The sequence below is a fragment of the Prionailurus viverrinus genome, chromosome F1 (genome assembly GCF_022837055.1).
Source record: "Prionailurus viverrinus isolate Anna chromosome F1, UM_Priviv_1.0, whole genome shotgun sequence".
NCBI classification, from domain to species: Eukaryota; Metazoa; Chordata; class Mammalia; order Carnivora; family Felidae; genus Prionailurus; species Prionailurus viverrinus.
This window is the reverse complement of record NC_062577.1, coordinates 37,056,624-37,117,571: the sequence shown is the minus strand read 5'-3', so window position 1 is coordinate 37,117,571 and position 60,948 is coordinate 37,056,624. Positions and strand designations below refer to the sequence as shown.

The following is a 60,948-nucleotide window of genomic DNA, read 5'->3' as shown; positions in this document are numbered from 1 at the left end:
TCTCTTAAAGTCCTCATATGAGTGAAGTCATATGATTTTTGTCTTTCTCTGACTAATTTCACTTAGCATAATGCCCTCCAGTTCCATCCATGTAGTTGCAAATGGTGCACTTTTTGCCTTTTAAAAGATACTTATGCTTTAAAAAAATTTGAAAAGAAAATTTAAAAGAAAAACCTTTAACTGTAAACTTCATCTGGACACTGGGGATAATATTAATAGTTACCTCATAAAATATTCAGGAATAAATGAAAAAAATCCCTTGTAAGACATTTAGTATACTTTCCACCTACACGCTTTGCATAGGAAATACAGCACTAGAAACGCGTTATTGTGCTAGCTTGAGGACAAATAGCCATTTTTACAACTTCATTTTAAGGTGGACAGACCATGTTTTTTTTATACTATGGATCGACAAAAGTCAACTCTTCTCATTTAAAAGCCATCTAAGGGGTACCTGGGTGGCTCACTCAGTTGGTTAAGCTCTGACTTCAGCTCAGGTCATGATCTCTGGTCTGTAGGTTCAAGCCCTGCAAAGGGCTGTCAGCTCAGAGCCTGGAGCTTGCTTCCGATTCTGCGTCTCCCTCTCTCTCTGCCCTCTCCCGCTCACCCCGCCTCCCCACACCTCCTCTCTCTCTGTGAAAAATAAAATAAACATTAAAAAATACATTAAAAAAAAAATCCACCTTAGTGAGCTGCCATAAGTCACTCAGAATCCAGCTCCTCCCTCCAGCCGGATTTAAAGGGGCCGAAGCTCCGCGCGGTAGCTGAGCCTGGGGAGGGGCGGGCCCCGTTGCCTAGGAGAAGTGGGCGGTCGGATCTAGTGTTTGGACTCGCTGAGACCTAACAACGGCGCTTCCTGGGGGTGGGAGGAAGCGAGGGCGCGGTGCCCGGCGCCACGTCCAGCAGCCAATCAAAATGCAGGGCGCCCATTCAAACCGCTGCGGCAGAGGGAGCAGGTTGTGGGGGCTGTGAGCGGTGTGGGGACTTCCTCGGGGAGGTCTCGGAGAGTGGCGAACCCTGCGGAGGGGCGAAGAATCGGTGTCGTGGGGGCGAGAGGGCGTCTTCTTTACCGGCGACCGCTGAGGTGTGGGCGGAGGCCTTAGCTCGGGTCCCCCCACCACCCCGGAATCCGGGTCGGCGGCGAAGGGGCCCCCGGAGGACGCGCCCAGGCGGCGCCTCTGCGGGGACAGCGCAGCCGGACTTCAGGGCCTCTCGGCCCACAGCCTCACCCACCGAAGTCTCGCCCAGTCGGTTGACATTAAGAGGTACACTCGCTGTCCCAGCCCTCGGAGTGACTAGCTTGAGAACCCATCCACGGGGATCTTTTGGTTTGGGTTGTGACAGTTTTTTCCCCCTTCTATTCATTCCACTCCTTTTAAAACTCTATGGCGAACACCCTCCTGCCTCCCCAAACAAACAGAAAGCCGTGTCTATCAGCGTAAGTAGCAAATAGTTTTTAGCTGCCCTAGAATTTCCGGAATCTTCTTGCCTTTGCATTTCTTTCCATAATAGGAACACTCTATACTTTTTTAAGAGAAAAGGTTGAAGGGAGGAGCTTGTGTCCTGACGATTTTTTGGGGTGGGGGTAATGACTGTTACTCATTTAGAACTTTAAAAGACTTACTTAAAGATTAACTTCTATTATTTTGTTCCTCAATAGCATTATCTACGGAATTGAGCAAGTGTCATTTTACAAGTTAGAACCCGGCATGCAAATTTAAAGACTCGTTTACATCAGTATAACCAGTTTGGGGCAGAGCTGAGTAGAAGCCAGGCCTTTTAGCTGTCACTGCTGTTTTTTTTTCTTCTAAACATTAATGCCGGATAGATATTGTTGACATATTTACTTACACACCTGTCTACTTTGTTGTCTAATTGCTAGAGGGCAAGCTGTCCACTTATCTAATCTTGCATAATTTTTCTCAGCACAAGTAATTAATTTACAGTACTTATATTTATTGTCTGCACTACTTATTTGGGAATACTCTGTTTTGTGACACCACTCAAACTAATCTCCATGACTGTTCCTGTATTTAACATACATGCAACAGGTATTATCAAAATGCTTTACTCCAGCCTTTGATTTAGGTGCTAGGGTTTCTGTTAGTCCCTCTCCTAATTTGCAAACACAGAGTACTTAAATAAAAATCTCTGCTGACAGGCGCTCCCTCCCTCCCTTCCTTCTCCTCCTCTTCTCCTCTTACTCCTCCTCCTCCTGCTGCTGCTTGTGTTAAAGTACACACTTATCATCTTATCTACTTTTATGTACACATTTTATTTTATTTTATTTTATTTTTAACATTTATTTATTTTTGAGACAGAGACAGAGCATGAACGGGGGAGGGTCAGAGAGAGGGAGACACAGAATCCGAAACAGGCTCCAGGCTCTGAGCTGTCAGCACAGAGCCCGACCGCGGGGCTCGAACTCACGGACCGCGAGATGGTGACCTGAGCCGAAGTCAGAAGCTTAACCGACTGAGCCACCCAGACGCCCCTATGTACACATTTTAACATGTATATCCTTAAATACATTCACATTGTTGTGCAGCCATCACCACCATCCATTCCCATAATCCTCTGTCATCTTGTAAATCTGAAGCTCTATATCTATTAAACAATAACTCCCATTGTCCCCTGCCCCCAGCCCCTGGCAACCACCGTTATACTTTCCGTCTTTATGATGTTAACCTCTCTAAGTACCTCCTATGAGTGGAATTATACAATATTTGTCTTTTTTTTGTGACTGGCTTATCTCTCTTAGCATTATGTCTTCAAGGTTCATTCATGTTGTAGTAGATGGCAGAATTTCTTTTTAAAGCTGAATGATGTTTCATTGTACACGTATACCCCATCTTGGTAAGGCCATTCGCCAGCCCATGGACACTTGGGTTGCTTCCATGTTTTAGTCATGTGGAATAATGCTACTATGAACATGGGTGTACAAATGTCTCTTCAAGACCCGGCTTTCAGTTCTTTAGGTTACATATCCAGAAGTAGAGTTTCTGGATCAAAAGGTAATTCTGTTTTTTAATTTTTTGAGGAACTTCCATACTATTTCCCACACTGGCTGTGCCATTTTATATTTCTACCAGTCGTATACCAGGGTACCAATTTCTCCAGTCCTTGCCAAGACTGTTTTTTTGTTAGTAGCCATCCTAATGGGTGTGATGTAGTATCTCATTGCAGTTTTGATTTGCATTTCCCTAATGATTAGTGATGTTGAGCATCTTTTTTATGTGCTTGTTGGCCATTCATATATCTTCTTTGACATGCACTTTTTACATCCTTTAAGTCGTTTGGGACGTTTGGCCTGATATAGTGGTTATCTGTGTATTCTTTCTAGACTGAGGAAATGGGAACAGGGTCTTGTTTTTGAAATTCGTAGTATCTGTCAGAGGGCCTGGCACATAATGGGGACTCAGTAAATATTTGTTGCACAATGATTGTAAGCTCTTTGAAGGCAGAGATTTGTCTGAAAATGCTTGGGAATAGTATCCGAGGAGGAGATCGTGGTTTATTCTAATGTGTTCCTCTGGGAAGTTACTTTCACAATGAAAGTTTCTCATATTTAAAAAAAAAAAATGTTTTTTTTTTTAATGTTTATTCTTGAGAGAGAGACAGAGCATGAGCAAGGAAGGGGCAGAAAGAGAGAGGGAGACACAGGATCTGAAGCAGGCTCCAGGCTCCAAGCTGTCAGGACAGAGTCCAGCGCGGGGCTTGAACTCACAAACCACGAGATGATGATCTGAGCTGAAGTTTGACGCTTAACTGACTGAGCCACCCAGGTGCCCCTAAGTTTCTCATATTTTTTAAAGTCTGTTTAGAGTTTGTGTAATCTCATTTTTTTTTTTTTTTTTACAGTTTAGCAGATAGTTTTGGAAACTGATACTTAAAATATGGCTGGAAGTCAAATGAATGTCTAAAGAAGAGCTTAGTTGCTTCACTGACCTCCTTTTTTAAGACGACTTGCTGCCACAATGTCAGTGTTCACCACACATAATAGAAACAACAGCGATATCCTTGGTATACCTTCTTCCCCAGGGAGTTCCTCGCTGAATGTCCTCACCCATGGTAGCAGACCTGAGCTGCATGTGATGTCGGATATGACAGAATGTGAACACGATGATCCATTATTGAGATCGGCAAGGAAAATCAGAGACATAAACAGTACTTATGTGATTTCTGCCTGTAAAAAAACAGGAGATGTACCTCTGACCCCTAACCCTGTAGGTAGATTGGCACTTCAGAGAAGAGTCACAAGGAACAAAGAATCCTCTTTGCTTGGCAGTGAGTTGGGAGACTCTGCCGAAAACACTGCAGAAACACGTCTTACGTTGCGGCGGCGTGCTAAAACAGAATCAGTGGAGAAGCGGAAAACAGCTCAAACAGATTGTGGGGAAAAGTGGAAAACAACACAGAATGTGGGCAGTGCAGCCGAAAATGATGGTGCCTCACTGGAAGCTAGTACAAATGTAAGGACTGTACATAAAGATAAAAACCCTTGTATTGCACCGGTGGTACCTTTAGCGGACCCAAAACGCATTGAAATGACGGCCGATGAAAAACACAAAGAGACATTTGTTGCCCTCCCTGGGGCAAATGAAAAGGTCGCACTTAAGTACTTAAGTAACAGAGCACCCACTGGTTCCCAGGGTCAGACTGAAGCTGTTCCATTGGGACGCTTGGCAACCAAACCTCTTCCGAGCAAGGTGAACATCAAAGTGTCGGGGAACCTACCTCACAGAAGTATTGGGAAGGATACTGCAAAATCTGCAAATAAATTTGAAAGCTTAGAAAAAAGAAGAACACCTACAAAATATATCGCAGGACACCGATTGACACCGAAGTGTGACACGTCACAGCTGACGAGCCCAGCTGCGTCGTCACTGCTGAAAAAGAGGGTGCCTAGCCTGCAAGCTACACAAAAGCGAACAAGTTCTCTGCCTGCAAATGAAAGGGAAAGGTCACGAGAAAATACACTCCCTCTTGAAGAGGAAACCGCAGGTCGGAACCCCCCTGCAGAGACAGACCCCTTAAAGGTGGAGAACAGTCAAGTGACAGTGGCAGTACGGGTGAGGCCTTTCAGCAAGAGGTATGTTACACCTTTTATGTTTTTTATTTATTATTATTATTTTAATGTTTATTTACTTTTGAGAGATAGACGGAGTGTGAGCGGGGAGGAACAGAGAGGGAGACACAGAATCCGAAGCAGGCTCCAGGCTCTGAGCTGTCAGCACAGAGCCCGACGTGGGGCTCAAACTCACGAACCCTGAGACCATGACCTGAGCTGAAGTCGGACACTTAACCGACTGAGCCACCCAGGCGCTCCTCACCTTTTAATGTCTAAGGCTGAGCTAGTGTGACACGTAATGTGTGTGATTTCTCTCTGCTTTTGGAAAGTGAGTGTATTCGTGTATCTTCAGGCATGGCGTGGCATTTCTATGTAGTGAGGACTTTTAGGTTTAAACTTTTTTTTTTTTTCAACGTTTATTTATTTTTGGGACAGAGAGAGACAGAGCATGAACGGGGGAGGGGCAGAGAGAGAGGGAGACACAGAATCGGAAACAGGCTCCAGGCTCTGAGCCATCAGCCCAGAGCCCGACGCGGGGCTCGAACTCCCGGACCGCGAGATCGTGACCTGGCTGAAGTCGGACGCTTAACCAACTGCGCCACCCAGGCGCCCCTAGGTTTAGTTGTAGTACCCTGATTATTTTTGATGATTAGCTGTAAAATTAAAACATTGAAGTCACTGGAGATTGCAAATATAAATTTCTTTTGATATACTGCTTTTAAAAAGTCGGAAATACTTAAGTCCCTAATACAGTCTGCTTTCAAATCTGCAAGATATGGTGGGCTATTCTCTGTTTCTCTTAAAAAGAGCACTTGTTAGCTCACTTACTTCCCATAAAGATCCTTCCAAAACCCCTTCCAGTGTAGAATCATCCCCATCATCATCTCTGATCTATAGTAGTTATAAATGCAGTGATATATTAGATTTGATTTTGATGGCAAAAAAAAAAAAATCTCTCTCCAAAGTGATTGGGAATGAGATGGTCACAGATTACAGGTAAGGCTGAAAAAGATGGACGTGAATGTGGCATCTGATTATTTTTGAATGTTTTACGGAGTGACCGTGAAAAGCTTCAGAGTTAGTAGTTTTTGACTTGTATATCTAAGCAAGATATGAGAGGATATGGTGGCAATGGGAAGGAGCCTCTAGTTTGAACCTAAAGCGTCAGTAGTTTGAGGCAAGTTACACAGTGCTTTAAAACCTGTTAGTAAAAATGTGGGGTTAGTGACAGGTGAGAGAACTGAGGGTGAGTTGACAGGAGAGAGAGGGTGGGGAAACCTTAAAGGCCTCCAGAATCATGATAGGATGAGAGGCAACAGAAAGAACAGAGCTGGTAGGAACAAACCCCATGATGGAGGACTACCCCGAAGAGAACTTAGCAAGGGCCCCAGTGCCTGATTCCAGACTCATCAGACAAGCCCTGTAAACTGTGTTTATAGCCGGGGTGGAGGGGCATTTGTCAAATTGATGAGGCAGGTGCTTTCCAGGATGAATTCTGATCTAAAGCAGAGTTGGGACAAAAAGGGGTATCTGGGACCAAACAAGGACTGATAATGTTCTCCTGCAAAAGTAGCGTAAGTGAAAGATTTCTACGTAGGTCTGAGATGGAAGAAGGGTGGACATGAAGATCCATAATATTAAGGGAGATAATCTAACAGAAGGAGGGCCTTTGGATTAACAGTAACAATAGCTAGTGGCCAAAAGAGATTTATGATTGAAATTACACTTAACTGAGTTTGTTGCACTTATATTTGCATTTCATGTCAGCTTTGTATAGATCTGCACCTACAAAATTTATTTATATTAAAAAGTTTCCAGATTTGAACTGAAGAGTATAGGTAGGTTATAGTAGGGGGGATGAGAGAAGGGAGAGCTCAAGAGAAAAAGGAAAAAGATGGAAAATCCTGTAAAAGAAGGGTAACTTTTCAGATAACATTTCTGGAACTCCATTTGCCCTTTAAGTGGTGGCAACTGGAGCCAGGGGAAGTATATTTTGGAAAACCACCATAATTATGTTAGCTGGTCTGCGCTGTTCACGAAAACTAAAGAATTCTCTTGCCCTACAGGAATTTTATATTTAACTGGTTTTGAGGTTCTTATTATATTTCATGGGAAAAATACTCAAAATAATTAAAATAACTTAATAGTTTTCTTTGTGCTTCGTTTTCTTTTTTCTTTCTTTCTTTTTTCTTTCTTTTTTTTTTTTTTTTTTGTGCTTCTTTTAAAGAGAGAAGGTTGAAAAAGCATCCCAGGTGGTCTTCATGAATGGAGAGGAAATAGCTGTGGAACATCCCGACATGAAACAAGTTTATAATTTTATTTATGATGTTGCATTCTGGTCTTTTGATGAATCCCATCCAAACTATGCCAGCCAGACAACTGTTTATGAGACCCTAGCTATTCCGCTCCTGGAACAAGCCTTTGAAGGCTACAATGCCTGTCTCTTTGCTTATGGTCAGACCGGCTCTGGAAAATCGTATACGTAAGTTTTATTCCAAGTACAATTATTGAGAAACCTTTAAGTCTTTGGTGAGAAGCAGCATGGTTTGATAGAAAGAATGTGGTTTTGAAACCATACAGATCTGGGCTCAGATCTCATCCATTTTATATACCGGTTCTGCAAACTTGGGCAAGTTACTTAACCTCTGGGCTTCAGCTTATGCAGAAGATACTGTTTACCTTGTAAGTGTCAATGGCCCATTTGACTGTACATTATATTTCTTGTATAAGCCAAAGCCCTGAGAGGTTATTTTGTAAGTATTCTTGTGAGAATTAAAAGTAAGTCATCTGATAAATGGTAATGGTATACCTGTCCTAGAAGGAGATACTCAGAATTTTAACAGTAGCTAACGTTTACTGAGTTCTTACTATATTCCAGGAACTGTATTAAAGACTCTGCTTATACTGTCTCACAACAACCCTCTGAATTAGATAGGTCCTATTTATTCCCATTTTACAGAAGAGGAAATTGAGCTTTATTGGGGTCAAGTATCTTGTCCAACGTCACAGACCTAATAAGTGGTGAGATCAAGATTTGAACTCCGAAGATTTGGCTTCAGAGCCTATGTTATTAGATTTTAATGAGGTTTAATTAGCTTGCTTCCCATTCACTCCCAAACCCTTTTACCCAAAAAGAATTTTAAAAATGCTAATTTTATGTCACTTCTCCACCGCACCCCACTCCCCATTTATTATGTATTTTTCAGGATGATGGGACTTAGTGAGGAACCAGGAATAATTCCAAGGTTTTGTGAAGATCTTTTTGCTCAAGTAGCCAAAAAACAAACCCAAGAGGTATGTTCTCATCTGTAAACCTTCGTATCAGACTAGAAAACAGTCAAATCAAATTAAAATCAGAGTCCTCGCCACTAAGGAAATAATGGAAGATGTGCTGTGAGAGAATATACAAGATAGGAGGGAGATAGGTTTTCTTAGATGAGGGAACAACTGAGCTTATTTTGGAAGGAAACAGCAGTTATTAGCTTGGTGAAGAGGGGGAAGGACATTCTAGGCAGTGGGAGCAGTGTGTGCAAAGATTTGAAAACGAGAAGGTAGAGGGGCACCTGGGTGTCTCAGTCAGTTGAGTGTCCAGTTTTGGCTCTGGTCATAATCTCGCGGTTGGTAAGTTTGAGCCCCACATCGGCCTAGCTGCTGTCAGCACAGAAGCTGTCAGCGCAGAGCCTGCTTCAGATCCTCTGTCCCCCTCTCTCTCTGCCCCACCCCCAGTTGTGCTCTCTCAAAAAATAAATAAGCATTTAAAAAAAAAGTAGAGAGACTTTGGGAATCTATAAATTGTTTACTTTAAGCATGGAATCTGAGGGTGGGGGGTGACAAGAGATGAACTCAGCTTGTGAAGGACTTTATGAGCCATGCTTCCAGGAATCTAAAAGGCTATAGAAGGTCAACAGGGAAGTCAAAGGATCATCTTTGTTCTTAAAAAAAAAAAAAAAAAAAAGATAGCTCTGGCTGCAGTGTGGCGAATGGATTGAAAGGAAGTAGAACTAACTGGATGCAAAGAGATCAGCTGTGGGACTTGTAAACTGTGTAAGGAAGGCACGACAAGGAGCTAGATTAAGTCAGTGACTATAGGGTTAAACATTTGAGAGATCTTAGTAAGTAGAACTTATCTTCTTTGAAGAAATTTCTATTCAAGTCGTTTGCCTATTTTTTAATTGGGTTGTTTGTCTTTTTGTTGTTGAGCTGTAAGAGATCTTTATATATTCTGGGTACTAGAACCTTATCAGAGATGTGATTTGCAAAAAAAAACACAAGGGTTTTTAAAATAAGTTGCATGCTGTGTCTCTATTCCTCCTACTAGGTCAGCTACCACCTTGAAATGAGCTTTTTTGAAGTATATAATGAAAAAATTCATGACCTTCTGGTTTGTAAAGGTGAAAATGGGCAGAGAAAGCAACCAGTAAGATTGAAACAATTTATAATTTGCTTTTAATTTGTTTTTGTAAATGCATGTAGTTATATTGGTTCTCAAGATGATCTAGAGAGCTTACATTTTGACTAAAATTGCTGTTAAATGATAGCAAATGCTTGGAATCTACAGTCTAAATAAGTAAATCAATAGTAAATAAGCTGAATGTTATTGTTAGTGGAAATTAACTTAGGTATCAAATTTAGCCTTTTGTAAAGCAAATATTGTATACAAATTAAAGATAAAATATTTGTTCCAGAGTTGAGTTGGACCACTTAAGTCAAATGCCAAATCCCTAAAAGTCTATAAAGCCAAAAACCAGAAGTTTAAAAACTGTGTTGTTATTATAGAATATGTATCTTACCAGATCATTTAGCAAATTGATAACATTTCTGGTTACAAAGTTTAAAATGTATAATGTAAAACTGAAAACAATTTTAACTGTCTGAAATTTATCGAACATATTTTAGAGACATATTTAGAAGCATAGAGATACTAGTTACTGCAGGTCTTAAGAATATTGAACTAGTAAGATATTTGATGTTACAGTCAACTGTAGCGTATTGTGCGATTAGAAAACAGTTTGGATATTGAAATTGTCTTAATGCCTTACAGATTTGTGTCTGTGAGAACCTTTATATTTACCCCTGGGTCAAGTTAAGGCAAATCTCTTTGCCTTAAACTCAAAATATAGACAAAAAAATCATTTAAAATTATATTTTATATGAAATAATTTGTCATGCCCTTAATAGTGCTAATGTTTGCTTCCACTAGCTGAGAGTAAGGGAGCATCCTGTTTCTGGACCATATGTTGAAGCTCTGTCAATGTAAGTGTTTGGCTCAGCAAGAGCAAGGAGAAAAGAAATGAGTAGAGTGAATATTGTTCTCATTTGCCTCCCCAGCTTTGAAACCCTGGATAACTATTTAGCCTTCTACTCTTAATATTATTCAAATAACCATTCCTTCTCTTTCCAACTAGAGTGTGGGCTGCGTGTTTTTGTATTTGTTTATGTATTTCACAACATGTGTAAAGTGCCGAGCATAGAGTGTTATGCTGTGTGTGAAATACTTGATTTTTCTCCCTACCCCCCACCGTTTCCCTATTAAGTTAAGCCTTCCCTCTTGAGCTGCTTTATATATCTATTACTTGAAGCTGAAGAGGAGAGAAGGTAATAAGATAAGTTCAGTGTTGAGAGTGTGAAACATACTGAGTCATTTACTTCATCTTTCAACACTCCAAATGCTTTCTTATTTTTTATTTTTATTATTTTTATTATTTATTTATTTTTTAATTTACATCCAAGTTAGTTAGCATATAGTGCAACAATGATTTCAGGAGTAGATTCCTTAATGCCCCTTACCCATTTAGCCCATCCCCCCCTCCCACAACCCCTCTAGCAACCCTCTGTTTATTCTCTATATTTAAGAGTCTCTTATGTTTTGTCTCCCTCCCTGTTTTTGTATGATTTTTGCTTCCCTTCCCTTATGTTCATCTGTTTTGTATCTTAAATTCCTCATGAGTGAAGTTGTATGATATTTGTCTTTCTCTGACTAATTTCGCTTAGCATAATACCCTCCAGTTCTATCCACGTAGTTGCAAATGGCAAGATTTCATTCTTTTTGATTGCCGAGGAATACTCCATTGTATATATATACCACATCTTCTTTATCCATTCATCCGTCGATGGACATTTGGGCTCTTTCCATACTTTGGCTATTGTCGATAGCGCTGCTATAAACATTGGGGTGCATGTGCCCCTTCGAAACAGCACACCTGTGTCCCTAGGATAAATGCCTAGTAGTGCAATTGCTGGGTTGTAGGGTGGTTCTATTTTTAGCTTTTTGAGGAACCGCTGTACTGTTTTCCAGAGTAGCTGCACCAGTTTGCATTCCCACTAAATGCTTTCTTAAGGGAAAGGGAAAGTGGTTAGGAATGGATTCAGCTCCATTTAATAAAACTGGGATTATGTTAAGATGCATACATACCAGCATAGCCACCCCCATGTATACATCAAGTGTATGTTTTGGTCTCATGAATTCGACTTGAAAACTATAATGTTAAGAGCTAAGCTGCTTCATTAATTAAAATCATGCTTTTTGGTAAAATTAAAGCATTTTATTTTCTACCCTTCAAGAATGGAGATAGTGAAAGATTCTGTGAGAATCAGTATAATAATACCTATGAATTATTCAATTGTGGTCGTTAGAGAGTAATTATATAATTGAGAGGTTATTATATTATGAGAATAAGAGTGTAATAATCAGTTAAATTGATTTTGTCTTCTTTTTAAAAATAGGAATGTTGTCAGTTCTTACTCTGATATCCAGGTAAGACTGATTGTGTTTTATTTTCTTTCCACTAGATAAAGATCATAATCTTAAGTATTCATAAGAATATTTCTCCTTAATTACTACTTACATAAGTAAAAAGTTAATCTTGTTAATTCATTATGAGCTGATTTTGTTTGTTAAACTTTAATCAAAAGAATTACTCTTCTTAACTAAAAATAAAAATTGACCATCATAGTAGCTGAGAGTTATTGAAATAGCATTTTAAAAATATTATTTGCCTGGCTGGCTCATTTGGTAGAGCATGTGACTCTTGATCTTGGGGTTATGAATTTGAGCCCCAAGTTGGGCATAGAGATTACTCAAACGTAATAAAATCTTAAAAAAAAAAAAAATAAAGGTGTGATTTCCTGTTTCAGATATCTGTGATGGAAACAAAATTGACAATGGGAATACAAATTATTAAATGATAAACATGTATTTATTTCATTTTATAACAGATTATAAAGCATATATGTTGCCAAACATGCTTACGTAACTTTTTTGTTCCTTAATTTGTTCCGATAAATTTTAGTTTACAGTTCTGACCTCCCTCTCTTCTTTCCTCTAAGAGTTGGCTAGAATTGGGAAATAAACAAAGAGCCACGGCTGCTACTGGTATGAATGATAAAAGCTCCCGATCGCATTCAGTTTTTACCCTGGTGATGACCCAGACCAAGGTATTCTTTCTGTTGATTATTTTCTTAGGTAAGCTAACGACTGTATTCAGGTTTTATGTCTTTCTTATTTTATTCTTTAAATCAAAGGTAAGAGTATAGTAATCTATATATATAACATAATTGGAATTGAGTATACACAATAACTGAATGACTTTTAGTATATATGGCAGGGGTTTTTTTGCTGTTTAAAAAGTCAATAACATGATTATTAATTTATATTATTGGTGTTATCATATCAATATATGATAATAGGTTATCAATATATGGTAATTGTATAGTATTTGGAAAAACCTATCAGAAAGTCAGAGATTTTAAAAAATTCAGCCATAGGTTCCGCTACTCAAATAAAACATCTCTAAGTATTTTGGCATATTTTAGTTATTTTACAGTCACACTTAAACACATTTACAAGATCTGCAACAATTTTATGCTATTGAAATTCTTTGCCAAATATAATTTTTCATAGCTGTGAAATATTCCATTGACTATTCCAGTTCCTCAAGTTTTTCTCTACTGTTGGACATTTATGTTGCTTTTAAATACCTTGCTCCTTTAATGCTGGGATAAATGACACCTTTGTGTTCGTTAAGCTTTTGCTCTATTTATGGCTGTTTTCTTAATAGAGAAGTTGTGAGTTTTTCTCTTTAAAGTCACTTCTTTGTGGCATAGGGCAAGCATTGCTCCATATATTCTTGGATATGTATGCATTATAAGTTGTCACAGATTCATGAAGGGATAGTTTCAAAAATAAATGAGTGGTTTGTGATCTTGTATAACTTTCCATTTCAAGACTTACATTGATAGCAAGTCATAGAAGAGTTTATGACATTATTTTACTATCATTTTGCTACAGATAGAATCTGTGGAAGGTGAAGAACATGATCACAGAATAACAAGTCGGATAAACTTGATAGATCTGGCGGGCAGTGAACGCTGCTCCACAGCTCAGACTAGTGGAGAGCGCCTGAAGGTAAATATGAGGCTTTGGTGGGGCACCTGGCTGGCTCAGTCAGTGGAGCATGTGACTCGATCTCGGGGTTGTGAGTTCGAGCCCCACGTTGGGTGTTGAGATTAATTAAAGAAGTAAAATCTTTACCAAAAAATATGAGGCTTTTCTGATTTTGATAAAACTTATTCCCCACGGCATTATTTTTAGGAGATTAATATTAAATATATTTAGCAAGAGCAACAGCAACAACAAAAACAAAAGCAACAGCAAAAAACAAAAACAAAAAACTTTACGTGCAATTTATGGATTGCATTGCTGTGGTTTAAAAAGAGATCTTTACTTTTTGTTTATGTTTACTTTTTAAAGAAAATTAGTAAATTTTGAGTTGTAAAAAGGTGGTAGTTTATGGTAGAAAATATTTACTCAATAATTATGTGAGGGAAGGAATATATTTTGTGAAATAAATTTATTGCTGAGCAGTTATTTTAAATTAGATGTTATTATCTTGTATGCAGGAAGGTGTGAGTATTAACAAGTCCCTGCTCACATTGGGAAAGGTTATATCTGCGCTTTCTGAACAAGCAAACCGGAAGAGAGGTTTTGTTCCTTACCGTGAATCTGTTCTTACATGGCAAGTATCTTTTGAAGTACAAAGAATTGTATAAAATATAGTGAATACTGTGGGGAAAAGAACAATTGACTGACTTCATGTAGCTTTGGGACAGAGCAGAAGTGCTTAGTGGTGTGAATTCTGGAGCCGGCCTACGTGGATTTGAATCTCAGCTCTGCATCCTATAAACTATGTGACTTTGGTCAAATCCTTAATACTCTAGTCTGTTTCCTCCTCTGTAAAATGGGATAATAACAATGCCTACCTTTTAGGGATATAGTGAAGATTAAATAATTAATGTAAAACTCTTAATACATAGTATGTTCTATATCCATGTAAGCACCTGTTACTATACTTACTATTTTTAGTGCTTAATGTTTAATGTTTGAGCATACATGATATCACCGACCATGTTGGTATGTGTGTAAAGTGAAATTGTCTTGTTTATTTGGCTAGCATTTTAAGCGTTCAATATGTGTTTTCATTAATGAATATGTTTTCATAAATCAGATACATTACATTCAAATTACATCTGTATAGATTTAATATCTACTTGTGACAAGCATTAATACATAATAATTCTGGTAAGGACTGTATCTCTACTTGACAGCAACATGTCTTTACAATTGGCTTATTAGAAGGTAGTTGTCGCCTTACAACACATAAGCGAAAATCTGATTTTTGTGTGTGTGCCTTTTGAAAGTTAAAGAATAGTGAAATTCATTCTGCATTAATAAAGATAGGCATTTTAGTCTCATACTACCTTTTTTCTTCTAAAATAAGGCTTTTGCGTATAGTAGAAAACAAAATTTTTGTTTATATGTCCATTCATCATATTCAATATGAGCACCTGTTCAGAAAGGTTGTGGTAGCACTGGGAATACAGGGATGAGCAACACACATCGTTTGTTTCCTGAAGTAGCTCAGAGTCTAGCCTGGGGAGAGGGAAGAGCTATCTTACTAAATACTTGATGGTTAGCCATATTTTAAAATCTTTGCACTGGTTATTGTTTCATGAAACAATATAAAAAGTATAAAAGGAAATAAAATGTTCATGAGATCTAAAAGTAGCTACAAATATCAAAAAAGCTCTGAATGGTGGGGTGCCTGGCTGGTTCAGTCGGCAGAGCATGCGACACCTGATCTCAGGGTCATGAGTTCAAGCCCTACATTGGCCATAGAGCTTATTAAAAAAAAAAAAAAAAAAAAGTTCGGAATGGTGTTTGAGTGAAGAGTATAATTCTGTGTTTTATACCCTATTAGCTTGTTTTGTGGTTTCTAGATAATCACTGCTATTAAGTTGTTGTAGAAGCAAAGTCTAATTATAACTTACTTCCCTTGAAGGCTGTTAAAAGAAAGTCTGGGTGGAAACTCAAAAACTGCAATGATTGCTACAGTCAGTCCTGCTGCCAGCAACATTGAGGAAACATTAAGCACCCTTAGATACGCCAGCCAAGCCCGCATGATAATCAATATCGCCAAAGTAAATGAAGATATGAATGCTAAGTTAATTAGAGGTGACTATGTTTCTAAAAATTTAAAAATTATTTTGTAACAGTTAAATCTCAAATATTAATTTTAGTCATGAAAATGTGCAATTTAAGAAAATTAAAGATTTTTCTTTCATACTTATTTATAATAGATTTTAGTCATCATTCTACAGTGATGGTGGAAGTGAACTGGAAGGACAATGGGAAAGAGAATAAAGAAACCATCAGGAAAACTGCGTAGAAAATAGAGAGTGGGTAAAGGGGAAATAGCAAGCATAGCTAAATCATCTTACAGACTGAGCCATAGATGCATACAGCAAAATAACAATAATATTATTTATTATTTTTTCTCTTATGACCTTTTCTCCGTTGTCATTCTGTTTATCAGCTCTACTCTTGCTTAGTTCATTGATCTAAAGGATAGTGATCCTGGGTGCCTGGGTGGCTCAGTCGGTTGAGCGTCTGACTCTTGATTTTGGCTCAAGTGATGATCCCAGGGTTGTGGGATTGAGCCCCGCATCAGGTTCTGTGCTGAGCGTGGAGCCTGCTTGGGATTCTCTCTCTGTCTCTCTGTCTCTCTCCCTCCCTCTGCCCCTCTTCCCTGCTCATGCACTCTCTCCATGTATAATATAAAATACAGGGACGCCTGGGTGGCTCAGTCAGTTGGGCGTCCGACTTTGGCTCAGGTCATGATCTTGCAGTCTTTGAGTTCAAGCCCCACATCAGGCTCTGTGTTGACAGCATAGAGCCTGGAGCCTGTTTCAGATTCTATGTCTCCCTCTCTCTCTGCCCATCCCCTGCTCATGCTCTGTCTCTCTCTCTCTCAAAAATAAATAAAGATTAAAAGAAGAAATTAAAAATAAATAAATAAATAAATAAATAAATAAATAAATAAATAAATAAAAAAGATAGTGATCTAAAGGCTTGAGTTTCTAACAAAGGCCTAACTTCATTTATGCTAAATACTACATTCTGTTTATCTTTTGGGAATCACCTGCTGAGGATGGGCTTGAACACCTGCTAGGAACCCTTGATTTGTACAGTTTCTCTTGGCTTATGTGGAACTACCATCTTGTCATAGTCCTTTGTCCTCTGGTTATTTTGAGCAGCAGAGGGTGAATAGCTACTTCAGAGGAGAAGGCCAGAGAAGAACGAGTTTATTGTATCACAGTCCATTTTCTCCCTTTTGGATTCCCCTCTCTTTCACAAATAGGGCTGTTTTCATTAAAAATAAGTATTCTGAATTCCAGCTTGAAAAATCTTTGATTTTTATCAGACATGTTTTTATGAGTAAGGTTTGCCAGGGCCGTCCTAGTTTATATCTGCTGTCTCAGTGTGATGAATAGTTCTGCCTTTCCTTCTCAAAAGTGTCCCACTTTGGACACTACATTATATGGCCATAGTGTTTATGAGGCGGGGTGGGGGGGATTCATTAACATGGGAGCACTTTTTCAGGTTAAGTAGGAATTTATAGGTAATGTAAGTAAAGTAAAATTGATTTCTGCAAATATTGTTTTATTTAATGATATTAAAATTTCAAGTAAGATTGGAGGATTAAGCCTCCTGTGGTAGTTATTACATATCAGATGTTGTTAATCATGCATCTTTTTACAAATATTTAGAATTGAAAGCGGAAATTGAAAAGCTAAAAGCTGCTCAAAGAAACAGCCGAAATATTGACCCCGAACGATATAGGCTGTGCCGGCAAGAAATTACATCTTTAAGAATGAAACTGCATCAACAGGAAAGAGACATGGCGGAGATGCACAGGTGGAATGTAGTCAGTACTTCAGATGTCAGGGTGTTGTCTGGAGTCATTGGACTGGTGGGGCTGGGGCTGGTGGAGAGGGAGGAGCTTGGGAGGGGTCTGCAGCTCTGTTTCTCTACTTTCTGTGTGAACAGAGCAGTCCATCCCAGACTGTCATTTGTTAAATATTCCGAAGTGGCTTCCTAATCTTTATTGATAGTCTTTTGAGTCTCAGTATTACATGTCTGGACATTTTTAACTCTATTATTTTTGTCTTTGGAAAGAGCCTGGAAAGAAAAATTTGAACAAGCCGAAAAAAGAAAACTTCAAGAAACAAAGGAGTTACAGGTATCATTTCAACTCTCTAAACTGATTTGAAAATTAAATAAAGATGACAGTAAATATGCAAATCTAATTTCTCAAATACTCATTGCATACTGACTCTGTACAAAGCAATACCATAAACAGAACTAGTATAAAGAAGTGTTGAGATAAAGATTGTGATTAGTTAGAGCCCATGGCTGTGTTGGAAAGTTAAAATAAACAAACCATCTAATTCTATTTACTTTGGTTCAACAAATATTAAATATTTGTGCTGTGCTGGGCATGGGGGTGGCCCAAGATGAATAAAATGTGGTTTTGGCCCTCAGAGAGCATGTGATCTGAAGGGAGGTTTACAAAATGTAAATAGATGACGGAAATGCAGTTTGACTTGACTCAGTTGAACCATATGACACTGCCATTTTTTAGGTAAAAAATGGTTGAACACTGGGAGGGTCATGGGGTCATGTGGTTCAATCTAATGCAATGAAAAGGGTATAAAAGGTAGAGAGCAGGAGATGGGAGGGAGTAATTAACTTTGATGGGGATGGTTATTAAGGAGGACTTTAAATTTTTGTTTTTTTTTTCAACATTTTTATTTATTTTTGGGACAGAGAGAGACAGAGCATGAACGGGGGAGGGGCAGAGAGAGAGGGAGACACAGAATCGGAAACAGGCTCCAGGCTCCGAGCCATCAGCCCAGAGCCTGACGCGGGGCTCGAACTCACGGACCGCGAGATCGTGACCTGGCTGAAGTCGGACGCTTAACCGACTGCACCACCCAGGCGCCCCTAAGGAGGACTTTAAAGAGAAAGAGACAAGATTTTGTTAGACTACCAAAGTCAAGATTTCTAAGCAGGAAGTCCCATATTCAGAATCGTGGAGGGACAACACAGCTTGGATGTTCACGGAATTAACTTATATATTAATGCTGGTGACAGAGATTAGACTGGAGGGAGATGCAAGATTCAGATCATGACATAGTTACGAATTTGAATTTAGGTGACTAGGAGCTACTGAAGGGCTCTAAATGGAAAGGGAGTGACATGAGTAGACTTGTGTTTTAATAGATGATTCTGGTAATGGTGGATTTGACAGAGGAAAGACTGATGATGTGTGGCGAGGTTATTCATGTGGGAGCCTGTTACCATGTTTAAGGCAAGAGATGGTAAGAGCTTGGAGGAAAGAAGTGGTGGGGGAATGTCTAGTGGAGGAGCTGGATTCATGAGATAGAAAGGCGTTCAAATTGATAGGCGCAGAGGGTGTTTTTCGATGTGTGTGTTGAGAGAAATGGAAAAGTAAAGAATGATCCCAGGTTTCTGAAGTGTGTGCATTGCATTGTGAAATTATGAAGTCATCAGTGTGGTCAAAGAAGTCCGACGACAGTGGGTTAAAGAATGACTAAGGAAATAGAGCCATACATGTAAACCTGAAAACCTCAAGTGGGAATTGAAGGAATCAGGAAGGGGCTATGAGATTGTGGGGAAAATTTATTTTGTTCCTTTTGGTTTTGTTTCTTTAAAGGATGGAAGAGACTTAAACTTTTTTTAATTAATTAATTTATTTACTTATTTTTGACAGAGAGAGAGCTAGAAAGCCTGAACAGGGGAGGGGCAGAGAGAGAGAGGGAGAGAGAATCTCAAACAGGCTCCATGCCGTCAGGCTCCGAGCCTGATGCAGAGCTTGATCTCAGAAACCATGAAATCATGACCTGAGCTGAAAACAAGAGTCAGACACTTAACCCACTGAGTCAGGCACCCTGACCTAAACTTTTTTATAGGAATCAAAAGCCCGTATGGACTGAGGTTCTAAAGGGAGATGGGAGAGCATGGGTCAAGGGCAAAGGTATTGGCAGTGAAGGAAACATTTCAAATGATTGGTAGGCAAAGTATCATAAGAATTGAGCGGAAGGGTGGAATATTCCTTGGTAGTGGTCAGTCCAGCTTCACAGAAGTGAGATTTGAGTTTTGAAGATTTGGCTTTGAAGCTTGGGCAAGATTTTGATAGGCAGAAAAAAGGAAGAGTGCATTCTAGGAAAGGAAAATTATGTTAGAGTAAAGGTATAAAAGTTTAAGGTGTGCTCAGAAGAGGATGTGTAGATCAGTTTTATGGGAGCAGGCAGTTTGTATAAGGTCATAGGGAGATAAAATTGGCAGCATATGTTATGGTTAGTTTATTGATTTTCAACCTAATAAATTTGTTTTATCCTGTGTGAACCGGAAAGTGATTGAAACTGACCAAGGAGTTGACATTTTGAGAATACTCTTTCAGGAGCATTAATTTGGTATAGGATGTAAGATGAACTGAAGACAGGAGGAATTGTTGACAGGGCGATCAGGAGGCTGCTGCAGTCGTTCAAGTATGAGGTGATAAGGGTGTGAACTAAGGTGATGGCAGCAGACACACCAAAAGGAACTGACCCATTCTAAAGACAATCAGTCAATAAGAATAGGCACAGTTTGGGGATGATGGATTGTTGTATGAGAGGGCTGAGGATGGTGAAGATCAAAGAAAGGTTAGCATAACTCTAAAAGTCTAAGAAGTATGATGGTAAGAGTCATAGAGAAGTCATGAAGTCATGAAGTAGAGAGTCTAAGAAACCTTTATTGAGACTTCACATACAGTGATTTTAATGTTTAACATAGACCATTTATTTTAGGTGGATTTAATAATTTGATGCTTGTCATTAAGGTTAATTTGTTTTCTCTGATCTCTGCTAGAAAGCAGGAATTACATTTCAAATGGACAACCATTTGCCAAACCTTGTCAATCTCAATGAAGATCCTCAGCTATCAGAGATGCTGTTATATATGATAAAAGAAGGAACAACGACTGTTGGAAAGTGTGGACCAAACTCAAGCCATGATATTCAGTTATCTGGGGTGCTGATTGCTGATGATCACTGGTATGTCATTCTTCTAAAAATAAAAAGGCACCTGTTCATTTTTAAATAGGCTTCTGTATCTTGGTAATGTATGGTTTCCTTCACATGAGGCGTTCATTTATACTAATTCTTTGGTATAATTCTTCAAATGCATCTTTTAGCCAAGGCAAACTGACATTCTGAGTGTTTTGCAAGGAAGATAGGTTAATTACTCTCAGTGTGAGGTACAGTGTAATGCTATTTCTGTTTTGGTGTATGTGATCTCTTGGTTGAGGGATCATTTCTTTTCTTGGAATGATAATCATTGACATTAAACTAAACTTCCATCCATCTTTTTTTATTTTTTAAGTTTATTTTAAGTAATCTCTACACCCAATGTGGGGCTTGAATTCACGACCCCAAGATCAAGAGTCACATGCTCTTCTGAGTGAGCAAGCCAGGCACCCCAAACTTCTATCCATCTTACATGGCAAGATTTTTGGTTGGACTGACAAATTAAAAGTTTTTTGTTCGATGTGAATTTTGTTCATATGAATTGAATGATTATATACATATTGTTGGGATGACAGTGTATGTAAACTGTTTTGGCTCCATGTTGTTTTCAAGATTCATTCATGTTGATGTTCTTTTATTTTTACTGCTGTGAAGTATCTTATTAGGTGTACTTATCTATCTTTTATATTATTACAATATATCTCTTGTCGATAGACATTTGGATTGTTTCTAATTTTTTGTTACCACGTTACTGCTGTGTCTATTCTTATACATGCCTCTGGGTACAAATGTGGAGAGTTTCTCTAGAGTAAGTTTCTCAGATGATAAACTGAGATGCGAGCCCTCAAGTCCTAGCCAGTAGGAACTTGGGAGGCCTGACCTACCAGACCGGTCATGTTTAACTGTGAGCAGCCTTTCCGTTTACCCTGATCTGCTGTATAAATATTATGATGGTCTAATTATGCTAAAATAATATTAATTTTTAAAGTTTGGGAAACACTCTTAGATTATATCTAAGAATACTTGAGATTATAGGATATGTTCTTATTCAACTTTACTTCAAAGTAATTTCAAATTGTTTTCCAAAATAATTTTCAATTTGTTTTCCAAAGTGTTTTCCAAATTAGTTTTCCAAAATTTGTTTTCTAAATTTGTTTTCCAAGATGATTATGAGTTTTTACTTCCATTGGCATTGAGAGTACCTATTATTCTATATCCTTGTCAACACTTGGTATGCTCAGACTTTAATTTATGCCAGTATGGTAGACATGATGTGGTATCTCATTGTGGATTCTTTTTGCATTTCTTTGACTAATGGTCTTTCATGTATTGGCCATTTTAGTTTTCTGTTATTTTTTAAATGTTTATTTATTTTGAGAGAGAGAGAGAGAGAGAGCAAGTGGGCGAGGAGCAGAGAGAGGGGGAGAGAGAGAATCCCAAGCAGGCTCTGGGCTGTCAGCGCAGAGCCCAATATGGGGCTCCATCTCACGAGCTGTGAGATCATGACCTGGGCCAAAATCAAGAGTCGGGCATTTAACCAATTGTGCCACCCAGGCGCCACTAGTTTGTCTTTCTGTGACTTGCCTATTTATGTCTTTGGTCTGTGTTTTAGTTGGATTGTTTTTTTACTTGGTAATTTGTAAGAGTTCTTTATATATTCTCATTGCCAAGCCTTTGTTTTGTGTGTTGCAAGTATCTTTTTTTTCCAGTGTGTAGTTTATCTTTTCACTCTCTTATTGTGCCTTAGGATGGATCAAAGTTCTTCATTTTATTGTAGTACATAGCATCAATCTTTTCCCTTTACAACAGTTGTGTCTTCTTTAAGAAGTCCTTTCCATGCTGAGGTCATAGAGATGTTCTAAATTTTCTTCTAGATGTTTTGAAGTTTTGCTTTCACATTTAAGTCCTTAAGTAGTTCTGGGGTTTTTTGTTTGGTGTGAAGTAGGGATCTAAATTCATTTATTTCTCATGTGAATCACCAATTCTCCCAGTATCATGTATTAAATAGTATAATTGCTTCTTTTGTGATCTGTAGTGTTCATATAAAAAATTTCCAAAAATATGGGAATCTTTTTCTTCTCACTAATACTCTCCATAGTCTTAATTATTTGAGCTTTATAATGTCTGTGTATCTAGTATGGCAAATCCCCTTCTTCAGGTCCTTTTGTTCTTCTATTAGTTCACTGCTTTCTATAACAAATAAATCTCCTATTATTTACACCAGTGGCAAAGATACATGACATAATCCCAAAGTGTTTATAGTCCAGTAGGGGACTAGGAAGTCCCCTGCTTGCCTGGCAGTCTGTATTTCCCCTTTTAGTACACTCATCACTGTTGTCTTACTCACCACACAGTGAGCTTTATGACAGCTGGGTTTGTGTCTGTCTTCATTGCTGAGACATATCTAGTACATGGGGGCTTAATGAATGAAAGAACTTCAGTAGCTATCAATGTGTATTAATGTTACACGGGTCTTGCATTCTTAGTGCTTAGAAGTAAAGTCCACTTATAGTTTGAATCCTAAAGACAAGCTTCTAGCATTTAAAAAAAAATTGTTTTTAAGTTTATTTATTTTGAGAGAGAGAGAGTGTGGGAGGGGCAGAGAGAGACGGAGAGAGAGAATCCCAAGCAGGCTCTGTACCATTAGTACAGAGCCTGATGTGGGGCTTGAACTCACGAACTGTGAGATCATGACCTGAGCCAAAACCTAGTCAGACACTTAACCAACTAAGCCACCCAGGCACCCCAAGCTTCTAGCATTTAAGTTGGTCCTTGAAGGGTGGAAGCGATAACATTCTTCCTATGTTGAAGAAATGATTCAAAAGAGAGAAGCTGATGTCAAGGCAAATTCGGGGTTCTGATATGGATGGTTGAGTATAAGATAGGATTCTTATGGGGAAACAGTTATGGATAAAGAATGTTGGTGGTTGAAGCCAGATTGTGGAGAGTTCAGAATGCCAGGCCAAGGAATTTTGATGTTAGAGTAGATAGACCTAGGAGAGAGAAGGAATCAGAACAAGTAGATATTGTTTAAATTGTCACCTAAGACCCTAGACTGGTAGGAAGGATGTATTGCTTAGGGGTGAGCTATTCCTTCCAGATTCTTTTCTCTAGATGATCCATTTGAACTGTTATTCTTTAATTATAGATCTTGGAGCTGAATCAACAGCTAGAGGTTTTGGGTTAGGACTCAGCTTTTGCTGCTGTTTTTTCCTCTCTGTCAAGTTAATCCAAAGATGACTTTGGAGTGTCTTTCCTATTCTCTAAATAAAAAGACTCAAAGGAACATGTAGCATTTATAGCTGATTTTCCATAGTGTCAGGGTCCAGTTAATTAGATTTAAGGAGTCTAATCTAAGCATCTAAGTGCTTCCATGCTTTTCCTTCTGTATTACCCTACTTTTCATGAGAAGAGAATGTTTTCCTATGCATCTTTAAAACTACATAAAACCAGAAATTAAAAAATAATACACTCAAAACTGTTTCATTCATAGGTCACTATTGTCAATCTTCTAATGTTTTTTCCTTGAATTTGCTTCATTTTATTTTTGGGGAGAGGATTGGTATTTTTTAATTTTTTTATTTTTTCAACGTTTATTTATTTTTGGGACAGAGAGAGACAGAGCATGAACGGGGGAGGGGCAGAGAGAGAGGGAGACACAGAATCAGAAACAGGCTCCAGGCTCCGAGCCATCAGCCCAGAGTCTGACGCAGGGCTCGAACTCACAGACCGCGAGATCGTGACCTGGCTGAAGTCGGACGCTTAACCGACTGCGCCACCCAGGCGCCCCTTGGTATTTTTTTAAAGTAGTTGTTATCAAAATATATACAGTGAACATCCTTCCTACCACTGGTGGACAGAATTGCTAAATAAGCCAGGCTTTTTTTTCACCAAAAGTTCAAAATATAGTTGGAGGAAAATAAAAGAATTTTAAGTTTTTTTGGTCAGAAATTGATATGAACCTTAACACCAAAGGAATAGCCCAAGCAGGATGATTTCATATTGCCCATTTCTTACTTTTTCATCTGTCTTGTAATTATAACAATGTGCTTCTTATCTTAACAGTATTATAAACAATTCTGATGGGATAGTGAGTATCATCCCAGTTGGAGAGGCAAAGACATATATAAATGGAAAACATATTTTGGAATCCACAGTATTACATCATGTAAGTTAGCTGGTGCTAAAAATATAACAAATTGTTTCACTTTGGGTAAGTTTTTTAATTCATGTGAATCCCAGTTTTCTCCTAAGATAAGGTAGTGAACTAGATTAAGGATTTTTTTAGTTCTAAAATTATCTTTTCTATTAATTTACTAATTGCCTTTGTGTAAAGACACAGGTTGTATCACTGTAAACCAGTACCCGAAGAGCTGACCACTGATAACATCATTATATGTCCAGTAAAGAGCTGGGCTTTGGAATTAGGCCAGACAAGGTTGAAGCCCTGGTCATTTGCTAGGTGATCTTTGAAAAGAATTATTTAACTAGGGTGATTATATATTACCCAAAGCGGGACACTTTTGAGAGCATTTTCTTTTCTTTTCTTTTCTTTTTTAAGGTTTATTTATTTATTTTTGAGAGAGAGAAAGCATAGGCCGGGGAGGGGCAGAGAGAGAAGTAGACACAGAATCTGAAGCAGGCTTCAGGCCCTGAGCTGTTAGCACAGATCCCGATGCAGGGCTTGAACCCACAGACCATGAGATTATGACCTGACCTCAACCGACTGAGCCACCCAGGTACCCCGAGAACATTTTCAATAATTACAGTGGGAGAACAGGCATAAACCAGTGTGTTGCAGACAAAGCAAGACCTTTGGTCACTTCATATATATCCTACTTTTCGGGGTAGGGGAGGCTTAAATGAAATAATGTATAGTTCTTAACACTGTTTGCAAATTGTAAGCTCAGAGAGTGCTTATTGTTAATTAAGTTCTGTGCTCTTTAGCTTCCTCATTCCTAAAGTTGAAATAATAGTAGTGTCTCATTGGGTTGTTGTGAGACATAAATGAGATAATGTATAATGTAAGTTGTTTAACACAGTGATTGGCATATAGAAAATATTTAATGTTAGTTGCTATGATTTTTATTTTTATTATTACCATATTAGATTATATTGAATTGTTGAGATTAATGATTTGTCCCATGTAAGCTTGTGGTTCAAACTCACCTCAAGTAGTAAATTTTTTGTGTGCTTTAGGGTGATCGGGTGATTCTTGGTGGAGATCATTATTTTAGATTTAATCATCCAGTAGAAGTCCAGAAAGGAAAAAGGCCATCTGGTAGAGATACTCTTATAAGTGAGGGTCCAAAAGACTTTGAATTTGCAAAAAATGAGTTGCTCATGGCACAGAGATCACAGTAAGTATTATTGTTAATAAGAAATAGTAAGAATATGAGAGCAGTCTACAAGAGAGAGTTAATTCTATTGTGTGTCTCCAGTAGTTAATTCTTTGGGTGTTAGTTTCTGGTGATATGATCTTTCTCTTGGCACATTCATTCATTTAACAGCATTTATTGAGCAGATGTTATGTATCTGTCACCATCCTAGGAAAAACAAAACATAGCTGAAAGTTAACTACTCCCCTGGAGGAATTTATCATCTCATGGTCTGAGAGATAGTTGTGATAGAGTTCCATGACAGAGTCCTGCACTGTGTGCAGTTTATGGAGTGAGGGGTACTCCTAGCCCCAACCAGGAATCAGCAAGTTTTCCAGGTGATAAGAAGACATCTAATGGAATGGAGTCCCAAGAGACTGTTAGAAGTTAGCCAGCAGAACAGGGAGAGTGTAACCTTTTTTTTCTTTGCCCCATTTTTAGTTCCTGCAATATTGTAGGATTTCTAATTTAAGCAGTATCCTAGTAAACTAATTGGTGAAGTATACATAAATAAAATACTATGGAATTTGGACTTCATCTTAAAGAATATGGAGTCATTAAAGAATTTTAAGCAGACAAGAGACAGACATGATCAGAAATCACGTTTTTAGAGCTCACCATGAGCCAAGTCTGGAGAATGGATTAGAGTCAGAGTGAGTGTAGATTGCAAATACAGTTCAGAGATTGTCGAAGTCAGAGAAGTACAGTGTGGTGGGATCTGAGAGAGAGTATCAAGGAGGAAGAATCAACCAGGCTTGATGAACAAAGAAGATGAAAAGAGGAGGAATCAGAATGACTGTTATGGACTGGGCTAATCCTACTTTATCTTTTTTTTTTTTTTAATTTTTTTTAACATTTATTTATTATTGAGAGAGAGAGACACAGAGCATGAGCAGAGGAGAGGCAGAGAGAGGGGAAGACACAGAATCTGAAGTAGGCTCCTGGCTCTGAGCTGTTAGCACAGAGCCCGATGCAGGGCTCAAACTCATGAACTGTGAGATCATGACCTGAGCCAAAGTCAGTCGCCCAACCAACTGAGCCACCCAAGCATCCCCCTACTTTGTTTATCTTTTAAAAGTCTGAACTTGCTTTTGCTCTTTTAAAAAAACATTATGGTACAATATATGTAACATAAAATTTACTACTTTAACCATTTTAAAATGTACATTTCAATGGTATTAAGTATGTTTGCAATGTGTACAGCCATCAAGCTATTCATCACCCCCAAATGAAACTCTGTACCATTCAACTGACTCTCCATTCTCCCTCTGGCCCCCCTCCTGCCCTGGGCCCTGGTCACTGCTAGCCTCCTTTCTTTTGCTATTCTTTTTTCCAGTAAAATTGGGAATGGAAATTTCTATACAGTACTTGCTAAAGCGTTGATTTTATTGGGAAGAAAGAAGCTTTTAATTTTCTGTATTTCTTGATGCTTTTTCCCTTACATATTGAAAGATGACAATGCTAATTTAATGTTTTGACTTATCAAAATGTCAAATTATTATAGATGGTTGAAAACATACTATCTGTTTTATCAGCTCTCATATTATTTTTAGTTATTTCAATTTTTTCCTAATCTATGACTTAAACGTGAATTAAAAGTTACTGATATTTGAAATAAAATTTTTGTAGTAACCATTATTAAACATACAATTTTATGTTTATTGTAATGTTAGCTATAAGATTTACTGCAGTGTTCACTATGACATCATATTTTTATATGACTTATTTTCTTTAAGATTAGAAAAATATATTTACTTAAATATCAGGTATCTGCTCTAGTAACCAAATTAGAAATAAGCAAATTTTTATCCTTTTATATTGTGTGGTGTAAACAATTCTAAGAGCAGTAAAAGTTTAAGAATACTGTTGGTTGAGTATCGGAAATTTTTGAGTTTAAAATTTTTGTTTAGTGGAAACATTTTAAATTGATTAAGAACTATGGTATATAAAGGATTCTTAATATATTCTGTGAATATCTTGCTTGCTACTTTGTAGACTTGAAGCAGAAATAAAAGAGGCACAATTGAGAGTGAAGGAAGAAATGATACAAGGAATCCAAATTGCAAAAGAAATGGCTCGGCAAGAGCTTTCCTCTCAAAAAGCTGCATATGAAAACAAAATAAAAGCATTGGAAGCAGAACTGGTAAAAGGCAGAACTGGTTTTCTCTTTCTCTGCGGGTGCACCCCAAGTAACGTATTGGCTGTAAAATTGATTGTATCCCTAGATATCAAAGATTAGAGATAAAACCACAGTGGGTCCTGGCTTTCTTTAATTTTACTTTAGAAAGCAAGTTAGCAGTAGACAAATGGCTGCTGGAAGACGAAGAAAAATCGAAAAGCTTCTGTTCTTTTTTACGAGAAGGCCCTTCTTGCCTGAAAGCTTACATCTTGGTGATGCTCACAGCTCTGCTCTCACATCATCACACAAATATTTCAAAAGGGACATCTTGCATTCCCACAACCCACTTTAGAGGAGAATGCTCTACAAGGTTTGACTTGTGATACTTATTCTAAGTTAGATTAGTCAGGCTGAATTAGGTAGAGGAACTACAGGGCACCTTTCTATTGGGGAGTGGATTTCTTACACACCGATTAAAGAAATGGACTCTCGTACACTTTTATATTATTTTTGGAAACATGCTGTGTTATTTTTGCCCTAGTTATTTTTTATTATTGTTCTTTAAAGAAAGAAGAGTCTCAAAGGAAGAAAATGCAGGAAATAAATAACCAAAAGGCTAATGACAAAATAGAGGAATTAGAAAAGGCAAAACAGCGTCTTGAACAAGAAATATATGTCAACAAAAAGCGATTAGAAATGGAGACTTTGGCTGCAAAACAGGTAATTTCATTTTGTAGGTACTTGGCTGTATTCTGAGCAACAGTTGGATTTTTTTTTTTTTTTTTTTTTAAGAACTTAAGGGACCTGAGAGGAGATGGCTGAATCTGGGTCTCCAGATGAGAAGGGCTCTTCTTTTTGTTTTGATTAAGATCACTTTATACATATATATATATATATATAATTTTATACATTTTATGCATATGTACATTTTATACATTATATATACATTTTATACATTATATATATACATTTTATATATAAATATATACATTATATATATGTATATGTATGTGTGTGTGTGTGTGTGTATATATATGAATGAAGGGCTTTTCTTGCCTGAAAGCTTACATCCTGGTAATGCTCACAGCTCTGCTCTCACATCATCACACAAATATTTCAAAAGGGACAGAGCTCTTATTTCTAGCTGATTCTATTACCGTTTTTTTTTTTTTTTTTTTTCCTTGTTATGCTTCCACAACTATCCTGTGATCAGTCATGCCAAATAATGTAAGTGAATGAAATAGTGCTAGGGCACAATATGTGGAAGGAAGAAAGGCACAGCTCTAATACTGGGTCACATTCTAATGTCAGAATGAAGCTTTCTCCATCTGTGAAAAGAGTGGCCAGCAGGCTCCTTGCCTGAGTGACTCTTAAGAGAACTCACAGTAGGGTGTTTGTTATCCCAGTTGTATGAACTCAATCACTGAAACTTTTGTCATCTCAGTGAGGACAGAGGCATCTTCCAGGCGCTGACTCACATTAATCAAGTTCACAAGACTGAAGCATAAAACCAGAATGTCAGTATTTTAATATCTTCAATTACCTTTTAATCAACCTTTGGCTATTCTTTCTTCTTACATTAGTGGTTCTTAAAGTATGGTCTCTAGACCAGCTACATCAGCATTACTGTTCGAAATGCAGTCTGAGTCCCCACTCCAGAAACTACTAAATCAGAAACTCTGGAATCGGGGCCCAGAATCCATTCTAACAAGTCTTGCATGGAATTCTGACAAATACTAAAGTTTGAGAAGTGCTGTTATTATCTCTGCTTTGATTCCTTGTATCTTAACCTCAAAGTTTTATCCTCAAGTGGCAATTTTATTTTTCTTTTTTCCAAGTTTTGTGGCAAGAGTATGGGTAGAAGAAAATACCTCTAGTAACCCCAAAGTTCTGATACAATAATATAGTGATGGTACATTACCCTAGGACGCAAAGTGCCTAGTGAATCACTTGAGAGTCTTAAAAGAAAAAAAAAGCTGTTTAAATCTTGAAAACAGTAATTATTAATGGGCTATTTGTATCAAATGAGGTTTTCTTGGTGTCTTTTAAATGTAAGTCTATTTAGTCAACAAATGAACTCTCTTGAGCAGTTTTTTTCTCTTTTTTTTCCCTGAAGGTTTTTTTTTTTTTTTTTTTTACTTCCTATCAATGGGAAGAACAAGATTAATTTATGTCATCAGAAATTCCTAATGATTTTGTTATGGGGCAAATTTCATAAAGATATTTTATAAATCACTTTTTAAAAACATTTTTTGCTTAATAAAATATACAAAACTTGTATGAAAATGAGGTTTAATTATATTGTGTTACCACTATCAATTATAATTTCTCTTTTTGTATATTCTCATGTGTGGGTCTATGTGAATGAATACCATTTAGGCTTTAGAAGACCACAGCATCCGCCATGCAAGAATTCTGGAAGCTTTAGAAACTGAGAAGCAAAAAATTGCTAAAGAAGTACAAATCCTACAGCAAAATCAGAGTAATAGGGATAAAACTTTTTTAAGTGAGTATATGATGATTTTAGCAGGCATTTTCAAGTTTTATATGTTATTTCATATAATTACTAAAAAGTTTCGTGCCTTTGTATGTTAACAAATGGTTTATTCTAGATGTTGCTGACCTTTTGGATCTAAATAAATAAGTTTGTAGGCATGACTGTTTTAGAATATTCATATTTTAGAATATTTAGTTACAAAGGCAAATAGTAAACAAAATTTCAAGTGTTATTTTAATGTGTAAGATGTTTTTATTTTTTTTTAAATGCTTATTTATTTATTTTGAGAGAGAGAGAGTGAAAGCAGAAAAGGGGCAGAAAAAGAGGGAGAGAGTCCCAAGCAGGCTCTGTACTATCAGCACAGAGCCTGACGTGGGGCTAGATCCCACAAAACATGAATTCATGACCCGAGCCGAAATCAAGAGTCAGACGCTTAACTGACTGAGCCACGCAGGTGCCCCATGTAACGTGTTTTTAAATACAATCTCTTTTTCTGGGGCACCTGGGTGGCTTAGTTGGTTAAGTGTCTGACTTCAGCTCAGGTCATGATCTCATGGTTCATGAGTTCCAGCCCCACATCAGGCTCTGTGCTGACGGCTCAGAGCCTGGAACCTGCTTCACATTCTGTGTCTCCCTCTCTCTCTGCCCTGCCTCACTCGTGTTCTCTTTCTCTCTCAAAAATAAATAAACATTGGGGCGCCTGGGTGGCGCAGTCGGTTAAGCGTCCGACTTCAGCCAGGTCACGATCTCGCGGTCCGTGAGTTCGAGCCCCACGTCGGGCTCTGGGCTGATGGCTCAGAGCCTGGAGCCTGTTTCCGATTCTGTGTCTCCCTCTCTCTCTGCCCCTCCCCCGTTCATGCTCTGTCTCTCTCTGTCCCAAAAATAAATAAACGTTGAAAAAAAAAAATTAAAAAAATAAATAAATAAATAAACATTAAAAAAATAATCTTTTTCTAATTTTTAGTTCTTATATTTAAATGGAACCTAATCATTGGGTAGTTCATCTTCTTTTTCACTCGGATGTTATTTTTCATGTATACTTCTACACTGCTGTATAGAACACGCATGTTTTTAATGTAAATGTTTTTCATTATGGAAAATTTTCAACAAACTATAAAAGTAGAGCAATTGCTACAACAGATCTTATATCCCTATCATCCAACTTTAGCAATTACCAACATGTTCAGTCTTGTTTTGGTTATACTCAGTCCCTCGGCCTCCTTGGACTGCTTTGAAGCAAGTCTAAGACATTCTACCATTTGATCTATAAACACTTCACTGTGTATCTCTGAATTAGATGAGGACTCTCTTTTCTCTCTTTCGCTGTCACTCTTTAACCATAAGCATGATATTATTATCAAACCTAAAAAATTAATAATAATTTCTTACACTCATCAGATTTCTAGTCTACATTCAAATTTCTTGGATTATATCATAATTTTTTTTTATATCTTGTTTGTTTGAATCAGGATACAAGTGTGATCCACATGTTGTGTTTGGTGGATATGCCTTTTAAGTCTCTTTTATTTATTTATTTTTATTTTATTTATTTATTTTTTAAGTAGGCTCTACGCCAACATGGGGCTTGAACTCACCACCCTGAAATTAAGAGTCACATGTTCTACTGACTGAGCCAGCCAAGTGTCCCTTTTTAAGTCTCTTTTAATCTGTAAATTTGCTCTTCTTTTTTTTCTCTTTCCCCTTGTAATTTGTTTGTTGAAAAAATCAGGTTATTTATCCTGTACTTTCCCACATTCTGGATTTTGCTGTTGTATCTCCATGGTGTTGCCTATGATAGAAGTTAGGGCTCATATGTGTATTTTGAATCTTCTCTTTGTGCTTTCTACTAGTTCAGCCAAATTGGAGCTCTATGAAACTCTCAATGATGATTCAGGAAGCGAATGCCATCAGCAACAAATTTAAAAAATATTATGTTTTTGGCAGGTGAGCAATTATCTTAATTATACAGTAATTCTTCGTTTTAAACTAACTGACCCTCATATGATTGCTTTCTAAATTTAGTTTCCATAAAGGTACAGTATCTGTAGTGCCTGCCTAGAACAGTATCAGAATCCCCAACAACACTCGCAGATACCCCTTTCCGGACTCACTCTGGAGTAAAAGACTTTCGACAATTACCAAACTGTACTAAGTATGTTTATAAAATAAATATTTATTTTAAGCATTTTTAAGTATATTTAAGTATACAATAAAATATTTTATAAACATAATAATTTTAGATGTTTTAGGAATTTACTGATTTTCTTTTGAGTTACAAACTTATTAATATTACAAGTTTGGAAAGAAATATACATGATTAGAATTTGATTTTTAAAATTTTTATAGAAGAAGTTATTCTTATATATGCTAGACATGAGTTTTACTTTAATAAAAATGTTAACAGTAGAGAGAGATACTTAATCAGTGGACTGCATTTTCATGGAAGTTATTCTAATTCAGAAAACCCTTAGCATAAATGTGTATGTATGTTTTAGGGTAAGCAGTTTTCTTTGGTTTTTCTTTCAGACATGATGTATCAGATAAAGGAAGTAGTTCGGACACTTCTGTGCGGGTTCGTAACTTACAACTAGGGATCTCAACTTTCTGGAGTCTGGAAAAATTTGAATCTAAGCTGGCAGCAATGAAAGAACTTTATGAGGTTTGGAATATTATTAAAATCTCTATAAACTTTTTGAAATAAAAAATATGTAAGTGACATGTTCTTAGTAAAGAAAATTGGTAAATAAAGGAAAAGGCAATTTACATTACCCAAACCAACCGGTATTACCAATTATGTATGTTTATCTTACTTTTGCCTATAGATGGGCTTCTATTGATTTGTTTTAATATAGTTATGAATGTAGGGGCGCCTGGGTGGCTCAGTCTGTTAAGTGTCTGACTTCAGCTCAGGTCATGATCTCACGATTCGTGAGTTTGGTCCCCGCATCTGACTCTGCACTGACAGCGTGGAGCCTGCTTAGAATTCTCTCTCCCTCTCTTTCTGTGCACCTCCCCAGCTCATTCTCTGTCTCTCTCTCTCTCTCTCTTTCTCCCTCTCTCTCTCAAAAAAATAAAAATAAAAAATATTTGAAAACTAATATGTGCAGATATATTTTTAGTTCTATTAAAATAGCAAACAATTAGAAACACCAAAAAGCACAGCAATGAGGAAATATAAATTTAATTATGTAAAATGCATATTATAGGCATTGAAGATCATTACAAATGACACAAAGTGTTTTATGTCTATGAAATTTCTTCTTCCCTTAAGTTTAAATGTAAAAGTTTGAAAACACACAATTATAACTGTGTGTGAACAGATTAATAGAATATACAAAATTAATATAATTAATGTAATAATTTCCAAATTTTCTGCAATGAATGTGGATTGCTTGTGTAATTAGAGCAACAAAAAAACTGTATTGAAGTCATTTGATCATTCTTGCTTTGATAGATGCATTAAAGTATGGTTTGTGAGTTACCTTCATTATCTTCCTACTTTCAGCTGTTGCAGTATTCTTTGATTATTTTTTTCTATATAATTATACTATTTCTGAATCAAGCTCTATATGTATAGTATTTTTTTAGAACTTTAATTAATATTACTTTAAATACTTAAAATTCAGATTATTATCAGGATTAATATATTTAACCAGGGAGTGATTGAATTTTAATGTTGTCATATTATTTTCCTTCTGAGGATTTATCTTTCCTGTTCTTACTATGTCTTCTAAATCCCAAGTTTATTTTTTTGAATCATTTAATGGTTTCTGTTTCTTTTAATAGTAGAGCTCTTTTAATACAATTTCTAGCATCATGTGCTTGATTTTTTGTTTTATCAGGAATGTGATATTTTTAGACTTCTATCGGGTAACCTATGCTTTTGCTAATTTTTAAAATTTGAAATGTAACAAACTTAAACTTTTTTTTTCTCTTAGTAGCTAAACATTTTTAACCCAACTTAGTAGAAACCATATATATATATATATATATATATTTTTTTTTTTTTTTTTTTTTTAGAGTAATAGTAATAACAAAAGTGAAGATATCTTTTGTGATCCTGAAGATGAATGGGAACCTGACATTACAAATGCACCAGTTTCTTCCCTTTCTAGAAGGAGGTAAAGACATTTTTGTTTTTTTGTTCTGGGTACACATATATATCATTTCCTTATTTTAAAAGAACTATCTATTGTCATAATGAATATGTCTGTGCAGGAAACCCAGTAACAGAAGAGAAATAGTATGTTACTGATCAAATTACAGCACTTGGGGCATTAGTTGTTTATCAGTCAGTTAGAATAGGAACAAAAATGGTTGGCATTTCACCAGTAAGTCTTAAGAGTGACATAAGACATAAATAACATAACTTTTTTTTAAGTCATATTTATGACTTAAGACATAAGAAACTAAATCTAATTTCCTATAAAAATGAATAGTGTTTATTACTTTTAAATTACCCTTTTTCAAGAACTTGGCATATTCTATGATATGTTATTATAAGTTATAGAACTTTAAATGCTGTCAAGTTAGTATGAACACCACAGAAGAATAAATCATGGTGATAGAGAACTTCTGTATATGACAAAGGCTGCTTATTAACTAAAAATATAAAAGACTTCCACGGTGAATAGATGCTTTTTGAGAAAAAACTAGCTCTGTTTAGACCTCAGATACTTAGATTACAGAGGGCAAAATGGTATAATAGAAAGGCCTTGGTCTTGGAACCAATTTAGCTGCTTAGTTTGGTTTTTAAACAAAGACTTCTTTTTAAATAAATACTTCTTAGTTTGTTTTTAAACAAGACTACTGTCTGCTATGTCTTGAGGATATAAAGATGAATAAAAAATACTCTTTGTCCTCAAAGACCAGGCACTGAGGAAACTAGAGGAACAGTTGATAAAGACCCCACATTAAACCAGGCAGAAGGACTGGAGAGGAAAGCCTGGTTTTATATGTATTCAGGAGGAAGAATCAGCAAGAACTTGGCTGGCTGTGGGGTTGAGGGTGATAAAAGGCTCCAGAATGAATCCTGGTCTAATTAGGGCGACTGGTGAGGGGAAGATGGTATTCCCTGAAATGGAGGTTCAGATCAGTTTATTTTTGACCCTGATGAGTTTGAGATTTCAGGGAGCATCCAAGTGTATATTCAGGTCAAGAACTTTAAAGGAGGGATTTGGGAATTTTCAGGATATAAGGGTCAATGGCATTCATCCATCCAACAGAAGCATCATCATTATCAAGAACATTTATTGAATGCTTGCTAAGTATTATCTCATGTCGTTCTTACAACAAATCTATGAGGTTAGTGCTGTCCTTACCTGCCTTTTACAGATGAAAAGGCCAAAGATTTAAAGAGGGTAAGTAACTTGTCCAAACTCATAGAGCTAATAAGGGAAGAATGGGCACTCAAATCCAGGTTTGAGTGATTCCAGAGATCCTGACTTCCTTGACTGCCATTGCTGGATAGCTCCTCCTTTGCATATGAAAGAACAGAATCTTTCTGGTTAAATAATTTTTTTTTTCCACTTCATCACTGTCAGCTGCAGCTCAGAATCCGTTTGGGTTTCCAGACCTTTTCAGGCCTTTCTTGTTTTGGACTCATTTTAAACTCGTAAAATTTCAGAGAGATGTAATTGCTTTATAGGGATTCTTCCCCCTGTACTTTTGTCCTATTTGCTGTATGCCAGCTCCTACCTAAGCTGCAGTAAGAAATAGCCAAGATCTAATAGTCGATACGTGTTACCTTATATGTTATATACACAACAGCTGTGTATTTCAAGCTGAAAGAAATACAGACCTTGTCCTTTAAACAGATTCTGAATTCCTTGAGCATAGGGAACACGTCTGTATCCCCTACAATGTAGTATAATAAGAAAGTCACAGGCTCGTGTCACAGTCCTGGGTTCTAATTTTTTGTATTAAGTTTTTAATTTTAATTCCAGTATAGTTTACAGTATTATGCTAGTTTCAGGTATAGTGATTTATGCAGAGTGTGGCCATGGGCAAGTGACATTACATCTTTAGGCTTCAGTGTTCTCGTCTACCAAATGGAGACAGTAATACGTATCTATTCTACAGAGCTTATCACTGAGTTTAAGTGAGGTCATATTTAAGAACATTTGCTTCTCCTGCTACTTCTATGACCACCATGGGGCTGATGATGATGATGTTGTGAAGTAGTTATAAGGATTAAGAGATAAAGTATGTAGGGGTGCCTGGGTGGCTCAGTCAGTTAAGCGTCCGACTTCAGCTCAGGTCATGGTCTCGGCAGTTTGTGCATTCGAGCCCCATGTCGGGCTCTGTGCTGACAGCTCAGAGACTGGAGCCTGCTTCGTGTTCTGTGTCTCCTCTCACTGCCCCTCCCATGCTCATGCTCTGTCTCTCAATAAGAAATAAATGTTAAATAAAAAAATAAAAAAGAGATAAAGTATGTAAAACTCCCACCGCAGTGGATGGGTGTTGAATAAATGGCAGCTCTTATTATTATTGGGTTCTTAATATGTATTAAGTAAAATTAAATCTTGGAATTCAGAGATGATCTGAGATCTGATTTCCAATCTAATACCAATAAACAGATAGTGATATCTTTAGGTGATTTATCTGGAGGACTTCAAAACAGAGTTGGGCTCTCCAAAATGAGCTAAAGATGGCCTGTGGGGGAAATTGAGTGGATGAGCTTGGGGTACTTACGCTAACCTGGAGTAACATAAACCTCCCAAAAATTCAAACCAGAAGTACAAATGCCTGAGGGGGTGAATTATAAATCCTTTTAGATTTTATAATTACTGGTTTCTTATTATCTTTTATTATAAACAGATACAGACTTAGAATTGTGGATCACAATATGAGCATTAATAATTAATGGACATCGGTGGTTGACAGGACGGGTGAAATAGATGAAGGGGATGAACACTTAGCATGATGAGCACTGAGTAACGTACAGAAGTGTGGAATCACTGTATTGTGCACCTGAAACTGATAGAATGCTGGATGTTAACTAGACTGGAATTTTAAATTAATTAAAAGTAAATAAATCATGAACATCAAAATTTTAGCTTATTGAAAGTTGGTGATTTACATCTTATTTTCTGCTAACTTCAGAAAAAATTAGGGAACCAGGAATCTACTCCTGAAATCATTGTTGCACTGTATGCTCACTTGGATGTAAATTAAAAAATAAATTATTAAAAATAAATAAATAAATAAATAAACATTAAAAAAAAATAAAAAAAGAATTAGGGAACCAGCAGAAGTTTAAATTGTTGCTGAAAAGCCAAAGCTTCTTTTAATATTTTTTAAGATTTTGAAATCCAGGTGTTTTCATTTGGTAAAGAGGTTTTCTTGATAACTTCTATAATTTAAAAGTATCATATTTTTTTAAAAAATGAATTGCTCTTGGTCAGAGACCTTGTATATGAAGTTTCAGCCTTGTAAGAATGTTTATGACAGAATTGCAAACTCTGAGAATGCCTCCAGGTAATGGAAACACTGACAGATTCTTAATTATGGAACTGCTACCCTGCCACAATACGCACAGCTGTTCTGCAATAAAATAGACTGGTTTGGCTGCCTATAAATTTTGATATGTATTGTGGACAGTTAAAAGTAAAATTTCCCCTGAGGTTAAGTGAAAATTCTGTGAAAAGAACGTAACAAGCATTTTATTTGTGTTTAAACATTGTTTAACCACGATAGTGTTAAAAGAGTAAGTTTTCCTAGTTTAGACTTACTGTAATAATATACCCTTTCCTTTCGTCCCTAAGTACAAAAAACTGTTACTTTTGAGAATTGACATTTCCTCTCCCTACTACCAGTCATACTGAGGGTTGATTTTTCCTCGCTCTGTTATCAGTTATATTTCTGTGTTTTTCTTGTAGGAATTCATGGGGAAAAATTAAATTTGAAACATTTAGAGGACTACAGATAGAACGCGTTTTTGTTTAACGGTCTTTTCGACAAACAGCATTTTTCTTTGAGGGGTTGATGGTAATAGAGAGTTCTGTCAGGAAAGAGACTTCAAAGGATCCCCTAGATTTAGATCCAGGTCACCGCTCGTGTCTTCAGGGATGTAATGAGGGCTGGAGTTGGAGTTTAGAAAATTGATAGATGAATGGCAGTCTGGAAGTAGGCTGCCTTTTCCAGTAGCAGTTAGGAAGAATGAATAACAGCTAGACAGCCAGTCACACTCAAGGGAGAAATCTGAGTGGTTTTATGGGCTGTGGGAAAAGAGGCAGCCAAAAGAGCGATTAAGGATAGAGTCATTCTCTCCATTTGTGCTATTGCTACACTTCACAGGTATTATGCTTTTCACACCGTGTAGCAAATACTTACTTGAATGTTTATTCAAGTGTTTAGAATCCTTCCCAGGATGTTCTCAGGATAAAATCCAAGCTTCCTTAATTGGCCTCCGAGGTCAGCCTCACGCTGGCCCCCACACACCTCCCAGCCTCATCCCTTGCTACTCTTTCACATCTTAGACTGCGGTCCTTCCGAACCTCCCTTGGCTCTTTACACGCGCGGTACTTTTCTCTCATCGCCGGGTCTTCCCGCATCCTGGCGCCCGTGTCTGAATACTCTTCCTTCTTTCTCAAGCCTGCCTCCTCATTTGGCTAACTCCTGTGCATCCTTCAGTGTCACTGTTCCCAGACGCCCTCCTGACTCCTTGGGCCAGGTTGAGTTCTCCAGAATCTACCACGGCATGCTCTGCTCTCATGAAACATCACTTTAGTGTAATTATTTGCCTAATTTCTCTTTTGTTACAGAAAAGGAGCCCAGAAACCATGTTTGCTTGTTTAACCACAGTATCTAGAGCCTGTAAATAGTAATACTCTTCAAATATCAAGCAAATATTGTTTAATTAATAACTAACTGTATGCTTAGAATAATACCTCTAAATGGTAAAGTTCGTGCTCAGTAAACCAAATGAACTATTTCTTGATGAAAAGGTTTCCATAGAAAAGACACACGTGCATACCCAATTTCTTTAGAGAATTAAGAATATTCTTGGGGTGCCCAGGTGGCTCAGTCGGTTGAGTGTCTGACTCCTGATCTTGGCTCAGGTCATGATCTTGCGGTTTGTGGGATTGAGCCCCACATCAGGCTCTGCATTGACAGCACAGAACCTGCTTGGGATTCTCTTTCTCCCCCTCTCTCTGCCTCTCCCTCTCTCTCTCTCTCAAAATAAATAAACTTAAAAAAAAAAAATCTGTTCCTTTTTTTTAAAAAAAGAATATTATTAATATTATTACTCCATGTACTATATAACTACTAATTTTATGGTTTATCTTTTTTAGGAGCAAAAGTTTGATGAAGAACAGGAGAATTTCTGGTTGTTTACATGATATACAAGCCTACCCAATTCAGAATTTGCATTCTTCCCATTCATCAGGTATTTTTTCATCAAATTTTCTTATATCCCGAGAAAAGCATCAAGTCCTGGCTCAGTCACTACCTTGTGTCATGTTCTTATTGCAAATCATTTCATCCAAACTTTCACTTTTTTTGCAAAGTGGAGAGGGTGGGCTGGGTGGCCCTTTCCATGTCTAAAATTCTGTGCTCAGAGCCTTTTTAATAGAGTGCCTAATTCAAATGTGGTGGAAGGAAAGTTTAAAAGAAAAAATTACAGGAATTTTTCCAGCAAATAATTATTTTATGTGAATATGGATGACAGTATTAATTTTCCTATAGAAGGGGGACACCCTGTAAATTTGCATGTGTAACTACCTGTAAGAGTTGAAATTACTACCAGGTAGTAGGGGCTATACAGCAGTAAAAGAGAAAAACACCTACTTCACTCAACAACCTGGATGAATCCCAAAAACGTTCCATTGAGTGAAAGAAACCAGGAAACAAAAAGTACATACTGTATGATTATATTTCTGTGAAGCTCAGGAACAGGCACAACTGATGTATGGTGACAGAAGCCAGAGCAGTTTGGAAGAGAATAATGGCTCCAGAGGGAACCTGCTGGAATGTGCTTGTGGAAACCTTGCACACATTGATCTGAGAGGGGGCGCGCACATATGTGAAAGCAATAAGCTGTATACTTAAGATGTGCACACTTTACAGAGGATAAACTATACCTTAGGAAACAAAAAGTTTTAAAGTTGCTGTATAAGTTAATAATCTGTGTGATAAGGGCCCTAATGGGATACAAGTAGTCGTAAAAGAAATTATATTTCATCTTGACTTTAAAATAGAGAAATTTGGTTTCTTTCTTTTTAAACCTAAAATTACTTTTTAGGAAGATAATTATCCTAATACTTATTTAATCTAAGGGAAACAAAATAAGCTGTAGGCTTTTTGTTTACCAGCACAATAAAAGGTTATGTATCTGTGGTATCGTTATTTATTCAGTATTATTTGAGAGTAAGAGGTTTTACAAAAGTAGTTTTTCCAGATGAATTAAAGCTGCCTTTTTAAGGGCCATATTTAAAAATTAAGTAAAATACAAAAGGTCTTTGCTTGTTCGCAGTTTTCAAAGAGGGAAACAGAAACCCCCATCTGCATTTAGTATGGACTCGCCTGGGCTGTGGGTTCTGGAGGGTGCACTTTTCAGCTCTGGGAAGTTGAGCAAATGTCTTCACTTCTCACCTTAAGGGCCATATATTTATATTTTTTTAATGAAAAAAAATTTAAGTTTATTTATTTATTTTGAGAGAGGGAGCATGCACGCCGGCAAGTGGAGTAGGAGCAGAGAGAATCTCAAGCAGGCTCTGCATTGTCAGCAGAGCTCAATGTGGGGCTTGAACTCACAAACTGTGAATCCATGACCTGAGCCCAAATCAAGAGTAGGGCGCTTAACCGACTGAGCCTCCCAGGCACCCGGGGCCATATTTTTAAACTAGAGTTTTGCAAGGCTTTGTAAAATGTTGATGCTGGATTTTATCTATTTGTTATTTATTTTATTTTTAAAAATTATTTATTATATTTTATTTTACTTTTATTTTATTTTATTTTTTTAATTTTTTAATGTTTTATTTATTTTCGAGACAGAGAAAGAGACAGCATGAGCAGGGGAGGGGCAGAGAAAGAGGGAGACACAGAACCAGAAGCAGGCTCCAGGCTCCGAGCTGTCAGCACAGAGCCCGACGCGGGGCTCCGACTCACGAACTGTGAGATCATGACCTGAGCCGAAGTCGGACGCTCAACCGACTGAGCCACCCAGGCGCCCCTATTTATTTATTTTAAAGACAGGAAACAAACCATAAGAGACTCTTTTTAGCCAGTTAAAAAAATTTTTTTTTAATGTTTATTTATTTTTGAGAGAGCTGGAGAGGCAGATTGTGAGTGGGAGGGGCAGACAGAGACACAGAATCTGAAGCAGGCTCTAGGCTCTGAGCTGTCAGCACAGAACCCCAAACGGGTCTCAAACTTGCAGACTGTGGGATCATGACCTGAGCCAAAGTTGGATGCTTAACTGACTGTGCCACCCAGGCTCCCTGCTACTGTTCTGTTTTGTTTTGTTTTAATATTTATTTATTTATTTCAAGAGAGAGCATGCAAGCATGAGGTGGGATGTGTGGGGGAGAGACAGAGGAAGAGGGAGAGAGAATCCCATGCAGGCTCTGTGTTGTCAGTGCGTGTAGCTTTCTATCAACCATGAGATCATGACCTGAGCCCAAATCAAGTGTCGGACACTTAACCAACTGAGCCACCCAGGTGCCCTGATGCTGGATTTTAGAACGCATTAACATCATTACCTTCTTAAACAGAGAATATATTGGTAACTATTTATGATGACTAGATTATAATCATTATTATCATGATATTATTACCCTGCAGTGTAGAGCTTTTTCTCTTCCCAAATCAAATTCATCTTTGGTCTAGACTCTTTTTTTTTTTTTAAAATACTTTTATTTTGTTTTGTTTTGTTTTTTAAGTAAACTCTACCCCCAACATGGGGCTGATCCAGAGATCAGGATTCTTGCGCTCTACTGACCGAGCCAGCTACGTGCCCTGTTCTAGACTCTTAATGGTCCCCATCCTTTGCCCTCATTTTACCTTCCTTTTAGTTTGCTGTTTGTATTGCCTATGAACTGTATCAAAAAAATAATCTTATTTATTAAATGAGAATCATTATACTCATGAGTTAGCATTCTAGTATAAAGTTATTTCCAGAGGCTCCAAATGAGCTCTTTCAAGCTTTTCCATTTACTTCTGGTTTGGATAGTGCTTAGAAAATTATGGTGAAAGTCTGTCTCCCAGAGATGTGATATATTAACTGTAGATAATTGGCTTTAGCCTATTTTGATTATAGTATACTTAGAGATGGAACTATTAAAAGTAGAGCTATTGAGACATTCCTCTTAATATAGTTTCCTTTATTATTGCCTATGTTTCCAGCTTATGAATTAAATTAACTTTACATTATGATATTTATATTTATTATTTTTATATTATTTTATTTTATGTAACTGCCATTGTTCCCAATTCACTGTTTCTTAGGTGTTCCCAAAAAGTAAATAAAGAAGGAGATTGAACCAGTGGTTATTTAGTTTATTTGAATTGTCTGTTATTTATATTGTTGAACTATTAACCTATGGATTGATGCCATTGAAAGATTAATTGACTTCCTTTATGGACTTGTGTTTTCACTTTGGCATATAGAAGTAAGGGTGTATTGAAATAAGAACAGCCTGCTTTGAAATTACTGACGAATGAGTCCATAATATGCTTGCATTAATGTATTTGTTGGAAAGTGTTGTGCCTGAAAAGTAGGCTTAACATGGCTATTTTCTGCCGATATAGGCTTACTGGAGAAATCGAGCGCCATTTCCCCAAGTTCAGCAGAATCTTTTCTTCCTGGAATTTGCAAAGAATTGATTGGGTCATCGTTAGATTTTCTTGGACAGAGTTATGACGAAGAAAAAAGCATGGCAGACAGCCTGATTAATAATTTTCTTAAAATTTATCATGGGCTATTTGCCATTTCCAAAGCTCATGAAGAACAAGATGAAGAAAGTCAAGATAACTGTAAGCAACCTTACTGCTTTTATTAACTTACATGATGACTATTTTCTGCACATTACATTTGCTTTTGAGTGACTGCCACATTTGGCATGCATTTTCTGACTATGGTAAAATGTTTCTTAAACATTTTAAATCCTAACCTTAACCCTAACCTGAATCCTAGACTAGAATAATCTTTTTTTTTTTTTAATAAATTTTTCTTTTAAATGTTTATTTATTTTTGAGAGAGATGGAGACAGAATGAGAGTGGGTTAGGGGCAGAGAGAGAGGGAGACACAGTATCCGAAGCAGGCTCCTGGCTCCGAGCTGTCAGCATAGAGCCCGACACGGGGCTCGAACTCACCGAGCTGTGAGATCATGACCTAAGTCAAAGCATCCGAAGTCAGATGCTCAATTGACTGAGCCACCCAGGTGCCCCTAGACTAGAATAATCTTTTATTTGGAGATTATTTCTTCCAATAATTTTCCTTCTCCTTTCGAAGTGTTCTCTTCTGATCGAGCAACCCAGTCACTTACTATCCAGGTCACATGTGCTTTTGAGCAGCTTGTGGTTCTAATCAAACACTGGCTGGATGATATTCTACCTTGTACCAGCACAGCAAGACTTGAAGATGAACTGAGACAAGAGGTTAAAAAACTAGGAGGCTACTTACAGTTATTTTTGCAGGTAAGTTGATTTGCTGATTGTCATTTGAAGAAGTCATTTATTCAGCAAGTATTTATTGACCTTCTACTGTCTGCATCTTCCCTAAAATTAGATCTGTAGGATTTTCAGAAGTGATTTCTGTTTTGCAATTCTGAAAGTGTGGTTTTCTATGATTGTTTATTATTTATTGCCTCTGTGCCAGGCACTGAGAATTCTCAGTGATTGACAAATATTAACTCATTCAATTCTCTTAACAACTTTAGAAGTAGGTACTTTTCTTAATCACCATTTTATAAATGAAGAAATGGAGGCACAGGATATGTAGTCTTTCCTGTTTTATAACCAGTAGCATATTATACTATGCTAGTCCTCAATAATGGCTATTGGGAAGAAAGGCGGAGTCTTGCTTTGGTTATATATTGGCTATCAACTTGTGCTGAATGAGTCGAGTCACAAGCCCACTGGTATATTGTCAAGAAAAGTAATTTTTTTTTCTGTTTACCTTATATCAAGTGAGATTAGGCATGGCTGTGAAGAAGTAAGATAAAAGCTTCTTGGCTGTCACATAAAATCTGGAAGGAGGCATGGCTCTGTTCCACACCTTAAGAGCTAAGCTCCTTCTAATGTACCCTCTGCCAAGCCTGATGCATGCCCTTTATTTCATGGTCCACCCTAGTGGTGGAGCTCTGTCTGAATTCAGTGCAGCAGGATGAAAGAAGTGACAAAGAAGGGAAAGGCCAAATGGGCCTTCTTTTAAGGGTAGGTTCTAGAAATTTCCATATGACATTTCTCTTTATAAATCTTTGGCCAGGACTTCATTACATGACCGCATCTAGCCACAAGTATTATTAGTATTATTCGGAAGTTATTTTTTATTCTGGACAGCTGTGTACCTAGTGAAAAATCAAGAGTTCTATTACCATGGAAGAAGTAGAGAATTTGATACTGGTTAATACCTAGTCATCTGCCATATCAGTGAACTCTTCCTTAAGAATTCCTTGACTGTCTGAGGGAAGTAGTTATGAAAATACCAAAGGGGATAGGTTTCACTTTTTAAAATGGGTAACTTGGCTTCTTGACAAAATGTTCTAGAATATTTGAACAAATCTTATGTTATAGCGCCCACCAAGAGACTTTCTACATTCTACTATTGTAGTAGAAGGTTAGTTGTATCAAATACTTCCTGAGTGGGCTATTTATTTATTGATAGGATTTGGAAATGTTTATTTGGTTGAGTAATCTAGTCAAATTGAAATCGAATGTTTATTTTTAATTATCCATTATTCTTCCCTAGGAGGTCTTTCTGGGTCTCCCCATGACTTGGTTAGACATTTCTCTTATTTGTTTTTCTGTTAGGCCTGTACTTCACCTGTTATGCCCTTTAATATATCATATTTACAGGCCTGCATACCTCATTGGGCAGAGTAAGCTTTGGGTAGTTAGAGGGACAGTGGGTCTTTTTTCACAAGGACTCATCATATGATAGCTGCTTGTTTGGATACTTGTTATTGAGGTAATGAAAAATTCACACTGGATGAAGGATCACTTGGGATATAAGTGGTGAGGAAACAGAATGACCCTAAGACAGACAGGTGGACTGCAAACAGGTGTGGGTGAAGTATTAGGTGAAGAAGATGCTCTGAGCACAGGGCCATGAAGATGAAAGGGAACGCTGGCCAGAGAGCAAAGCTGGGGAGCCAAAACCTGAGGATCTGACTTATGCTTGAGCCTGGAAAAGGAAGGTAGCAGAGGGGTGGTCTGTGGTGGAAAAGAGAGTTTGAGATATACTTAGTTGGCTCTTAGGTTTGAGAGGCAGTTCAGGAACAGAAAAAAACAAAACAAAACAAAAAAACCACTATTGGCATTTGGAAAACCAGTGTTTGAACCCATGCTGAATTAGTTCTGTGTCCTTGGGCAAGCTGCTTCACTTTTTGAGTCTCCCGTTTTGTCACGGGGAAAATAAAAATAAGGCCTGTCTGGCAAGATTGCCATGAGGATCAGATGGATGGATGTGATAAGAAGGTACCTATTAGAGCAACTGGTGTGTAGTTTCTTTCCTTCTTTTCATTCTCTGGAAAGACCACTCTGAACTTAGGGGTTGCGATCTACAGCTCTATGGGAAATGTTTTATAGGAATTGAGGATGGAGAGAACAGGTGACCTGGAGGGGAAGTTAGACGGAGCTCAGGAGACACTTGCGTTATGTTGGCACAACTGAATTTAGTGATTACACTTACTAGCTAAGTAAGTATGGTGTGAGAAGTCTTACCTTTTAGCAGTATTATAAGCATGTCCCAGAAAGCAGGCCAAGAGAAGTATTTTGAAGAGAATCACTGTAGTTGGCAGGTAACAGAAAGAAAAGCTCGGGGAACACCTCCTCGTTGGGCATGTGCACTCTGGTGCAGGAGAAGCCTTTTGTTTGGAGGGTGGTCTTCTCCCCCTTTTCCTTCCCTTTCTTCTTCCTTCTCCCCTGCTAAAAGAAAATATCTTTGCCCACCATCTGTCAGATGGCTCCCGGGACAGGAAAAGTTCAAAGGCAAAAGTGCCATGGTTTTGTTCCTTCTTGGGGGGTGGGGGACTTTCACTTATCACTTCTTTCTTATATTAGTTAACTGCATGCTTGTCTTATGTCTCCTATTAGTGTATAAGGTCTTTGAGGGTAGAGACTATATCCTAGTCATTTTATCCTCGTTAGGAGCTATAGGGTTGCATGTTTTCTGGCTCTGAGTGAGATTTTTATGAAGCATAGTCACCATATCGATGAATGCAGAATTTGTTTTCTTCAAATTGCTTTTCTTGTCTTGTCTTTACCACCCTGTGTAATCTCATGTATCTTATGTACTGGTCCATTTTTATTTTATAGGGATGCTGTTCAGATATCTCATCAATGGTAAAAGAAGCTCAAAACAAAATTATCCAAATTGTACAACAAGCGGTGAAGTATGTGGGACAGTTAGCAGTTCTTAAAGGGAGCGAGCTACATTTTCTGGAAAACAGTAGCAATAAGGCTACCAGTGTTCAGGTAATTTGGTAATATTAGTTTTGAAAGACTTCATCTGAGGGAACGGTAGACTCCTGATAATAGTATCACTAAACATGATAAGTTGTTTTTATTTGAAAATAGCTCATACTTTTAATGGTTTAGCAATATAAGTTAAAACGGTTTCAATCTAAGTTGGCTAAATGTACTGGATAATTCTGAAACCCTCATTTTACTTTTTGGATCTTTGCTTTCCTGATAGCCACCTACTTAGCCAATGAACATATGAAGAGCTCTATAATTCTAGAAAATTTGTACTTGCTTGCTTTAAGTATTCATGCCATTGAAAACATAGTAATAGAATGTTACTGCGTTCTAGGAATGTATTGTCCTGCCTAACATGACAGACATTCTTTATAGCACGTTATATGTGGAATGCTAAATTACAGGTTTGCTACCTTTCTTATAGACTGTTAGATCTTATTCCAGCTTTAGTTGAATTTAATAAACTTGGAACTTATTATAATCCTACAATAAGCAGAAAATAAAATTAGTTGTGTGATAATTTTTTAAAAAAGGTAAAACCTGAGTTTTCCAGTTAATGCTTAAAAACTTTTTCTAGGAGGATTTCATGGATGCTCTTTGTGATGGTGTAGGCTTAGGAGTGAAGATTCTATTAGATTCTGGACTAGAAAAAGCAAAAGAACTTCAGCATGGACTCTTAAGGCAGTGTACCCAAAATGAGGTAAGAGGAATGAAAGAACATTCTACATAGTACCAGATGGTCTGTAAAGGTGATTTAAAAAAATTAGTTCTGGGGCATCTGGGTGGCTCAGTTGGTTAAGTGTTTGACTTCAGCTCAGGTCATGATCTCACGGTTTGTGAGTTCGAGCTCCACGTCGAGCTCTGTGCTGACAGCTCAGAGCCTGGAGCCTGCTTCTGATTCTGTGTCTCCCTCTCTCTCTGCCCCTTCCCCCACTTGCACTCTGTCTCTCTGTCCCTCAAAAAATGAATAAACACCAAAAAAATTTTTAAAAATTAGTTCAATAAATTGGATTCTTATAGATTTATGTATTTTAATTTGTGTTGAATAATTATTTTATTGAAAAGGCTGATGCTATCATTATGTCATGGTGATATTTTCCCAAGTTACTCTTGAGTTACTGCAGCCTCTGTTGTATAATTTTGTCAGTTATTATCCATGAAAATTCAGCCTGTGGATACACTCCAGAGCAGAATGGAGTGTGGCGCTGACACCTAGTGTTCACTTTCTGCTTGTCTTTTTCTTCTTGCTCTTTGGTTAGGTCTCTACTTGTCCACTTAAGAATAGAAACTACCCGGGCACCTGAGTGGCTCAGTCGGTTGAGCGTCCGACTTCGGCTCAGGTTATGATCTCGCAGTTGACGAGTTGGAGCCCCATGTCGGGCTCCATGCTGACAGCTCAGAGCCTGGAGCCTGCTTCCGATTTGGTGTCTCCCTCTCTCTCTGCCTCTCCCCTGCTCATGCTCTGTCTCTGTCTCAAAAATAAAGATAAACATTAAAAAAAAAAAAAAAAGAATAGAAACTACCATTTATTGATCCAATATTTTAAACTAAATATTTTGACAGAGGCGTTCACCTCTGTTATTTCATATTAAGACACAGAACCAACAGAGATTTGAGTGACTTCCTAAAATATGCTTCCTCCCCACCTCCTCCAGCTAACTAACATGAAAGCATAAAAGCAATGCTGTCTTAGAGGTGGCACTGTGGTTAAAACCTGTCTCTGTTATTCTCCAGCAATCATTCATCAAGTCAGTGCTCTGACTCTGTTTCCTCACGTGTCCTATGTAATAATACCTATGTCCTAGGTTGTGACATTATTTATTAAATTTATTAAGTCACTTATTAAGTCATCTCTCAGTGACAATTACAGGACTGGTGCTTTATGTGTAATAGTGGTGAACCTCCCCACTTGCAAGGTAGGAATTACTCGTCTTCCTATGCGTTTCACTGAGCTGGAGAACCTTGTCCAGTCTCGAGCCAGGGTTTTATATTCTACCCACCTGACTCCGAAGCTCAGAACGCTAACTAAATAAGTTTTGTAAGCCATTGTTCAGGCGCTAATTTTCTTCACTGAGAGTTACTAGTAATGAATTGGGGATTCAGAAGGTAAATTCAAATCTTACCACAGTGAGTTTCAGAGACCTGTCTGTTCAGCAGTCACATTGTAACAACTTCTTGTTAAAACCATCTCTGCCCATTCCCTTTCTTTTTCTGGAGTCAGTCAGCTGGGATGGAGCTCCCTGGGGATGTTTTGGTTCCGGAGAGCATCCCCCTTAGGAGGGATATCATTTACATACATATTGATTTACCTAGGGAAGTAAATCCGGCGGAAGACTGTTAGCTTCCACCCCTCTGGCTAGTTGTTTCCAGGAAGGCATAGAGTAAGTTAATTTGTTTTTTTTTTTTCATTAATGTATGTCTAGCTTATCTTTCTGGGGGGAAACTTTCCATATAAGCCAGAGGGGATCTCCATTCCTTTCCTCAGACTAAAGGGCTTTATAGATTAATCACTGTCCGAACCGTCTCAGAACTGGAGAAAGACCCTGAACATTAAGTTGCTCTCCCACTTCCTGTGTAGCTTTGAGCTGCTTGCCTGAGCCCCACTTGTTCATTTAAAATGTGAAGATGTTCATAGGTACTTCGTAAAATTGTTCTGAGGATTATGTGCCAGGCAAGTCAGGTTCCTCAGCTCGCTTGGTCTTGTTCTCTGTGGATGTTTGCCTCTCTCACTTTGTGCTTTTATTTTGTTTTTAAAATAAAAACTCATTCAAAAGGAGCTCATTTTGTCACTAGATCAAGATATCTGGGTCTAATCATATTGTAGGAGACACGAGGCTGATTTCAGTTCTATAATGCAACTTTGAAGAAAGTGGACTCCTACTGGCCACTGCTGACATCTTCAGCTTGGTTTTGCTCAGCAGCACATTTATCACTAAAACACTATCACTGTTTGCAGATTGAATGTCTGCTGGCAGTAAGTGCAAGAGGTTATAGAATAAGTTAATGAAAAGCAGACATGAAGTAATGCATGTGAATGTGCGTAGCAAGTAGCAAAGCAGGGTGTGGATGTTAGCTTTGCTATTGTTTTGAGGAAATAAACAGCAAATGAGTCAGGCCCATCTTGCATAAAATTCATATTATCTGCATTTCATGCAGACCTCTACCTCCCTTCCTCTCATTTTCTCTCTGTGGTATGCCACAGCTATTTATTTAGTCATGGTGGGGTTTTAGCTTATCGTATTCTTAGAAGTTAAAACTCAAGAACCTATGGAAGGAAAGCAAAGAATCTGAAGAAATAGAAAATAGGCTCAAACATAAGGCATAGGAGTTATAATTGTAAAGCTGGAGTCAAGGGGAAAAAAGATTTTTTTTTTTTAACCGGATACAGGAAATCTAAGACCTAGGGAAGAGCTGTGTGGGTAAAGCCAATTAAATTCTTAAAATAGAATCCCCTGGCAGAAATTAAGTGAGAAGACACCTTAGGGGGCAGCATTGAGCAGCACAAAAGCAAAGGCTTAGAATTTACCCTGGGGTTCCGGCTCTGGCTCTGAGTCGTAGGAGCGCGGGATCTGTTTTCTTCTTTGTAAAAGGAGGACAATTGCATATGCAGCATAGGGCTGTAACGGAGAAGCAACTAATAAAACATGTAAGTGAAATAACTTGGACACAGGAAGACAAGTATTATAGGATCTCATTTATATGTGGAATCTAAAAATAAAGCTTAAATCATAGAAACGGAGAACAGACTAGTGGTTACCAGTCAGAGGGTGGGGATGGGTGAAATGGGTGCAGGTGGTCCAAAAGTACCAACTTCCAGTTATAAGGTAAGTCCTGGGGATGTAAAATGCAGCACAGTGACTATAGTTAACAGTACTACTCTATTGTGTATTTGAATGTTGCTAAGAGAATAGATCTTAAAAGTTCTCATCACAAGAAAAAGGATTGTAACTATATGAGGTAATGAATGTTAACTAAACTCACTGTGGTGGTCATTTTGCAGTATACTGGATCATGTTATACACCTTAAACTAATCCAATGTTAGTTGTCAAATATATTTTAATAAAACTGGGGAAATGTATTTGTAGTTCTTAGAGCATAATATTTGCTTTATATTAGTTATCTCATACTCTTCCAAGGGAAGTCTTGGAAATTTCCTTCCTATAAATATTTAAATATAAGGCAAAATGCTATTATTATAACAAACATCAGAGGGTATCTATATTTAATATAGAATCAATATGCAATTTATTTTGAAAGAAATTTTGCTCACATGATTTAGGTACCCCAGTTGTTTAATTATAGTCCCAATAAAAGAACTTGAGTCTTTTGTCTTCATAGACGAAAATTCTTCCCTATGGGACAAATTCTTGTCCCATAGAATTCTAGGATTTCTGAACTTCTAAATAATTATTTGTATAATAAAATATGTTAACATTCTCTATAGGTTACCAAACAGATGAAAGCTAATGCCATGGGATTGATTGGATCTCTTGAAAACATCTTTGCTGAGTGGAAAACAGTAAGAGAAGCTTTAAATTGTTTTTGTGTTTACTTTTCCTTGGTGTATTTTATCATTTCATTTGGTTTAAGTGTAGATATGATATGTTTATTTATGTTTTTAAAAAAAATTTTTTTAATGTTTATTTATTTTTGAGAGAGAGAGACAGACAGAGTGTGAGCGGGGGAGGGGCAGAGAGAGAGGGAGACGTAGAATCTGAAGCAGGTTCCAGGCTCTGAGCTGTCAGCACAGAGCCTGACGTGGGGCTCGAGCTCACAGACCATGAGATCATGACCTGAGCTGAAGTCAGATGCTCAACCAACTGAGCCACCCAGGTGCCCCTATTTCTGTTTTTATCCTTAGCCAGATAATTCCTTTGTGCATGTTTAGTTGAAGCACGTACAGTAGCTCCCTAGCTACTTCCTCTTGGATGTCATAACTTATTTGTTTTAGTAATACGTAAGATATTGTATAGAAATTGATTAATATTGATGTATTTTATCTATTTCTTAGTTTAGTAACTGTCAGCTTTTGCTGAGATAGTCATTGGCTGAAAAATTGTGTTTAATAGGGGCGCCTGGGTGGCTCAGCAGGTTAAGCATCCAATTCTTGATTTTGGCTCAGGTCATGATCTCATGGTTCCTGAGACCTAGTGAGCCCCTGTCAGGCTCCAGGCTGATAGCACAGAGCTTGCTTGGGATTCTCATTCTCCCTCCCTCTCTGTCCCTCCCCCCACTCCTTCTCTCTCTCTCTCTCTCTCTCTCTCTCTCTCTCTCTCTCTCAAAATAAATAAACTTTAAAAAATTTTGTTTATGGGAATGCAAGCTGGTGCAGCCACTCTGGAAAACAGTATGGAGGTTCCTCAAAAAACTAAAAATTTATAACTACCCTATGACCCAGCAATTGCACTACTAGGTATTTATCCACGGGATACAGGCGTGCTGTTTCAAAGGGACACATGCACCCCCATGTTTATAGCAGCACTATCCACAATAGCCAAAGTATGGAAAGAGCCCAAATGTCCATCAATGGATGAACAGATAAAGAAGATGTGGTATATATATACAATGGAGTATTACTCGGCAATCAAAAAGAATGAAATCTTGCCATTTGCAACTACATGGATGGAACTGGAGGGTATTAAGCAAAGTGAAAGTGGTCAGTCAGAGAAAGACAAACATCATATGACTCCACTCATATGAGGACTTTAAGAGACAAAACAGATTAACATAAGGGAAGGGAAACAAAAATCATATAAAAACAGGGAGGGGGACAAGACAGAAGAGACTCATAACTATGGAGAACAAACTGAGGGTTGCTGGAGGGGTTGTGGGAGGGGGGATGGTCTAAAATGGGTAAGGGGCACTAAGGAATCTACTGAAATCATTGTTGCACTATATGCTAACTAATTTGGATGTAAATTTTAAAAAATTAAAAATAAAATTAAAAAAATAAAGAAAAACAAAGTACATTAAAGGTTAGAAAAATGTGTTTAATAATATGCTTAAAGATTTTAAAATATAGGTGAATTAGACAAATTATTTTCATATGACAAGTAAATAGAAAAATATAAACTAAGTATATAATCAATGTGTTTAAAAGGAGGGAAATATCTATGTCCTAAAAATTTTTACTTAAATAAAAATAAATAGGAGATACTAAGTTGAACTCTAAAAAATTAAATAAATTTATCGTTTATGATATTGGGTAACAAAGGGTACTAAGGTTTTATTTCATTCCCATGTAATAGGATGACTGGATTTTGATTTAAAATTAATTTAAAATTCTTGGGGTACCTGGCTGGCCCATTCGGTAGGGCATGTGACTTGATCTCAGTGTCATGAGTTCAAGCCCTATATTGGGTGTAGAGCTTACTTAAAAAAAACTTTTTTTGTGGAGGATACCTGGGTGGCTCAGTTGGTTAGGTGTCTGACTTCTGCTCAGGCCATGATCTCTTGGTTTGTGAGTTCAACCCTGCATCAGGCTCTGTGCTGAGGGCTCAGAGCCCAGAAGCCTGCTTTGGATTCTGTTTCCTTCTCTCTCTGCCCCTCCCCCATTCATGCTCTGTCTCTGTCTGTCTCTCTCTCAAAAAAAAAAAATATATAAATAAAAAAAATGTAAAACCCAACTTTTTTTAATTAAAAAAATAAAATTCTTATTTCTTTTGAAAACAGTAATTATTAATATTGTATTTGGTCTTGCTTGTGGAAACAGAATTAAGCATTCGTGAGGAAAGTAACTCTTTCTTGAACATAAGATTCTGGTGATTAAAATCATACTGACTAAGCTTTACTGTCATGTAGTCTATTGTGTGGTTTTAAAAATATTAATTTTATTTACAGAAAAGTTTCAGAAGCGAACTACAACAAGAAAATTCTGGATACCAAGATTTGAAGAAGATGGTTAATCTTGCTCCAAAATTCTTGAAGTTAAAGCATTGCTTAGAGCAAACTATTCAAATTATTATTTCTGCACTGAGAGGTATATGCTCCAGATGGAATTTGTAATTAATCAAAATTTTATAGTATAAAGACTCTCAGACATCTGTTCTTTTAATTTCTAGTTTAATTCATTAATCCAAGTCTAATTAATGCTACTTCCTTGACATTAATTACCAGTATAGGAACTTGAATGGTTGCATTCCCACTTAATATATATAAGTACATTGCCTAAATAATTAGATCCTAAAAAACCAGGTGCTTAGTTAGCAGATAAACTGAGTAATCTTAAGTAGTTTAGATTTGTCTTGATGGGGTTACTTTGACCTAAAAGATATTTACAGTCATATAACAGTAATAAATACATGATAAAAAATGAAAAGGTTAATTAACTTTTTCTTTTCCTTGCATAGGATGCCACAGTGACAAAAATCTTCTCAAGAATTGTGTGGAAAGTCTGTGCAACTTGACCAAGGATTTTCATGATGACTTCAGCCTTCACTCTGCTTCTCTTGACAGCTGTGAGAAGAGAATGCCTCAGGGCAGCCACAGGGGGCTAGAGTCTCTAGTCAAGTCACTCCTCTTGTGTTTTGAATCTGAAGAAAGTCCTAATTTGTTGAAACCCTGGGAAACTTGTAATCAGAATACCGGAGAAGAAGGACAACAATCTAAATCAAGCAGGACTGACTCCGTGAGGAATAAAGGTGTACCAAAACGTGTCTATGAACTCCATGGCTCATACCCAGCAGTGGCGTCAGAGGAAAACACACCCAGTAGGATTCAGTGGGTATGAATTCTGCTACGTAGGCACTTTACGCCCATCCATCCAAGAGAGAGAACACTGGGCAGGCAATTTTCCTCACATAGAATATAAAAAGTAGGAAACCAGCATACATGTTTCAAAGAAGTGCATGTGTGTTGGTGGTCTTCCACTGGGCAGGGACAGCATCAGCAGCATGGAATCCTGATTTCAGAATGTGCATTCAGAAGTTTCTGAGACAATTTCGAATAGACATTTTCTGTATTGGAACATGGTGGCAATAGAATGAAATTAGGAGTTTGAAAACAAGTGAATGGTCTCTTCTCCAAGTTCTCATTGCCTTGAATTTTAAGTGTTTTTACTATTGATGTACTATTTCTGGTTGGTTCTTTAGCTTGTTTGTAAATGGTTACTATAGTTATTATAAGTTATTTTCTCATGAGTGGAAACATGTGAACAATCAGCTACCTTTGTGCCTGTGTCTTCTCTCCTCTGCAAGTAGCTACAATGAGGTTTGTGGTCAAGTTGCCAATGTGTTTAACTAGAGCAACTTAACTTACATTGTTAAATCTAAAACTCTTTTCTTGAAAGGTTAACTGGTTGCCATTTTAAATAGTGTGTTCAAGGCATAGTTTCCTTTTCTTTCCAAATTATAAGTAGTTACCTAAATATAGTATGATTATATATTAATATGACTTGCTGGCATAATAATTCACTATGTTACCTCTGTTCCATAATGAGGGCTGTATGAATATAATTTAAAAACCTATTAAATATTGACAGAATCACACTTACTGAATGGGGTTAGGAAATCAGAGGCTGGACCTTTTCTTGATAATGCTTGTTTTGTTAAATACGTAATGAAAGAGTTTGTACATGATTTGGTGAAGATGAAAGATCTTTATTATATCTCACAGCTTAAAACACTTTTGATTTGCAATCAAGTAATAAAGAGAATATTCTACTTTTGGGATCTTTCATTAAGGAACTGACTTGAGGTTTTTGACCACACACATATGTGTAATTTGGAAAGATACCTAATGGTTCTGCTTAGATGATAACGAGTAGTTCCTTGAGAATAATTCTTGTAAATAACCTGATTCTTGCATTTCCCCTTTTCACTTGCAGGTACCACTTGCACATTTGACACGACTAGTGAAAATCAGATGTTAATACCATAAGTAAATTTGATCATTTCTTTGTCAGGGAGAGACTGTAAATAAATACCGGTTATCGTAGCCAGAACAATGTTAATAAACCATGTGCTATGTTGCCAGGTGCTTTCAAATGGTGCAGAGTAGCAAATTTTGCTTTCATTTTCTTTTTTTTTTTTTCCTCCTATTTTTGGCATTTGAGCTTGCATTCTTTCTGAAGTTCTAAACATACTTTTAATAGTCAATGCTCTGCCAAGTAGCACTTTTGCGAGTAAGTTTTGTAAAGTTTATCGCTTAGATGTACATTAAAGAACTTTTCTTGAAGGTTGTACTTCTTCGAAGAATTTTCTAAAGTATCAGTACAGTAGTTTTCATCTTAATGTTTGGTACTTTATCTTTACCCTCTGCTTTCTAAACTCATAAGTTCATTGGTCAGAAATCTGTTATAGTGTTGTAAAATTTTGCATATGTATATATATATATTTATACTTTCAAGTAAATTGTTATGCAGTATTTGAATGAATGATGAAACATATATTTGCTATAGAATCATGTGCACTTATAAGAGTGTTACAAAGAGAATGCCTTTAATAAATCTTGTTGGCTTCAGAATTATCTCTTGGCCTAAGGTATTTTTAGTCTATTGGTTTTCTTCATTTACTTTATTTCTGACTCAAAATTGCTATAATAGCTCTGCCTTGATAATAGTTATACTAGTTACCTAATAGTTTTATTTGTAACTGTGATAATATTTATACTGGTATCTCAAATCAAACAATTAGTAAATACTAAATAATATTAGGACAACTACTTGGATTTTTTTTTTTTTTTTTTTTTTTTTTTTTTGACATTGCTCTGCCTCTTTGCAGTTGGTTGTCTGGAATAGATTTATCCCCATGTGCTGTAGTGGAAAGAGCATGAGCTTTGGAGTTTGACGCATTTTTCATTCATTTAGAGTATGAATCCCAACAAGGCCATTTAGTAACTGTATGACCTTAGACAAGTTGCTTGCTATCTTCTTACCCATTTCCTCATTTGCAGCAAGAAAAGTATTGCCCCTCCTCATAGCCTACCTGAGCATTAAATGAGAAAAATGTAGGAGTAAGTCCTGGCATGTAGTGGATTGTTAGTAAATGTTAGTGTCTGTCCCTCCTTCCATTACTAGCAACTAAGCCCTTGTCACGATGCCTACGGGATCACGTGTGGTGCAAGCCTATGCCACTTGCAATATTCTGCCCATGTACTGAGTTGTACCTCCAATGCTTTAAACATGGCATACTGGAAAACAGATCTGCCATTAGGTTCTGTGATAATGAAAGGACTAAACAAGATCTCGCCAGCCTTCAGGAAGGTAGAGTAGGACATAGGTGTGCCCTTCATGAGGTCCTTCTGAAATGTTTAGCGAAATATTGTTTAGTTAACTAATTAGCCTTTTAATTTTTTTAATGTTTATTTTTGAGAAGGAGGGGAAGGGCAGAAAGAGGGGGACAGATCCGAAGCAGGCTCTGCACTGACAGCAGTGACGCCGATGCGGGGCTTGAATTCACAAACCATGAGATCGTGACCCAAGCCGAAGTTGGGCTCCCAAATGACAGCCACCCCGGTGCCCTGGGAATTAGCAGTTTTAAATTTGCAGTGCCTAACTATGTGCCGATAATGATTTTGTGGCTTTATCGAATATGGAAAGTAAGAATTCATTCATCACAGAGGAGGGGGAAAGGTGTCAGTGTGGTTCAGTTAAGAGAAGGTTGATCTGGGGGCACCTGGGTGGCTCAGTCGGTTAAGCGGCCGACTTCGGCTCAGGTCATGATCTCGCGGTCCGTGAGTTCGAGCCCCACGTCGGGCTCTGTGCTGACAGTGCAGAGCCTGGAGCCTGTTTCAGATTCTGTGTCTCCCTCTCTCTGACCCTCCCCCATCCATGCTCTGTCTCTCTCTGTCTCAAAAATAAATAAACGTTAAAAAAAAATAAAAAAAAAGAGAGAAGGTTGATCTGTTCAGCTTCTTGTGGGTGATTCAGCAGGGAAGCTTGCACTCTGGAGTGTGCAAGTTACAGTCATTGTAGGATATAATCAAGACTGGATTTTCTCATCTTTCTTCCTTTAGCCATTATTGGTTTATGGGCTTTTTAGAAAAGGAGTATGGACATTTAGTTTAATATCATCTGATAACCAGGTTCATTCCACTTATTCCAATAATTATTTATTTAAAGCCAGCCATACTTCTAGTGCAAAGTCATAGAAACGTGAAAAAAAGCTTAGATTGCCTCAAATCCAGGACTTGTGAAAGACCCAGTTTGTTGGATCCCCAGTTGTTCACAACATTATGCCTTTTCATCAGTGCAGAAGACGTCAACACACTAATGTCGAAGTACATGAGAACCACCAGAGCACCACTGATTGATGCAAGAAAGAATTCAGGAGGACACCATTTTGGTTAAGCACCTGGCTATTCACATTTCTTATCACTGAATCCCCCTGAAATCAGATGCTTATAGATTTTTAAGAATATAAGAGGAAATTGAGTCTTTTCTGGGAACGAGTCATGCTTTTGTTTCTCTGGCTAATTTTTGGTGTAAATGTGTGAATTTGTCTACACCATTAAGCATCTGCCCTGCCTCATTTTCTTTTTTTTTTTTTTTTTTAATTTTTTTTTTCAACGTTTATTTATTTTTGGGACAGAGAGAGACAGAGCATGAACGGGGGGAGGGGCAGAGAGAGAGGGAGACACAGAATCGGAAACAGGCTCCAGGCTCTGAGCCATCAGCCCAGAGCCCAACACGGGGCTCGAACTCACGGACCGCGAGATCGTGACCTGGCTGAAGTCGGACGCTTAACCGACTGCGCCACCCAGGCGCCCCCCTGCCTCATTTTCAAGATGAACAGATTGAGCTGTCCACTAAAAAGACGGGGAATCTCTGAAATTTTGAAAATAGATATCACTTCTTTTGACTTTTCTCTGTCTTTTAAGCCCTCCATTTTGGATGCTGGGCTGTGAATTCACGGTTTCCCTTTCCTTCTCTTTCAGCAACTCCATTGCTGCCCCCCCCCCCCCACTTCCTGAAACTGCTCTAAGGTTGTTGGTCATCTTGTTTTTTTAAAAAATATTTATTTTTTGGGGAGAATGCAAGTTGGGGAGGGACAGAAAGAGGGGGACAGAGCATCTAAAGTGCGCTCTTTGCTGACAGGCTGACATTAGCGAGCTCAATGTGGGACTCAAACTCACAAACCGCGAGATCATGACCTGAGCTGAAGTCACATGCTCCACTGACTGAGCCACCCAGGCGCCCCACATTGGCCGTCTTCTAACTGCAAAGCCCAAAGCAATTTTTCAGTCTTCATCTTACTTGGTTGCTCCCTCTCTTTAGAAATTCTTTCCTTCTGTGTCCCCTGTAACAGAAAATTCTGGCTTCTACCTCTTGGATTGGTTTTTCCTTTTTTTTCATCTCCATGTATTTCTCATTCTTCACCTATTCTTTTATTTATTTTTTTAATTAATTAATTAATTTTTAAATTTACATCCAAGTTAGTTAGCATGTAGTGAAACAATGATTTCAGGAGTAGATTCCTTGATGCCCCTCCCCCATTTAGCCCATCCCCCCTCCCACAATGCCTCCAGTAACCCTCAGTTTGTTCTCCATATTTATGAGTCTCTTCTGTTTTGTCCCCCTCCCTGTTTTTATATGATTTTTATTTCCCTTCCCTTATGTTCATCTGTTTTGTCTCTAAAAGTCCTCATATGAGTGAAGTCATATGATTTTTGTCTTTCTCTGACTAATTTCGCTTAACATAATACCCTCCAGTTCCATCCACGTAGTTGCAAATGGCAAGATTTCATTCTTTTTGATTGCCGAGTAATACTCCATATATATACCACATCTTCTTTATCCGTTCATCCATTGATGGACATTTGGGCTCTTTCCATACTTTGGCTATTGCCGATAATGCTGCTATAAACATGGGGGTGTATGTGCCCCTTTGAAACAGCATACCTGTGTCCCTTGGATAAATACCTAGTAGTGCAATTGCTGGGTCGTAGGGTAGTTCTAAATTTTTAGTTTTTTGAGGAACCTCCATACTGTTTTCCAGAATGGCAGCACCAGTTTGCGTTCCCACCAACACTGCAAAAGAGATCCCCTTTCTCTGCATTCTCGCCAACATCTGTTGTTGCCTGAGGTAGAAGGTATACAGTGAGCATAAGGTTTTGTCCTAGATGACTTAGTGGATGGTGGTGCTTTCCACTAAGATGAGGAATATAGGAAGAATTAGATCTAAAAGGGTGAGGGGGATGAGGTAATTTTTTAGATACATAAAATTTTTTAAAATAATTTTTCTTTTTTTTAAATGCTTATTTATTTTTGAGAGAGGGACAGAGACAGAGCATGAGCGGGAGAGAGGCAGAGAGAGAGGGAGACAGAATCCGAAGCAGACTCCAGGTTCTGAGTTATCAACACAGAGCCCAACGCGGGGCTCGAATCCACGGACCATGAGATCATGACCTGAGCCAAAGTTGGACGCTTAATCGACTGAGCCACCCAGGCGCCCCTAGATACATTTAAATTTAAGGGGGCTGTAGCACTACCGGGTAGACTCGCTGAGTAAGAGTGCTCAAGGGAAAGAGATGTTAATTTGGGAGTATCAGCTCATACGTGGTGGTTAAAACTGCTCGAGTCGATGAAATCAGTCAATAATAGTGTCTGACTTTTCTCCAGTTACGTGCTGTAGCTGTATTGCCTGTTAACCCTCACTTCCAGGACTCTGTCAGGTACGTACTGTTCTTATCATCATTTCAGAAATGAGTAACTGATTTCTAGCCCAACATGGTAGTTTTACTTGTCCTTGGACTTCGTATAAATGGAATCGCACAGTGTGTGTGTGTGTGTGTGTGTGTGTGTGTGTGTGTGTTGGTTTCTTTCACTCAGCAAAATGTTTTGCACTTCCTCCAGGCTGGAATGTGACTCA

At 37.7% G+C, this 60,948-nt stretch overlaps 1 protein-coding gene across 1 annotated transcript; it reads left to right on the top strand.

Moving 5' to 3' along the window:
• The first annotated feature begins 948 nt into the window (after window positions 1–948).
• On the top strand, window positions 949–56,569 carry KIF14 (kinesin family member 14). Its single transcript, XM_047841497.1, has 30 exons — window positions 949–1,265; window positions 3,862–5,092; window positions 7,299–7,553; window positions 8,278–8,365; window positions 9,390–9,488; window positions 10,272–10,324; window positions 11,795–11,825; window positions 12,398–12,505; window positions 13,359–13,475; window positions 13,970–14,085; window positions 15,409–15,581; window positions 17,177–17,324; window positions 17,586–17,649; window positions 20,343–20,527; window positions 24,566–24,668; window positions 25,700–25,860; window positions 27,874–28,021; window positions 28,565–28,717; window positions 30,377–30,503; window positions 32,345–32,438; window positions 33,021–33,153; window positions 34,515–34,615; window positions 39,791–39,885; window positions 43,248–43,472; window positions 43,952–44,136; window positions 46,978–47,136; window positions 47,717–47,839; window positions 51,585–51,659; window positions 53,981–54,119; window positions 54,490–56,569. The coding sequence occupies exons 2-30, from the start codon at window positions 3,978–3,980 to the stop codon at window positions 54,867–54,869; spliced, it is 4,953 nt and encodes a 1,650-aa protein (XP_047697453.1). The 5' UTR covers window positions 949–1,265; window positions 3,862–3,977; the 3' UTR covers window positions 54,870–56,569.
• Window positions 56,570–60,948: the final 4,379 nt, after the last annotated feature.

What these genes read in the sequence shown, in the direction of transcription:
- KIF14 (XM_047841497.1), top strand. Translation starts at nt 3,978, where the DNA reads ATGTCAGTGTTCACCACACATAATAGAAACAACAGCGATATCCTTGGT. An exon ending in AGACTTTGGCTGCAAAACAG is followed by an intron (nt 28,718 to 30,376) that starts GTAATTTCATTT and finishes AATACCATTTAG; the next exon opens with GCTTTAGAAGACCACAGCAT. An exon ending in CAATGAAAGAACTTTATGAG is followed by an intron (nt 33,154 to 34,514) that starts GTTTGGAATATT and finishes TTTTTTTTTTAG; the next exon opens with AGTAATAGTAATAACAAAAG.